Here is a 72,089-nt window from a genome sequence, read left to right as displayed (position 1 = left end):
GCTGTTCTCACAGATAGTTAATCTGTAATTTTGGCATGCCCGTGGAGAATTTGAGTTCAGGGTCTTCCTACTTTGCCATCTTGGACAAAAATATCCATATTTCTTTAGTTTGGTTTAAGCAAAAGGCTTTTCTCAGCATGTTTTCGTCTTTTATGACAATATATTTGAAGCACATAGTATAACTATTTTGTGGGATGTCCCTTAATTTGGGTTTATTTGATATTTTCAAGATTGATGGCTTGATTATAGGATATACCTTTTTAGTAGGTAAAACAAAGACGATGTTGTGTCCTTCTAAATGCATTATATCTGGAGGCACATGGGTAAAATCAGTTCGTCTCATTATTGGTGTGCTTAAGACCTCTTAAAATGAAATTTGGAAAGGTATACCTCAGCATTACTAGATTAGATTTCTTAAGCCCAAAATCTATACCTGCAGTATAAAGGTCTTCATGGGACACAATATTCAAAATCACATGGAAAACCAACATTGGTTGTACATCTACCATACATTTTGCACTCTACAAACTATATTATATACATCATCTTAGTCTTTATAGTAACTCCCTGAGGGAGGTAAGATCACTCCTACTTTAGCACTTAAGGAAGTCAGAAAGGCCAAGTCACTGGATGGAAGTCACACAAATTAATAGGATTTAAATTCTGGTGTATCTTAGAATTACATAATCACCTTATTAAACAGACCAATTTAAATTCTGAGATAATCCAGTTGATGTAGGTAGTCACCCCAGTACTTTCCTATGCACGCTTTTAAACCCCCATGCTGAATGTCTCATCCTCTACTCAGTGCCCTTAGGTTGCCTCTGGCTGACTACTTCCCACCCATACCTCCTCTCTTCAGAGATATCTAGGGCTTGAAATCTGTCCAAAGATTCCTTAGGCTTCAAAAGTATTTACTATTTTTAATTATTTCTGGAGCTTTAAAAACCCGGTCTGTGGTTTCCAAAGCACTGGACTGTTAATCCTCTGAATTAATCCTGGGACTGTGCTCCTGGAGAAGACCTGGGTGGTTGGGTCTTCCCAGGGGAAGGTTATAGCTTCCTTAGAGTGAGCTGAATGGTGTCCCCTCCACCCAAAGCTATCAGACCCTAATTTCAGAAACCTGTGAATGTTGCCTTATATGATAAAGTGTCCACAATGTGACTATATTAAGACTCTTAAGGAGATTATTTTGGATGATCCAGGTGGATCTAAATAATGTCACAAGTGTTTTCATAAGAGAAAGGTGGAGGGAGATTAGACACACAGAGAGGGGTAGGTGATGAGAAGACTAAGGAGTGATATAGTCGCAAGCCAAAGAAAGCTGGCAGCCACCAGAAGCTGGAAAAGCAAGAGATGGCTATTTCCTGAGAGCCTTCCAAAATTTTGTGGCCCTGCTGACACCTTCATTTTGGACTTCTAGCCTCAGAGCTGTGAGAAAATAAATTTCTGTTGCTTTATGCCCCCTAGGTTGTACTGATTTGTTAGAGCAGCCACAGGAAATGAAAACTTTCCCTTAACATTTGTGGAGGTGAAATGCTGAGGTTAATGGCCAAAAATGAATAAATATACAGCTCCTCCCATGGGAATTTGCACTTTACTAGCCCCTTGTCAAAAGGAATGCCCTGACGATAAACTCTTAGGCATTTACGGAAGGCCACTGGCGGTCTGGTCACTGAGGGTTACGTTTTGAGAAAATCAGCTTTCAGGCAGGGCAGAAAGTTATGTCACCAGTGTTCCAGAGTGCCTGCATTATCTGAGATGGTTATTCAAAGCTTCAGAAGATCAATACCAACCACAGATGATGGAATTTGGGATGTTAAGCCGAGAGAATAAAAGAGTTAGAGGGAACTGATTAAGTTCCTTCATTTCTACACTTATTCACCTATCTTCTAGCCCTTTATTTCCTTCTTTTATTCATTCATCAGAGGAAGTTGCACATTGAGATTGAAGAGCAACAGCTTTGTGTGACACAGACTGGGCTTCCAATCCTGTTTCCCCACTATTCTGGCATGGCCCTGACCGAGTTAGGTAGTAGACTTTGCAAAGCCTCCATTTACCAAAAACAAAACTAAACAAAAAAACTAGTGAGGGATAATAATGCCTACCTTTTCGGGGGGGGGTGGTTATGAGGACTGGATGAGAAGCTATACATAAAGGATTGGAGACAGTGTTTGGGGTGTACTAAATATCCAGTAATGTATAGTAAATATTACTCTAGAGTGCCTCCTCTTATCTAGAAGTGGGCTCTTTCCATTTATTTCTTAGTTGGTTTATCAGGCATTGCAGGTGTCATCCCTCGGAAAGAGTTCACAAGAGGTAGATAAGAGACATGAGAACTTTTAAATTACAGTAAAGTCATGCAGTGCAGACTATGCTGTGTATGCAACACACTATAGGAGTACAGCGGTAGAAAAGACCAATACATGTGAGCAAGGGATGGGATGGGGAGAGGAAAAGGAGGACTTTGAAGATGGGTCTAGAAGGCTGTGAAGGACTCGATATTGTGGAAGAGAAAATAACTGCACCTGTCCCTAAAGATCTGTGATTATAGATTGTATGTCTACACTCATTTGCATGGATTTATGTGTTTGGGGGCAAGGCTCTCATTTTTGCTTTTCATCTGTACTTTTATTCCTTCTTGATATTGGATGATAAGTTGAGACAATAAAGTATCTTCTCTAAATAAAGTTAGTAATCTTTGCTGAAATTTTCTTTTTCTCTATAATGTGAAGAATACCTGATAGGTTTTTTGTGAATATTAAATAAAATTTTACACACACAGACACACACACATACATAAAAATATATATGTATATATACATATAAATACATATAAATATTTAACAGTTCCATGAGCCAATAGCTGCTCAACAAATTTTACTTATAATTCTCATCTCTTCTATTTAGCTCTTTCTCCTTTGCCTCTACAGTGTAGAGGCAGTTGGATATAAAAAAAATTGATTGGATTTAATGGTCTGGAACTTGAGGGCAACTTGATTTCTAAATTGCTGCATCTCCCACAGATCCTAACATATACAGGGACTCCATGAATGGTTGGAGAGGGAAGAGAGGGGGAAGGAGAAGAAGGAGGGAGAGAGAGAGAAGGAAGCAAGACTGGTCCCCATATTCCTTTATGAACCCTGTGCTCTGAAAGGGTTATCTCCTTCTCCCCAAGGGAAAGAACAAAATAGCTTAGTGTTGTGGAATTAAATGATTTTTTTTCTTCTTACGTGCACTTTTCTGACTAGGGTTTTTTGTTTGTTTGTTTCTTTGTTTGTTTGTTTGTTTTTGCGGTACGCAGGCCTCTCACTGTTGTGGCCTCCCCTGTTGTGGAGCACAGGCTCCGGACATGCAGGCTCAGCGACCATGGCTCACAGGACCAGCCGCTCCGCGGCATGTGGGATCTTCCCGGACTGGGGCATGAACCCGTGTCCCCTGCATCGGCAGGCGGCCTCTCAACCACCGCGCCACCAGGGAAGCCCCTAGGTTTTTTTTTTTTTAATGTACGTTATCTTATTTAATCCTCACAACATGCACAAAGTCCCAGAGTTTGAAATCCCAATCTGATTCCAGAGTCTTCTCTTTCCATGGCATCATCCTGACCATAAGATATTATATTTCTCTAACTAGAAAACAGAACTATCAGAGAAAGATCTGGTTTCTTGTCTAAGATCTGTCCATTGCTAGCTGTGTGGTCTTGGGGTGCTCATAAAGGGTTACTTGCCGGTCCTCAATGTCCTCTTTTGTATACTGAAAATAATGCCTGCTACTGCTAACTTCTGCAAGATTGCTGTGAGGGTCTCATGGTATGAGTGTGTTAAGGAAAATATCTTTTGTTTTGTAAAGCTGTAAACATGTAAAAACCTATTAATGGCACATTCATACTAAGGTGTATAAAACTGATAGCAGATCCTACACTGAGTAGGGACAGAAAGGGCAGAACAGGAGAATTGAACAGAGTGAAATATCCAGACATAGAGGTAAAAGGGCCTAAGAACATGCTGGGGGCATTTGAAGGTCTTATTTCAGCTACTTCATAGCTTTTCTGAACCAATCCTGTCCAGACCCAATGTGATATTCTTTACTTTTCTGCATCCTGTCCCTATGTCCCAAGATTCCAGAATTCATAGACTGCTTCTCACCCCTAAACACACACATCCATCCCTGGGGAGAAGATCCTTCCCTCTCCAAATATGTACAAAACCACCAGTCCCAAAACCGGCTGTGGGTTGGCTGAGATCAGGGCTATTCTGGGGCAGCCAGTTTGCACGCTGATAGGGGAGGATTAATGAGACAGTCTGCTCATCCATTGCAATTAGAAACAACACTGGAACTATTCTGGGGCTATTTCTATGCAGGGAACTTGAACTGCTCATCAGCCCTTCTCACTCAGAGACCTGTGGGTAATTAGGGCCGTGTTAAATATAGGTGAATCAGCCCGGAGCAGCCCCATCTGTGCTGGCGCCTTTGGTGCTGAGGATACACTGTGCCCTCAGCTAGCACTCCAAGAGCAGTAAAAGAGGAATTTAGCTGCAACCTGGAGGATTTTGGTGTTGCTTAACTAAAACTAAAAGTGCCCTGGCCTTTTAGCCGTACATGGGCTGTCAGAAACAATTCAGGAGTGAAAAATCATGTCAGCCCCAGTAAAGCATACTGACATTTATGGGCCCTGAGTAGCCAAGCCACAGGTTTGCCACCAGCCCATTATAGGAACAGTTCAGCCTAGAACTGACGGCATGGAAGGAGTGTAGCATAAACCAATAAAATTTATATCTGAACATGAACAGCTTGACAAACAACCAGGTTGAGCAAAGATGCCATCCATATAATTACAACAGTCTCTGATGCCAAAGAGTTGTGTGGACACTGGGTCGTTAAGAAGCACTTTTCTGTCCTTGTGCAAAGGTACTCTTAAGCAAGGAGCTAACAGCACTCTGGATTTGAAGATGCTTAGCAGGCATTAGATTATTTTCCCATGATATTGCTAAGAGGCTAAGAAAGAACAGGTATTATTACCTCCATTTCAAAGATTTTATTATCTCTATTTTCTAAAAATTGAAGTGTGGAGAGTAAAATCAGACCCATAAGCAGAGCCCACAACAGGTCCCAGAAAGAGCCATCTTGAACTCCTGGGGCCACTCCTCACGTGGTATGGTAATTACCTCTTTGTGAAATGTGTCTCTTGAGACCTGTTACCCAGAGTGTGGTCCCTGAATCAGCATCTTTGCAACTCCCAAAAGTGTGGTAGAAATGCAGGATCTCAGGCTTCATCTCTCATCTAGTGAACCAGAACCTGCTTCTTAACATGGTACCCAGGACATCCGTACCGGCACTGAAGCTTGAGCAATGCTCTCCAGGAGGCTCATTGCCTTATACCTGGGAGGGGAGTGAATAAAGGCAGGCTTTCCAGGTAAGTTTAGCCAGTTTGAGGAGGCCGTGAGCAATGCTTAGCTGTTTGTTTGGATTTCCTAATGCCTGACAATCCGAAAATTTTACAACTTCTCAGGCTCTCAGGATGGTACTTGGGTAAACTCAGCTCATCTGATATCCAGTCTAGAAGCACTTGATTGTCTGCAACCTGATCTCTGGGCATTGCCCTGAGATGTGAGCATATGAGGGCCCTTTGGTGAGTTTCTGGGAAAAGTACTGTCCATCCACCAAGCCAGATAAGGGATGAGAATTCAATAGTTCTAGATTGGGAAGGTCACTCTCCTAATTGATTTAGGATATTCAATTGTGTTTGTGGCTACTGGATATGATAGGGACTCCTTCCCCACTTATCTACAAGCTCAGTGACTGACTGACATACTCAACATGGAGAGGTTCTTGGTGTGTATCTGCACCTACACACCTGTCTCCACTGGATCCACTTCTTCTTCATGCCAGGTCTCCTGACTTTGCACAGCTTCTGTGTGATAGCAGGCAGAGCTCTATCCTAGGTACATCCACTGGAGTCAATTTTTGGTGGAAGCTGACCTCAGCAGAGGTCAACTTCCTCAGATAGGAAAAGAAATTGCTGACTTTCCAGGTACTCTGGGGGGCTTTCTGGCCATGAAGGTCACTCTCTGAACTTGAAGGCACTAAGATCCAGGAAGAAGGCCCTCAGGCCACTGCAACTCAGCTGGTGAGTCAGGTCCAGTCTCTCCACATCTGCTAAACCATATGGGCTATCTTTTTTGAGTTCTTTAGGTTTTTCTCCACTCATGGGCTTCAGGCAATCAAAACACACCCACATGACACCCTCCTTTAACTGCTAAGTACCAAGGGGCGGCAGACCCAGGACCACCCTGGAACACTATTCAATAGGCAATTTTGCAATCATTTAGTCCCATCTGAAGTTGCTGGTGTGGGTAGCAAAGAGGTCCTCACATAGTGACATCTCTGAGAACTCTAGCGCTACCCAAATTACCAAGAAGAATGGTTATAATAAGGTAAGAGGCTACATTTCTCCAAACATTCATGATGGATATACCTGCCATCTTTTCACCTCACAGGATTACTCAAGTCCTGTGGTAGTCAAGAGCTTCTAATAGCCCCACATCGAGTATTACATCGTGGATTACACCACCAGCTATCACATGACACACGGAAGGGAGTGGTAGCAGAAGTGTCAACATTGGTTCGACCTCCTTAATTCCTGAGTAACTGTCTTCGTGCCCAAGGAAGCAGTATAGGTGCCCATTGCCAGCCTGCTTTCTTTATAGATCTGTTTCTTTAACAGAGTTAAGAGCCCAGGCCAGACTTCGTTTTAGGTATAGCTAGTATAGCAGTAGATAGGCAGATGTATCAATCGCTCCTGTCTCATGGAGCCTACAGCTTGGTAAGGGAGGCAGGTCTTAAATAAACAATCAGAGAAATAACTGCATAATAAAAATGATGATAAAGAAAATGTATAAGATGCTACATACCATACAGTGGTGGACTTAAAAAGAAATAGTCCTGATATGTGGCATTTGCCAATTTCCAGGGAGTAGATACTTCCACTGTGATTTTAAGCTACTAGCCAAGCTTACAAAATTCCAGAATGTTTAACAAACAGATACCGTTAGCCAGTGTGAGCCAACACCAGCACATAGAACACAATAGAGGGACTGAACCAAATTATGGGGGTCAGAGCTTTCCTTATTAAATGAAACATAAGATAAGACCTACAAGATCAGCAGTAGTCAGCCAGTGAAAGAAGGGGGCAAAATACTTTACAGGCAGAAGGAATAGCTTGTGCAAAGGCCCTGAGGTGAGAAGGAACATGGCATTTGAAATAACAAGAGAAGATACATGTGGTGGAGATAAGTGTGCCCCCATACCAGATGAGACAGGTATGATTATTATTATCCCCATTTTAGGTGTAAGGAGACAGAGCTTCAGATGGGATAAGTAACCAGTCACTTGTTCAAGGTCATATAACTACAAAGCAGTAGGGTACGAGCTGAATCTAGGCAATTTTTCTCTAGAGTCCACCATGGTATTACTACTTTCTGCTGCTTTTCAGCTGAGGCTGGAGGTGTGGGCAAGGTACAAAGTATGCAGAAGCTAGTGAAATCTGGGGGTTATTTCTAAGAGCAATATAAAATACTTGTCCTCAAGTCATCTCTCTAGGCTGACAGTTCTTAACTCATTGTGTTAAAAGACCACTTACAGTTTTTGTAGTGGGCCAAACCTGAAAGACAAGAAACCTTGTAGGCTGTCATTTCCTCTCCTGCTTACCACTTGCCTGCTCTCTGTCCTAGATAATTTTTTGAATCTAATTTTTTCTATATGCCAAGAAATTTTCTAGTTTCTCTTGCTATTCCAGGAACAAAATATTTTATCTTTTACTGGTGTCCTGGAGCAATGTCCTTTAAAATACCTCAACCAAGAATGTTGGGCTAAGAGTAGGGAGATGTTGGATTTTGCTTTTCCATTATATAAAAATGTGTTAGCACCTATATTTAATGCTCTCCTCAAAGACACATACCCTTGGACTTCCTTTGTCAAAAATAAACCTTAAAAATCTCCATGTGCATGTCAATAATTCTATTTCAGTAAGTCTAGTTTGTATGAATTGAATTATACTTCAGAGTAAAATTTCAATAGAATTATATTTTGTTCTACCTTCTTCAGTAAATGCTTTTGAATTCAAAAACGTTATTCATAAGTGTTGTGAGTCCTTTGGAAAGAAAGTGCCATTTAAATTCAGAGCAGTACAATTATAATAATTATTATTTTGTTGCTATTCTATCATTGATCCTGACATTGCCCCTCCTACCACTTTCAACCAGCATTTTACTCCCTACCGTCCCAAACAAGACAGCTTTAAAAGTTAGCTAAAGAGAGAAAAATAGATCTTTGGGGTACTCTCTGCCATGACAGCCTTATGAGGTAGAGAATAGCTTTTTGATACCATCTCATTTAAACACAATGGCTCACACCAGATCATAAAAGCTATTTTTTTTAATATTCTGGAATTTTGTGAGATGACAGCTGTTTTGGATGGGAAATACCAATGGAATAAAAATGTTCTGATCAGTCAACAATAAAATACTGAGTTCTTACTAAAAGGAAAACATAAAATTATATGCTTGCTATAGGGCAAACCAAATGCTTCTTTGCCCTGGAGAAACATAGTCTGAACAGACTAGATGGGGGGCTTTGGGTTCCCTTAAGGGTATATCTTGATAAGCATTTCCTATACATTGGGTCACTCAAGATATAAATGAAGCAAATGTTTATTTAATGAAAAAATAAAAAGATACATGGTAAGGCAGAGTTCTTCCTAGCTTGGGAAGAGCACTTTCATGAGATTCCAGCCACTCATGTCCAGATTAGAAAAAAGGAAATGTCTCTGATGACCATTTTGGAACTGACAGATATAAAGGAGCAAGAGCTAAAAGGATAAACACTTGTGTTCTATTCTTTTGGCCTTTGCCTCTACCTCTCTAGATTTTTCTCTTGATTTGGTAGAACATAAGCCATGCAAAATATTGCTCAGCAGATCCCCAATGGTTTAGTGGATCTGAAAAAATTGAAATCATTCTCTCACAAAAACAGAAGATGCTGGAGAGGGTGTGGAGAAAAGGGAACCCTCTTACACTGTTCGTAGGAATGTAGATTGATACAGCCACTATGGAGAACAGTATGGAGGTTCCTTAAAAAACTAAAAATAGAATTACCATATGACCCAGCAATCCCACTACTGGGCATATACCCTGAGAAGACCATAATTCAAAAAGAGTCATGTACCAAAATGTTCATTGCAGCTCTATTTACAATAGCCAGGACATGGAAGCAACCTAAGTGTCCATCGAAAGATGAACGGATAAAGATGTGGCACATATATACAATGGAATATTACTCAGCCATAAAAAGGAATGAAACTGAGTTATTTGTAGTGAGGTGGAGGGACCTAGAGACTATCATACAGAGTGCAGTAAGTCAGAAAGAGAAAAACAAATACCATATGCTAACACATATATATGGAATCAAAAAAAAAAAAAACAGAAAGAAAGAAAATGGTCAGAAGAACCTAGGGGCAAGATGGGAATAAAGATGCAGAACTACTAGAGAATGGACTTGAGGATATGGGGAGGGGGAAGGGTAAGCTGGGACAAAGTGAGAGAGTGACATGGACATATATACACTACCAAATGTAAAATAGATAGCTAGTGGGAAGCAGCTGCATAGCACAGGGAGATCAGCTTGGTGATTTGTGACCACCTAGAGGGGTGGGATAGGGAGGGTGGGAGGGAGGGAGATGCAAGAGGGAAGAGATATGGGGACATATGTATATGTATAACTGATTCACATTGTTATAAAGCAGAAACTGATACACCATTGTAAAGCAATTATACTCACAGGACTTATGACTCCTAGCCCTAAGTATTTTTTAATACATTTTTTAATTGAAATATAGCTGCTCTACAATATTATACAAGTTATAGGTGTACAATGTAGTTATTCATAAATTTAAAGGTTATACACCATTTATAGTTATTATAAAATATTGGCTATACTCCTTGTGTTGTACAGTATATCCTTGCAGCTTATTTTACACATATAGTTTGTACCTCTTAATCCCCTATCCCTATTTTGCCCCTCCCCCTTCCCTCTCCCCACTGATAACCAGTAGTTTGTTCTCCATATCCATGAGATTACATCTTTATTCATTCATCTGTTGATGAAAACTTAGGTTGCCTCCACATCTTGTAAATTGTAAATAATGCTGCTATGAACATGGGGTGTGTGTATCTTTTTTGAATTAGTATTATTGGTTTTTTCAGATATATACCCAGGAGTGGAAATGCTGGGTCATATGGTGGTTCTATTGTTTGTTTTTCAAGAAAACTCCATGCTGTTTTCCACAGTGGCTGCACCAATTTATATTCCCACCAACAGCATACAAGTGTTCCCTTTTCTCCACATCCTCACCAACATGTATTATTTGTGGTCGTTTTGATGAGAGCCATTCTAACAGGTGAGAAAATATATCTCATTGTAGTTTTGATGTGCATTTCTCTGATGATTAGTGATGGTGAGCATATTTTCATGTGCCTGTTAGACATCTGCATGTCCTTTTTGGAAAAATGTTTATTCAGGTCTTCTGTGCATGTTTTAATTGAGTTGCTGGGTTTTATTTTTATTTTTTGATGTTGAGCTGTATGAGCTGTTTATATATTTTACGTGTTAACCCCTTATTTTCTCCCATTCAGTAGGTTGTCTTTTTGTTTTGTTGATGGTTTCCTTTGCTATGCAAAGGCTTTTAAGTTTAATTAGGTTCCATTTGTTTATTTTTGCTTTTATTTCCTTTGCTTTAGGAGACAGATCTAAAAAAATATTGCTACAATTTATGTCAAAGAGTGTTTTGCCTATGTTTTTTTAAGGAGTTTTATGGTTTCCAGTCTTACATTTAGGTCTTAATCAATTTTGAGCTTATTTTTGTATATGGTGTTAGAGAATGCTATAATTTCATTCTTTTACATGTAGCTGTCCAGTTTTCCCAGCATGACTTATTGAAGACACTCTCTTTTCTCCATTGTATATTCTTGCCTCTTTTGTCATAGATTAATTGACCATATGTGCATGGATTTATTTCTGGGCTCTCTATTCTGTTCCATTAATCTATGTGTCTGTTTTTTGTGCCAGTACTGTACTATTTTGATTACTGTAACTTTGTAGTATAGTCTAAAGTCAGGAAGCCTGATTCCTCCAGCTGTGTTCTTCTCTCTCAAGATTGTTTTGGCTATTTGGGGTATTTTGTGTTTCCATACAAATTTTTAAATTATTTGTTTTAGTTCTTTGAAAACTGCCATTGGTATTTTGATAAAGATTGTATTGAATCTGTAGATTGCCTTGGGTAGTGTGGTAATTTTAACAATGTTAAATCTTCCAATGCAAGAACATGGTATATTTTTCCATCTACTTGTGTCATCTTCAATTTCTTTCATCCATGTCTTATAGTTTTCTGAGTATGGGTCTTTTACCTCCTTAGGTAGGTTTGTTCTTTGGTATCTGATTCTTTTTGATGTGATGGTAAATGGGATTGTATCCTTAATTTCTCTTTTTGATAGTCTGTTGTTAGTGTATAAAAATGCAATAGATTTCTGAATATTGATTTTGTATCCTGAAACTTTACCGAATTCATTAATGAGCTCTAGTAGTTTTCTGGCGGTGTCTTTAGAATCTCCTATGTATAGTATCATGTTATCTGCAAACAGTGACAGTTTCACTTCTTTCTTTCCAATTTGGATTCCTTTCATTTCTTTTTCTTGTCTCATTGCTGTGCCTAGTGCTTTCAATACTTTGTTGAATAAAAATTACAAGAGCGGACATCCTTGTCTCATTCCTAATATAAGAGGGAAAGTTTTCAGCTTTTCACCATTGAGTGAAATGTTAGCTGTGGGTTTGTTATATAAGGCTTCTATTATGTTGAGGTATGTTCCCTCTATGCCCACTTTGTGGAGAGTTTTTTTTATTATTATTATAAATGGATGTTGAATTTGTCAAAATATTTTTCTGCAGCTATTGAGAAGATCATATGATTTTTATTTGTTAATGTGGTGTGTCACACTGATAGATTTGTGGACATTGAACCATCATCCTTGTATCCCTCAGAGAAATCTCACTTGATCATGGTGTATGATACTTGCAATGTACTGTTGGATTTGGTTGGCTAATATTTTGTTGAGGATTTTTGTATCTATGTTCATCAGTGATATTGGCCTGTAATTTTCTTTATTTGTGATATCTTTGTCTGCTTTGTTATCAGGGTGATGCTGGCCGCATAGAATGAGTTCGGGAGTGTCCTTCATCTGCAAGTTTTTGGAATAGTTTGAGAAAGATAAGTGTTAACTCTTCTCTAAATGTTTGGTCGAATCTACCTGTGAAGCCATCTGATCCTGGACTTTTGTTTTGCTAAGAGTTTTTAAATAACTGATTAAATTTAATTACTGGTAATTGGTCTGTTCATATTTTCTATTTCTTCCTGGTTCAGTCTTGGGAGATTGTGCATTTCTAAGAATTTTTCCATCTCTTCTAGGTCATCCATTTTATTGGCATATAGTTGTTCATAGTAATCTCTTATGATCTTTTGTATTTCTGTGGTATCAGTTGTAACTTCTCCTTTCTTATTTCTGATTTTATTGATTTGGGCCCTCTCCCTTTTTTCTTGATGAGTATATCTAAGTGTTTATCAATTTTGTTTATCTTTTTTTTTTTTTTTTTTTTTTTTGTGGTACACGGGCCTCTCACTGTTGCGACCTCTCCTGTTACGGAGCACAGGCTCTAGATGAGCAGGCTCAGCGGCCATGGCTCACAGGCCCAGCTGCTCCATGGCATGTGGGATCTTCCCGGACTGGGACACGAACCCGTGTCCCCTGCATCGGCAGGTGGACTCTCAACCACTGCGCCACCAGGGAAGCCCTAACTTTTGTTTTCTTTTCGGTTGCGTGGCTTGTGGGATTTTAGTTTCCTGACCAGGGATCGAACCCCAGCCCTCAGCAGTGAGAGCACAGAGCCCTAACCACTGGACCAGAGAATTCCCTTGTTTATCTTTTCAAAGAATTACCTTTTAGTTTCATTAATATTTTCTATTGCTTTTTTTTAGTCTCTATTTTATTCATGTCTGTTCTTATCTTTATCATTTCTTTCATTTTACTAACTTACTGTTTTGTTTGTTCTTCTTTCTCTAGTTCCTTTAGATGTAAGGTTAGGTTGTTTATTTGATATTTTTCTTGTTTCTTGAGGTATGTTTGTATCACTATAAACGTCCCTCTTAGAACTGATTTTGCTGTGTCCCATAGGTTTTGGATCATCATCCTCTTTGATTTCCTCAGTGATCCACTGTTTTTTTATTAGCATATTGTTTAGCCTCCACTTGTTTGTGTTTTTCTAGGGTTTTTGTTTTTTTTTTGGAGTTGATTTCTAGTCTCATGGCATTGTGGTCTGAAAATATGCTTGATATGATTTCACTTTTCTCAAATTTACTGATGCTTATTTTGTGACCTAGCATGTGATCTCTTCTGGAGAATAGTCCATGTGCTCTTGAAAAGAGTGTGTATTCTGCTGCTTTCGCATGGAATGCTCTCTATATATATCAGTTAGGTTTATATGGTCTAATGTGTTATTTAAGGCCATTCCCTTATTGATTTTCTGTCTGGTTGATCTGCCCATTGATGTAAGTGTGAAAAATAAAGAAATTATCTTATTTTTCTCCAGGTAGATAGTGTCAGAATTGTGTTGAATTGTAGGACACCCATCTGGTGTCCAATAATAGCTTAGTATGGTGGGGAAAAAAAACCCCACACATTGGAATTGGGTGCAGAAACTTAGCTCCAGGACAAGAGAAGTCTCTACAATATTTCAAGGCTATCATGCAAGCTGCTCTTGCATCTAAATCCAGTACATCCCATGGTACTAGAAGGGTCTGTATTAGGTAGGGATCCTGTATGAACCCATTCACCTGATAGGTGAATCATGGAGCAGACATTTAGGATTTTGGAACAAAATTATGACAGCTTCTTTAGAAGAGAAGAAGTAGAGCTCTTTTTCTGAGTAACAGTTTGAAACTGGAAGCTTATTCATAGACCATCTTGTTATAATGCAACATGAATTGTTCATAAAGAATTAAGAGTTATTGACCCAATAAGCCTCTAAGTTAGGCATGAATAATATTATTCCATTATCAAGTGGAGTTGGAATATGTGAAATCAGATACAAGTAAGTTAAGTAAACAAGTGACCCAAATACCCATGGTCTCTATTCTTGAACTCACACTTATGGCTTCATGAGACATTCTCTGTGACCAGTGGACTGAAAGAAAAATATTTGACCTTGATTACAGAGTTTTGTGTGATATCTCAGTATCATCCTAAAATGAATGGCTACATCATTACATCCTCATTTGGGGGTGGCCAAGGATGATAGTGGTGAAGGAAAAATTGCCCTGTGGGCAGAATTTGCAGCAGTACACATGGTTGTTCATTTTGTCTGAGAGATAGTCAGAGATATAGATCTACGTTGCTTCATGAACAGTAGCTAATGGTTTACATGGATAATCAGGGACTTAGAAAAAACATGATTGGAAAATTGGTGACAGAAAAGTCTGGGAAAGAAGTCAATGGATAGAACTCCCTGAACGGGCACAGAATGTACTATGTTAATGTTCAAAAAAGCTCAACCTCAGCATAGAAGGGTCTTAATAATGGTCAAGATGACACATTCTGTGAACTTCTTTCAAGTCCCTTTGTCTAGTCACACCTATCATTGACAATGGGCTCATTCACAAAATAGCCATGATGGCAGAGATGGAGTTTATGCTTGAGCTCAGCAACATGAATTTCCACTCACCATGGCAACCCTGGCTACAGAAACTGCTGAGGATCCAACTTCAACCCACCCAAAGCAGAGGCTAATACCAAGCCCCTGAAATAGAACCATTCCTAGAGTAATCAGCCAGCTATCTGATAGCAGGTTAATTATATTGGACCTCTTCTATTGTGGAAGGGACAGTGTTTTGTTCTCACTCCACAGAAACCTACTCTTCATATGGATTTTCCTTCTCTGCTTGCAATACTTTTGCCAAAATTAGTGTCTGTGGGCTTATAGAATTCTAATGTCTAATTCACTGTGATGGTATTCCACAATGCTTTGCTTCTGACCAAGGAACTTATTTTGCAGCACATGAAGTGTGGCAACAGGATCACACTCATGGAATTTACTAGTCTTACTATGTTGTCCATCACTCTGAAGCAGTAAAATAGTTCTTTTAACAATTCAGTTACTGAACTAGATGAATAGAAAACTTTTCAGGGCTAGGGTAATGTCCTGCAAGATTCAGTAAATTCTCTAACTTGTCAACCAATATATGTTGCTGTTTCTCCCTTATCCAAGATTCACAGGTCCAGAAAGAGCTGTAAATGAAAAAACACCTCTTGCTGTTACTCCAGGTGATCTACTTGCAAAATTTGTTTTACCTACTCTGCAACTTTTGGCTCTACTGGTCTAGAAGTCTTAGTTCCCAAGGGATAGATGCTTCTGCTAGGAGATCCAGCAATGGTTCCATTAAACTGGAAGTTGATACTGTCTGCTGGCTACTTTGGTCCCCTCATACTAAAGAAACAACAGGCAAAGAAAGAGGTTACTGTATTGCTGGGATGACTTGCGACTACCAAGGGGAAATTGGATTACTACAGGACTATGGGAGTAGGAAGAACTACGTCTAGACTAAGGGCACCTCCTACACTCTCATGTCCTATAACAAAGGGATCCAGTGCAGACAGGACTGACAAAGGCTCAGATCCTTCAAAAATGAAGATTTAGATTACCCTAGCAGGCAAGGAACCATGACCAGTTGGGATGCTTGCTGAGGACAAAGGGTAAATGGAATGGGTAGTAAAAGAAGGAAGTTATAAACATCAGTTGTGACTACATGATCATTCGTAGAAATTAGGACAGTAAGAGTTATAAACATTTCTTACTTTGATATAACTATATTTGTTTATATATTAACCAATTCTTTCTTTCTCCTCTATCTACCATCTAATATTAAATGTGGTAAATGTAGTTATCCATTGTATTAGTCTCCTTGGGCTGTCATAACAAAGTCCCCAAAACTGGGTGACTTAAAACAATAGAAATTTATTCCCCTAAAGTCTGGAGGCTAGGAGTCCAAAATCAAGGTGTCATCAGGGTTAGTTCTTTTGGAGGTTCTGAGAATCTGTCTCATGTCTCTCTCCTACTTTCTGGTGATATCCAGCAATCTTTGGTGTTCCTTGCCTCTTAGATGAATCACTCCAATTTCCACCTCCCTAGTTATATGCCATTGGTTCCTTTGTGTGTGTCCAAATTTCCCTCTTTATAAGAGGGATTGGTCCAATTACACCAGCAATTGTATTAGCTCCCACCTTAATCCAATATGACTTTTTAAAAACTTGATTACATCTGTAACTATGCTATTTCCAAATAAGAACACATTTACAAGGTCTGGGATTTAAACTTCAAAAACATCTTTTTGGCAAACACAATTCAATCTGTAATATCCTTATATCTCAGTATTTAAATTTCAGAATTTCAAAGGGAGAGTGGATCTCAAGTATAAGAGGAATGAATATCATCCCCAAAATTGATAAAGTAACACATGAGACTATGCACTTTCATTTTGAGAGAGGATTGGTATCTTTCAACTGTGGAAGAGATAGTTGCATCTTCTTAGGTAGAAACATCATTTTCTAATGTCTTTGTTTGGAAGTTATATGTATGGTTAAAAGAAGTGTAAATGGATGGCAAGTTGGCAAGGGATAGACTGGGGTGGCTTTGTAGAATATCAACTTAGCTGAATCAGAAACTGCATTTCCCAGAACTCCTTTTCCTATTTAATGCTGGGTTAAAGTTCGCCTTAAAAGAACTCTGCATGAGACTTGGAAGGCAGAAGTGAAGCAGTGGCCATTATACTATGAAGAGGGCAACAGGCACTATTGCCACCAGCGCACATTTTCACCGACCTGGAATCTCACCTTGACTTAGGGCCACAGCTGTGATCGCAGCTCCTGAAGCTCTCTCCAGATCTCCTCCTTTGCTTCACAAGTCCTGCACCAGGTACATGGTCAGCAACATGGGAAAAGACACTGGATCTTTCTCCAAAATCACCTACATCATAGAAGTTGGTAAAAGGCAAATGTGCCTTCTAGTTTTTCCTCCTAATCCCAGTTCTTCCTTGTTCTTCTTTACCTCATCTTACCTTTTCTCGCTGGTAGCTCTGCTGATGCAGAGACTTCAGCCCATCATCGGACACGGAGGGAACAGACTCCCACTGACTTCTTCACTAGATCCCACAGTTGTCTAACCCCATGTATCTTCCACCAAACACTGGCAAAAGTTGTCACACAGGGAAAATCAGGAATGATGGAAAGCACTGGCATTCCTAGTCTACCACCTTCATAAAGTCAGAAAATCTTCTACAGATAGGTTTAATTTTGGACAATTATTTCTAACTACCTTCTTGTTGCCCATCCTTCTGGAGACCAGAACTTGCTAGTCATTTTTGACCTCTCTTCCACCCACATCCATATATTATGATTCTCTCCAATTAGAGCATAAATCCAAACATCAACCCATATTTCCTGAGACTGGATGTTACAGGCTTGGGGAATAAAACATAAATATGTGTTGTGGCTTATTTACAAGAGTTTACTCACAAACAAGGTCACAACCACATCATCTCTATTCAGTTTGGCTTGCCAGACTTCTTATCTTCCAGAAGAACTGGTTAGAGCAATTTCCTAGCATTCTATCTGAATCAACTTCTGAAGTGTGATTCAGTTTTCTTAGTTCTATACGCTGATATAGTTTTTGTTTGTTTGTTTTACTATAAACTCCCATTTTCTCCTGTTCCCCATGTTTTATCACCCTTTTGGAAGGTCGTCTTTCCTCATTTACTATCAACAGGCGATTTGGGGATTATGTACACTTCTTCTTTCATATCTCCCCTTGTACATGTCCTCCATTTGTTAGCTTCCCTGCCTCACATCCTGCCTTACCTGTCCTTTTCCAAAAGTTGCAGACACAAGCTCTTCCATGAAATGTGGATTCTACACCTTGGTTAATATCCATTGATTGGAAATGTATTAACTGTGGAAAAAAATGTTTATAGAGGAGCTGAAGCTGCTATTCTGTTTAATGTAAAGTAACAGTGCCTGTTGTATCTGTGATTTTTTTAAATTAGATATGTTACAGATTCATTCTATTAAATTGTTAAGTTCATCCTGCATGCAACAACACTTGTTGGACTCTGAGAATGATACGTGCATCAGTCAGTCAAAGACTGCTTCTCAAGAAGATAACAATGAATTTCCCAGCTCAGCCCCAAAGCTCCCAGGTATCAACTGAAGCCCAGATGCTGTAACGGAACAGGAGCAGGACCCTGTGGGGCCTTCCCAGGGCAGACCACTCCCTCATATCCTCAGCTCTAGCCCTTCTTTGAAGTACCTAGATAATAGTATCTAAAGCACATTTCCTGAGTTGTTTTACAGATGCTAAACCCCCCAGGGTTTCCCTGGTGGTGCAGTGGTCGAGAATCCGCCTGCCAATGCAGGGGACATGGGTTAGAGCCCTGATCCGGGAAGATCCCACATGCCACAGAGCAACTAAGCCCGTGCGCCACAACTACTGAGCCTGTGTGCCACAACTACTGAAGCCCTCGTGCCTAGAACCTGTGCTCCGCAGCAAGAGAAGCCACCGCAATGAGAAGCCCACGCACCATGACAAAGTGTAGCTCCCACTCGCCACAACTAGAGAAATCCTGTGCACAGCAATGAAGACCCAACACAGCCAAAAATAAATAAATAAAATAAATAAATTTATTTAAAAAATAAATAAATAAAATAAAATAAAACCCCCATCAAATGGAAGAAATTAACTACTTGATGACCATGAGCACGTAGCCCCCAGACCTACTGGCACCTAAGCACTGATAATGTTAAGCCCTGTGACACTGCCCTGTTACCTCACCATCAACCAATCAGAGAATCGTGTACAAGCTGATCACATACCCTGGGACAAACTTCCCTCACCTTACCTTTAAAAATGCTTTGCTGAAACCCATCAGGGAGTTGGGGTGTTTTGAGCAACAGCTGCCCTGGACTCCTTGCTTGGTGCCCTGCAATAAATGCTGCACTTTCTTTCACCGCAATCGGTGTCAATAGATTGACTTTACTGCTTGAGGGTGAGCAGACGCAAGTTTGGTTCAGTAACAAAACCTGGGGAGTCTGGTTTCTAGAGCAATGGCTTGGTTAATCCATGTAGTTTTCATGAAGTGGTTAACATTCCTCATGAAGAAATAGAGGCTAAATGACTCAAAACAGATTAGCAAAAAAGACCTGAGTCTCTCTCAGAATTCTTGGTATGCTGGTTGGCAGGATTTCTATCTGCCCCAGGACAGTCTTGTTCTCAAAATCATGAAGTTCAAAAAACATAAATTATTTCCATGTAGCTAAAGAAGGGAAACATTATTCACTGTTCATCTTGTTTGTTTGTCCAAAAAAAGTGAAAAAAAGAAAGAAAAGAAAGGGAATAAAACTTACACTATTAGAACTTTAACATTTGGATTTAGAATAAAGAAAAAGAAATATCTAGTAAATTATTATGTATTTTAAATCACTAATTATATATCAACCCCTCTCCTTAAATATGTTCTAGCACCAAGAAAATTGTTAGTTTGCAGAGTAGAAAGCACCATAAGAGAAATTTACTTTTCATCCTAACACTTTGTAGTAAACCAAAATCATTCAAGACGACTCTCAGTTAATTCCTATTAACGTCAGTCTCTACTTTCCTAATAAAAGTTAAATCACTTCTAATAGAAAAGCTATTTTTAAAATGTCAAAAATATTTCATTATAACACTTGTCAGCAAATATTCACAAGAATAGTATGTCCAAATGTAGTCACATAGAATTGAAAGTGCCAGAATTCTACTTTCTCACCTCAGGCAAATCTTAATTTGCTGTGAATCTTCCCTATGGCCAAATCCTTGGAGGCATCTATTTTAATAAAACATAGAAAACACTTGAATCATGTTCTTCCCCTACCTAACTCTTACTCTGCTGTGGACTGGGAACCCATGGAACACTAGCTGTGTATTAGCCAAGTGTGATGGGGAAGCTGAACTTAGGAATCTGAGCTCAATTTGCTAGCAAAAAAGTAGGAAGTAGCAACGTGTTGCAGTGTACACTATGTGGTCAATATTACCAAAGATGTCGAGTGAGCAAATGACAGTGGGGGAGGGAGGCGTCAAGACCCCTTCCTGTCAGATTGTCATAAATATTTATCAAAGAGCCACTGGGGAGATCACAGAATTCTAACCAATTTATCTGGCAGTGACCTAATCACCAAGGCTCAAAGGCTGATATAGAACCTTCTCACGCCTTTAAGGAGGTTACCTGAGGCTTCCGCTTTGTAAGAGGAATTACATTGGCAGAAGTGGATGGCAGGACTGTGGCAATATAGGAGATCATGACTAGGCAGACTGGAGCTTTTTTTACTCCCTTGCTAATTCTCTCTGCTTCGCACTAAGGCCAGAGACTATTGTCTCTCCCTCATCTCTCTTTCCCTTTATAAAAATGTGTGTTTATTTCCAATTATGTTACACGTACAAGTTACTGGAGCTATGAGATGCTTAAACCTGAACTGAGGAAAAGAGGAGGAAAAAAGACACATCTCCAAATGAGTTTCATTTATATAATGAAAATACATTTTTACACAATCAACAGAAACACACCAAGTTTTTTTTGAGAAAAATATTTTTAAATAAATTTTTGTCTTTTTTTTTTTTACATTCTGATATACATATGTAACAAGTTTTATGGCACTGTAACCAGAATCAAATCAAAAAAAAGTTAAACAAAGGAAAAAGGTGGGAAAGAAAGTAATTGGTTTTGTTTAATTCCTTTCTAGCTCCAAGCTGGCAACTTTGCACTATTTGTCTATCATTCAGCTGCCAGCTCTAACTCACTTTCACACTCAAAACACCATATTATTGCACAAGAAGCCAGTGAAGGCATATGGTATAATGGTCAGTTCCTTGCTATTTCAAAAATTCTCTTAAACCCAGAGAGGGGGAAAAAGTAATCCAGAGTACGAAACACACAAAATCAACAGTATCCTTTGTCTCTTTAAAGAATGTGAAGGGTTCTTAGACCACTTAAGCTGCCCTGATCTTCTCTTTGCACCAGTGAGCACAGCAGGGCTTGGTTTGGTTGGGTTTTTTGTTTTCGTAAGGACAGCCCAGGCAGATCCTAGGTCTTCACAATTCAATGTCTTTTCTACATACTTTGGGTTCTTTTTAATTGGTTTAAAGTGTAGTATCTTCGGTCTATGAACCTGCACAGACTAGTTAATCGTAAACTCTACAAATAGCTTAAAAGGAAGAGGGGAAGAAACAAATTTTGTTATATTTTTATTGTTGACTTAAAAAAAATTACGTCTTTAGCCTCCCTGCTTTGTCAGTTGGCGGGAAGTAAATCTCAACAGCATCAAAAGTTAAATTCTTCTCACACTTGTTAAAAATAAAAAGTTTTAAACAAGTTTGTTTCCATTCACAAACTTGACCCCATCTAAAAAAAAAAAAGAAAGAAAAAAAGAAAAGAAAGAATCCATCCTCCTTCCTCTTCATCTCCTAATGGAGAACAGTCATCCTTTCCAGCCAGATTATTGTCACACAACTGTCTCCACACCCATCAGCTTTGGTGTAAGGATTCGTGGTGTCACACCGTTGTTTAGGTCTTCCTCAAACTCCAGCAACTGCCCCATGAAGTTAAGGTTTGGGGAAATAATTGGTCGTTTGCCTTTGACAAATTTATAAGCATCAGTCATGGTCATCCGCGTGTGCTTCATCAAGTAAGCGATGACAATGGTGGCAGAGCGGGACACCCCAGCCTGGCAGTGGATGAGCAGCCCCTTCCCACACTGGTGAGCTTCCTCTGGAACAAGGGAGAAAGGCAAGAGGTAGAGGGAAGGAGAAAGAGAGATGGAGGGAGAGAGGTTAACGTTTATCTAGACTTGACAATGCCATATTCTGGAGAGAGAGAAGACATTAACATGGCTTTGAAACTAAGTATAGTTTACTAGTTAATCATGTATGTTTATGTCACAACCTCCAGAACTGGCTAAAAGCAATATTCGTATGAAAAAGAAGCTACATTTCTACGTTTAAAGAGAAGACTAGGTAAAGGAGTCATTCACAGTAATAGCTGACTTCACAGGTGACGGTGGCCAACTGAGGATGGAGCCACAACACAATTAGCCTAAATGTCAAACAAGCTACTGGTTAAGTAGACCTCTCTGATTCAGGATGTTAATTTCCATCACCATGTTGTGTCACTTGTCAAAACTAGTGTTATTAACAATGTCTCTCCCACCTGTGATAGAGAAAAAGCATTTCTTTTTTTATACTATAGAACTGCTCTGTGCAGAAACTGGTACTAAATGGATAAGAGTTTCAGTCTTAGGAAACTCTGAAGGGGGTTAAAGGAACAAAACTCAACTAGAAAGTTACTACGTTCAGCTTGTCACTAGCAAACCCTATTGTTGCAAAGTTAAAGACTTGCAGTTCTCAGGCATAGGGTGTCACCTACATCTGAACTGTCCAACCCCCTCTGCATCTACACATGCCTTTCCAACATGGCAATGATGCAGAAGATGAAGGAATTAACAGCAATGGCTCAGAATCCAGAGCAATTGAAAAAGGCAATACTTTAAAGGTTTTCAGGTATATTAAAAGCCCTGGAGAATAGCTCTTGGGCACTGCCTGAATGGATTCTTAATGACACTTCTAAACTAAAAGGCATCCCAAAGAAAGCATCCCTGGAAAATATACCAATTAGATGAAGAGTAGGAAAGGAGATGGTAAGGAGAGTCCCGTTCTAACAAAAACTACTTCTACTGGCTACCCACTAGTAGATTAAGAAAAGAAACATTGTGCAAATTTTCATCTTAAAAACCCAGCAATTTAGCTTGCTTCCTATAGATAACAGTATGTTAGGAAAGTATCTCCTGTTTTCAATTTCTTCTCTTCAGCACACACTATTTAAGGACCTCCACCTCAAGATGGGGAAGCATGGGGGTAAGAAGATGAGCCACAAAGGGCTAGGTCTGACCATGATTCCACCTTGTGGTGGACCTTGTGTGAATCACGTAACTCCCCAGAGCCTCAATATTCCTATCTGAATAATGGGAATAATTGTAGCTAACCAGGCTCAGGAGATATGGGAATAATATCACCCGACTCAGGAACAACTAAACTGGCACAGTTAAACCCTAAACCTAGACTCTGCTTAGTTTATATTAGACTCTCTGTGAATGCTATTATGTTTCTAAAACCAGCTGTGTTTTCCTTAAAGCAAGACTATCAGATTTCAGTTTATCCAATGATATATAACAATGAGAATAAAATATTGTGCCTGTGCAGGGTGTGATGTGGAATTGTTTTCGAGGTTAAATGCTATTTATTACTTGTTTTGTTTTCTTTCTAAAACACCAGGTGAGCCTGAATAATCTATAAGGAATGTGGGTGCTTTGACTACAATCCTCTTAGAACCTAAGCATATCTTATGCTACCCATTAAATGAAAAGCAATTTCTTAACTTCCTCCAACTGGAATTAACTCAGATAAAATTGCACTCATAACATCATACATCAACCAGGAAGTTCCTCATCTACTTGGTGACAAACTTTTCTTCCTTGGGACTCAAGGTTTGATTCACATATCACTAATAAAAAATCTAAGGTATCTTTGCATCCACAATCATTGCCCGTTGAAAACCAACAGAGCCTTGTAAACATTTCCCCAGTGTGTTCCCAAAAGGCTCCTGCCCTCGCAGTCAAGAGCATTGGGCTCTGGTCCCTTTAGTGACCACTCAGAATTTCCTTGCAGACTGAACATTCTATGGTCCTGCAATAAATAAAGGCACAATTGGCAAGGATATGCCTGGGTTAAGTGACCAGAGCTGCCTATTCTACAGCAAATCCACCCACCCTAATGGTTGTTAAATCCAAGGGTTTTTTTGTTGTTGTTGCTTTTTGTTTTTCTTTTTTCTCTGACAAAGGAGCACTGAACATGAGTGCATTCTTCTTGGGACAGAGGCCAGTAACAATCTGCTACAATATTTAGGAAAAGTACTGGGTCACCCTTTTGTGGTAAGAAAGGTTGGTATCACTTGAAAAAAAAAATTGTTGAGTACCTGCTAGGTGTCAGGTACTCCCCAAGTGATAATTTGAGCCTTGCAACAGTTTGAGGCTTAGAAGCAGCGAAAGTTAAAGTTTAAGATTAGGGTTAGGCTGGCCGTTGCTTCTTTCTAGAGATTAAAGCCTGCTGTTGCTAGAATTTTCTCTCCTCGGTAACTACATGGGCTATACAATTTGATCTTTCCTACTTCAATGAATCTGGGGTAAACTAAGGGAATCTAGTACCATCTCATGAGCACTCAACTTCAAGCCTTCTTTCTACCCAATGTTTAAAACTGAGGCAAAGCAAACAGAAGGGAAAAACTACCCCCACCCCACCCCCGCTCTTTCTCTCCTCTGTGCTGAGTAACGCGTAAAGATGTTCACTACGGCATTATGTTTCTGAAAAAGATCCTTCAGAAACGATCCTTCAGCAAACGTTACCTTTGCCTCAAGCAGTGGCAAATTAATTTAACTCAAGGTAAGGGTGATGTGGGTGAGTTTGGAGCGGTGTCATATTCACAATACAGCTGGCCCCGGGTACCCGCGGGGGATTAGTTCCTGGATAAAATTCACAGATGTCCAAGTCCCTTATATAAAATGGCATAGGAAAGTCAGCCCTCTGTATCCGCGAGTTCGATCCACGGTTGATTGATGTGGAACCCGCGGATACGGAGGGCTGGCTGTATTTTACTCCCTGCAAAGTGCCTAGGGACGCCAGTAGACTATGTACCCACGGTGCCTGCTCCGGCCGCCAATTTCTTACTTTCTACCAGTTCTTTTGAGATGGTGTTATAGAACATCTCAGTGCTAACCCCTGCCACTTTTTCATTGAGAAATTGAGGGATGTGGAGGTCTAGTTGAATGGATCCCAACCCAGTTGAATTAATGTTCTTTTATAACCGTGGTTCCAATACACTTGATGGGTTATGACTTAGGAGAATACTTTGGCTGCACCAGGTGGCAGAGCCCGAAAACACCTCGGTGGAGCTTTTTTGCAACACAGGCATATATTTTGGACTTGATATCAAAGCCCAAGCCAGAGAGGAAAGGAAGGCAGAAGATGAGACTTCCCCGTAGGAGATAGTTACCAATGAACTCAAAAGCCTCTTCAAAGTACTGCCTCAGGTTCTGCTTGTTGCTGTCGGTCGCCGGCAGCCGCTTGTAGTTGAACAGGCCTTTCTCGTAGTGGTAGAGGGGTAGGTGAGTGGTGACGTTGATGACATAGCCAATGTTCAGCCGCTGCATCGCATCCAGGTCCTGAGCATCCTGCTCGTTGCCGAGGAACAGGAAGGGCAAGATGGGCGTCAGCTCTGCATTCTCGATGTCGGGGGTGCTGGGGATGGACTGAGGTAGCATGCTCGAGGCCACAGATGCGCCGCTCCCCACTTCCCGGCACTCTTGGAGCTGGAGGGAGTTGTCACAGAGGTTTTCATGGTTCTGCTTAAAACTGCTAAGTCCACCTGGAACAAAAACACAGAAAGTGAGAATGACTACCCCTAGAACTTCAGAGCTGGCAGAAGATATCATTTTCCCCTTAGGAATGAGTGTGTTTAGTTGCTTAGTACATTTTTTAAAATAAAATCAAAATACAAATGAAAGTCCATTTGGAGGCAGAGGACAAACTTTGGAGGATATCACTGCATGCAGTACTTTGGAAATATGCTTTTTATACAAACTGGGGCATGTTCCCCTGGAAAGAGTTCCACGAAGCATCAGGCCATTTCATTAGCAGCAAATTTGTTCTGCCCCAAAGAGCCATATGCTCAGTGGCCTGTATAGAACCTTGCACTTTGGGAGCCCAGGAAGGCACAGACGACTTCCTTGGGTGTAGAATTTCTGCCTGTACCTGGGCAGTGTAGGTGTGTGTCTTGCGCTCTTTGTAAGCTCACCTTACCCAGAAGGCCAAGTTTGCCCCTAATACAGCAGAGTGGTTACAAGCAGGGACATTGGAAGAACCAGGTTATCTTGGCTGTAATCCCAGTTCCACTACTTCCTGCGTCTGTGACCTGGATACATTAATTTCTCTCTCTGGGCCTCAATTTCCCCATCTGTAAAATGAGCGTAATGGCATATACCTCTTAGGGTGATTGGGAGTCTGGAATGAATGGATACATCTATAAAGTATGCAAACCTCCCCCTCATCAAATGCAGTGTCACTTATGAGAATGTATCTTAAGGAAATCATCGGACCAAAGATAGCCAGCTAGATGCATAAAGATGTTCGCTACAGTTTTCTAGAAAGGTCAAAAACATTTTTTTAAAAGGGAGAAGTTGACATGTGCGTCCAGTGGAATATTATGTAGCCATGAAAAGTTGTGAAAGGAATATGAAAACAGTGTTTCTGTTTAATATTAAATGAAAAAAGCCAGTTTAAAAACATTCGGGCCTCCCTGGTGGCGCAGTGGTTAAGAGTCCGCCTGCCGATGCAGGGGATACGGGTTCGTGCCCCGGTCTGGGAGGATCCCATATGCCGCGGAGCGGCTGGGCCCGTGAGCCATGGCCGCTGGGCCTGCGCATCCGGAGCCTGTGCTCCGCAACGGGAGAGGCCACAACAGTGAGAGGCCCGCATACCACAAAAAGAAAAAAAAAAAACAAACATTCACCTTACATGTGATCAAAAGTTGAAAAAACATGCAAAAAAGAACACTGAAGTCAGGAAATTTATAGATCATAGTTTATTGCCTAAACTTTTCCTTTAGTATTTGTCAGATACTTTTGTGGATAAGCCCAAAGGATTATTACAGAGGTCAAATTATACAATATACATGTAAGGGCTATGAAATCAGAGTTGACATTATTAACTACCAAATGAGCTCTAATTCTTACCAACTAGATACACTCTGGCCTTCCCTTTGAACAGAGGGGGAAGTTGGAGATCTCCTAGAAGCTGAAAGCCACCAGAACCCAACACTGACCCACCTCCCCCTCCCCCAGATAGCTGCCTTACTTCTGTCTTGATAGTTTCAAGAGATAAGGGAGGAAACATAACGGGTGAACAGGATATGGTTGTGTTGAAATAAATACAGGAAGTCTATCTGTCTACCAGTTTCTGAACCTATGTCCTTCTCCGTTTCAAGTTTCATCTTTGGCAACCACAGCAGGAAGCTCCAGGCTGTAACCCAGACCAAGTCTCAGGGCTGTTCACAGCCAATGCACACCAGTCGTATAAACTGGGGAGGTCATATTTTCATTAAGATCCATCATGACTCAAAGATCATTCAAAGGGGGTAATATTATGACCACCTGTGAGTATCAAAACCTGTCTTTGCTTTTGGAAAAGAAAAAGAACAGCTATAAATTCATTTTAATTGATTTCTAGAATTAACGTCTGCCCTTACATCTTATTATTCTGCTATGAAACAAGGATTCAAATTAAAAGTTTGTCTGGATCCAACGAGATCATTTTTCAAGTAGATAGAAGAAATGGAAACCACCAGAAAAACTTCATTAGTGAATACCTAAACAAAAATTTGAAATTGCCCACTGTCACCATCACAAGCTCCACAAAAGAGACTAAAGAGTTATTTTAAAATCTGCTCAGCTTTGGCTCCATAAAATCCAAGTAAACAGTTCCACACTGGTTCTGTAATGGGAACCTAATTCACTTTTTGTTTTTTTTAAGAAAAAGACAGTTGTTACACTTTTCTGTATAAGATGAGAGAACAGAACAACAAAACAGATTCAAAAGAAGTCTTTAACGTTGTGGATTGGAGGGGGGGGAACTTCTCTCTGTTCTTATTTAGTGTACTCAAGCTGTAATTTGTCTTAAAAGCAGCTAGTTTAAAAAAATGCATGCCAGAAAACCACACACACAGAAAAAAGCAGCATACAGCTTTTTAAAATTCTGTCTCTACACCTCCTTTCCCAATGACATCAGCTGGAGGCTCCCCACCTGCCCAGTTGCCATAGCAGTTACACAAAGACATACAATGACATCAGTTGGCATGATATCAGCTCTTTGAGTGCAAACAATACAAGAAGAACTACTTTGTTTAAGGCCTTTGGTGCAACTGTGTTCTGGGGAGCCAATGATGTAATGCTAACAGGTGGCATGGGCCTTCCATTTGCCTAATGGGGGGAAAAAACCCATGGGGGAGGGGAGGGGAGGGGAAGGAATTGGAGACAGACAGACACAAAATACTCCGAATCCCAGGGGGTGCCCACGTGCAAAATTATGTGGATATTGTATGTTTAAGCCATGTGGGAACTCTGTTCATCGAATCTTTGGAGGCAGAGTGGATAGAAAAGGAAATATTCTAATTCACACATATTAACTAGACGAGGAAACCCTCATTGAGGGATATGAACAAACAGTCTGTTCAGTTGCCAGTCTGCTGACCAGTGTCGGCATCAATTCTCATTAAGGGCTGTGCACAGCTAGATACTGCAGTTAAAGAACTCTCTCTGGGGATGGCGCTTACAGCAAAATGAACCAGTAGAATCTCACAGTGGTGGTTTTGAGAGAGATGTCTGTAGGGAGGATTGTTTTCTTCCCTAAGAGGTTTGGAATTGGAAGCCAGGGAGGGATGAAGGGAAGATGAGGGCTAATATGGTTCTCCCTTCCAACTACTTTCCCTCCACCCTACCCCATCACATATCATAGAAGCCGAACAGACTGCTCACTTAATGAGGAGTTTTGATTATTTCATATTGTTATTACTACATAGGAACATTACAAGATGATAGCTAACAATTGAAGTGGAAGCAGTGTAGCATGGTGGTTAAGAGAGGGGTTAGAGGCAGGCAGACCCAGGTTGCAACGGTGATTCTGTCTCATGAGAGTTTGTAAGACCTGGTATAAATCCCTTTTCCTCATTAAGCCTCAGTTTACTGATCTGTAAAGTGGACTTAATATCACCTACCCATAGAATTGTGGTACAGGAAACCTATGTAACCATATAATCAGGCATTTGATAAATAACGTCTTATTACCCCAATGTCATCACTGTTATTGTCCTCACCTCCAGCTGATCTGCCGACTCTGAAGTTCGTGAGAACCCTAAATGCGGTGCAAGTGATTCTGAGGTCAGGCTGCTCAGGCCTGAATCCCAGCACTGCCAAATACTGGCTCTGAGACCCTGCACAAGGTCCTTACCTCTTGGCTTCTCCGTTTCCCCACATATAAAACAGAAACACCTACCTCAAACTACAGCCCTGAGGATTAAACTGATTTATAAAAATAAAGTACTTTGAAATGGTATCTAGCACATATGAAGCACTTTTGTTCATTACTGTGGAAAACTGCCATTTTAAAGATCTAAAAAGAATTCTAAGACAAATACCATATGATATCACCTATATGGGGAATCTAAAATATGACACAAAATGAACCTATCTATGAAACAGAAACGGACATAGAGAACAGACGTGTGGTTGCCAAGGGGCAGGGGGTTGAGGGAGGGATGGAGTGGGAGGTTGGGATTAGCAGATGGAAGCGATTATATACAGAATGGATAAACAACGAGGTCCTACTGTATCACACTGGGAACTATATTCAGTATCCTGTGATAAACCATAATGGAAAAGAATATAAAAAAGAATGTATGTATATATATATATATGTATAACTGAATCACTTTGCTGTACATCAGTAATTAACACAACATATCTCAAAAAAAAACAATTCAAAAGAAGGCAGAAAAGGAGGGAAAAATAAGGTACAAATTGAATGAATAAAAGAGCTTCGAGATACGAGGTTATCATCCAGAAAAAAATACATTCTGCTCAATATAAAGACTCTCAATGATAACAGGCTGATGTTTCCAGAGTTTTTATTTGTAAAAGCTTATTGAAAAAGAACTAGGAACCAAGGTATCTGAGAAGTTTTAAAGTTTAAATAATATACTTTTATCATAAAGAAAGCAACAGCTCCCTATCCTTCTTAAACAAACACATCTGATTTCATTTTTTCTTCGTCCTAGCTTTCCCAAGAAAGCCTGCATGTCTTTGGATTCCTGGGTTTGCCAGAGGAGAATTGAGTGTTTTCAATAAAATCACTCTTCTCTCCTCCCTCCACTCCTCTCCCCTGTGTCCCCAAGTCCCCACCAGGCTGCGTGATCTCTGTAGACACACAACTGCTCCCAGGCATCAGTGCAAATATTTCCCAGGCATGAGCAACAGTGCTGGGGGCAAACATTTCAGACCTTATCTCAAAACCAGGTTCTCTGCCAAAATGAGTATGATCAGCCTGTGGATTCTGAATGGGAGCAACAAAGAATACCCAGCACCCCTACAAAATATGTAGAAACGCAACCGGTGAGTTTCCTCCAATGGGAGGTCCCACTGAAGCAACGGATTCTAGTTGTAGTGGGAAACCTCTCTTTGTAGATGTATTTCACCTCCTGTAGTTGTGTTGGCTATTGCAGCCCTAGAAACACAACAGCCCTCTGTAATGTGATTCAGAAGCAGTGCTCTGGATGGCAAAATAAAGAAACCACATCCAAATGCAGAATCTATAAGCAAGAGATTTCCATCGTCCAAAGATGGCCAGCACTTTGGCACACTAGCTTTTTGGCTTCATGCTAAGTTGAAAAGTGAGCATTTTTCAGAAATCTAAGGAAGACTCTCACTGAAGGTCAGCAAATGACATTAACACCCAAAGAAAAGTGGAAGGGAACTCAAGTCGGACTTTTCTACAAGCTTGCTGCGAGCATATCCATTGCCCTTTTTTGTTGTTTAGAGTTTCTTATTGGGTGATTCATTTTTTAAAGTAAAATGGTACTTGATGATAGTGGTTAAGAATGTAGACTCTGGAGCCAGATGGCTTGAGTTGAGAATCCTGGCTTCCATCACTAATAGCTGTGTTACCTTGGTAAGTTAGTTAACATCTCTGCACCTCAAATCTCCACACCTATAACGTGGAGTTAACAGTAGTATTTATCTCACAGGGCCCTTAATATGGATAAAATGCTGCATGAGTTAGATATTATCAGTATAAATGGGAGAGATACTGGTATAAAGGGGGTCCTGATGGATACAAATTCGTGGGTCCTCCATGGAAACTGGAGTCCATCTAAACAGACTCCCAAGATTCTATTTTCACAAGGATCCTTGTGGAAGAAACAAAGCCTGAATAAACTGGAGCTGACGTCAGGTTTCCAGAGTCGAAACTCCCAAAGATGGGGGCGGTCAGAGCTGTTTCATACTTTTCAGGGAAGAAAATCATCCACCTTAACAGGAGAAATATTAGAGATACAAACTAGAGCCATGAAGATTACTTCTAACTCTTGTTTTCTATGAAATTGTCTTCATAGGTCACTGACACGACTAGGGATTTTATAGTAGGAATGATTTCAAGTTTAATACCAGACGGTATCACCTAAACTGTCCTATGATCGTGTCCCCAGGGAACATGTATTCCTTCCTAATGGCAATAAAGGGAGGCTGTATCAAAGAGGGAGAATGAGTCCAAAGTGCTGTGTCACCAGGTGTAAGGTAAGAAAAAAAGGGATAAAGTAACAACTTTGTTACCAGGGGAAGAGAGAGACTTAGGAGGCTGAGTCCAACAGTGTTGCTGGTGGGGACCGTGAGTCAGAGAGGAGTAACCCTACGATCCCTAAATCACATCATTTCTTTGCTTACATGTGAAAAGTCCAATGTGTGAAAAAACATAGACAACGAGTTACCATAAAGCTTAAAACTCTTTAAAAAAAAATTAGGATCTTGAATTCAGTTGAGCACATTTTGATTATCTGGGCAAATACTGTTAAGTGTTCCAGGAAGATATATCTGCTCATATGTTAGTCCCTTGCTTCATGGATTTTTTTTTTACTGTCTGTTCTCTCTTAGGAGATACAAATCCTCTACAGATATACTTTAAAAGCCAACTACAGAAGGCAGTTTATTATATATAAGGCAGCAGGGAAAGAGTACAGGAATAACCTTATTTAAATCCCTTTGTACACAGGACTTCGCTATATGTCACAGGAAGATAGGTGATTTGTTGATATGTTTGATACCAATAGCTGTAGGGAAGATATCAATCGCTTGGTCATGGATGGGTGATCCATCTATTTTTGGAAATAATTTATAAAAATTAAAAGATAAGTTAAAGGACCTCTCTGGTATCTGTTCGACCTAGTGACAAACCATAGGTAGAAATTACTTCAAGAATGGCCCTCCCAAAACTGTCCTTCCAAAATAGACTAAAGATTACTCCTGTCCTTATACTTAATAGTAATCTAACAAAGTTGTCTTTAGTGATGTTTTGAGAGAGAAAAAAGGAAAATTCCTCAAAAGTTTATACCAGAATATTCTCAGATTTTGAGTTAATAATACAGCCCTTTCACTGGATTTTCAGCTGGACAAAAATCATAATTTAGACTATTGATGCTGGGCAAAAATCATAATTTAGACTATTGATGCTTACCTGAAATAGACATCATTTGTATCATCATTGTAACTCAGGTATCTTATTTTTGTTTCCCTCAGATTATGTGCCATCCCTCCCACCCCAACAGTTCGGTAGACTGTAAAATCTGCCATTCTGGAAATAAGCTAATACTTGACTATCATATGTACCAAGAATTAAAAACAATAATTTTTGCTCCTTCCTAATCTTTGTATAATTTACAATATGCTTTCAGCTAAATTTTTGGTTCTGCATACTTCTACAACCATTTTCAATTATTAACTTGTTTGGGGGCTCTGATTTCTTCTGTCTTAAAATATATTGCTTCCTTCTTTGACTGTTAGAATCTTTGTAATAACCTCAGTGGAAAGAATTTCTTTTTTTTTTTTCTTTTTTTAACTCCTGCCTAAATATTCACCTCAAGAAAGCAAACCGAATCAGAAAGATCCAATGACTTAGGAACTGTGATTTACAAAAATTGAACATGAAGCTTTAATTGTATGCCTTCCAAGAAACGCTGACGCTGGCACATTTTTGTCAAAGTTTAAAAGATTCTGCTTGTGTCCCTGCCACCCCACCCTCTGCTCAGAAGTTGCCTCTGCTCCCTCCACTCGGGCAACCCCCACCTTGTACTCTGTGTCTAATGAATCTGTTTCAGTTTTGTTTTGTTTGCTCATTTGTTCTGTCGGGAGACAGGCAAAAGAGGTGAAGGAGATGAAGAGGTACAAACTTCCAACTATTAAATATATAAGTCATGGGGATGAAATGCACAGCATAGGGAATATAGTCAATATTATTGTAATAACTCTGTATGATGACAGATGGTAACTAGACTTAGCACGGGGATCATTTTGTAGTGTATAAAAATATTGAATCACTATGTTGTACACCTGAAACGAATGTAATATTGTATGTCAATTATAATTCAATAAAACATAAAATGAGCTAATTTTATGGTATGTAAATGATAGCTCAATAAAGCTACTTTAAAAGCAAAACAAAAGCAAAGAAACAAACAAACAGAAAAAAAAGTTGAGGAAGGAATGAATTGGGAGTTTGGGATTAGCAGATGCAAACTATTAAACAAAGAATAAATAAACAACAAGGTCCTACTGTATAGCACAGGGAACTCTATTCAATATCCTGTGATAAACTATAATGGAAAAGAATATGAAAAAGAATGTATCTATATGTATAACTGAATCACTTTGCTGTACAGCAGAAATTAACAAAACATTGTACAACTACCCTTCAATAAAATCAATTTAAAAAAACAGTTGTCTGCAGTACACATAAGTCCTCTCTCTACCGAATTGGTGGAGAAAAGGGCTGGGGATTAAATTTCAGCCTGCTGAAGTAGCTCTCAATTGCACACAAAAAAGGCAAATTTTTGTTACTACCCTTGAAGGGGGGTGCCCTTGTGTTGCCCCCTTGTTACCATTCCTACTTTAAGGCTTTAATGGGTAACCAGTGTTTAGGATACCACCAGTTTAATTTGTGTGTATTTGAATAACACAGGCAGATTGTTTGAGAGGATACTTCGCAAGTATGTAAATACAGCCTGTTTCTTTAAATCTGTTACCTCATTTATTTACATTAGAACAGAAAGCACTGCCAGAAGCAACAGCTGATGACAGTCATGTCATTTTCCACAAAGACAACAATTAAATAGCTTTGTGTTCTTTTAATGAGCAGATGACTTCTCTGAGGGCAGGCTTCAAACTTAACATGGCAGAGTTCCCACAGCCAAGAAGGAACCCCTCAGGTTCTGCAGAAGTCGCTGTGACTTTAAGGAAAAGCACCCTCTGGGCCCCTGTCCTCTACAGCCAGCAGGCCTGTGTTTGCTCCTCTTTCTGCCCTCCCTCCTGGCCTCCCCCTCCCTCTCTCAAAAACACTTGGGGAGGGCTTCCCTGGTGGCGCAGTGGTTGAGAGTCCGCCTGCCAATTCAGGGGACACGGGTTCGTGCCCCGGTCCGGGAAGATCCCACATGCCGCGGAGTGGCTGGGCCCGTTAGCCATGGCCGCTGAGCCTGAGCGTCCGGAGCCTGTGCTCTGCAACGGGAGAGGCCACAGCGGTGAGAGGCCCGCGTACCGCAAAACAAAAACAAACAAACAAACAAACAAAAAGCACTTGGGGAAGAAAACAAGAGGGAGATTTTACCTGGAATATATTTGATTTGATGGTTAAATGTCCAATGAATCCACAGAATATTTTTCAACCTATTTTTAAAGAGTTGATGGTGTGGGTGGGAAAAGGGGTCAAGCCTCCCCCCTGCCCTCCCACACACACTGTGAGCCCCCCTTGGTGCAGAAAACCCCATCTTCACACCCACCCTCCCCATTCTGTCTCTAAAACCTTTCAGGAGGCACCACCGGGAAAGCAGGGGGTGGGCCTAAATGACTTCTCCAAGTCACTCCCTCAGCCTGAGGGGCTGAAGAAGCCTTCCACACTCCCTTAGGCTGAGCCTGGACTGGTCAGAGTGGACATTTCTGGGGGTCCAACTGCCCCTTCATCCTCCCAGTCCGCCTTGTGGAGCTTCATATTCACTGGGACTTCATCGGCCCCGAGACTGAGCTTCACTCCCACTCACAAAAACACCACTTAAAGAGAGCAAATTTAATAGCTTTTTCTTTTCAAGACAAAGCTTTGGGATTCAGTCAAGGGAATGGCTTTCCACTAAGAAGTGTGCCTATCAAATCACGGGCAATATGATATGATATATATGGAGGGAAAAGAGGGGCTGATAGAAAGACAGCCAAGTTCGAGCCTCAGGTTCCTGAAAATCTGCAGGTTCATATTTCCTTCTGGTCACTCCACGTCTAACCTTTACCTATGTCAGCCCACGCCAACCAGCTCCCAGGGAGAAAGGCACATCCTAAACACATAGCTCAGGTCTCTGGGTTTTCTTAACAGACACACCAGTTATAGGAACACAAGCTTCACTTTTAAAATCTCTTTTATCAGAGAGCAAGCCCTCCCAGACATTTTGAGACTCAACTGACAGGCTGAAGATGTCCCTTCCCTCTCCCCTCTCCCTCTCTCCCCACCGGTCAGGGTCCAGTGGGACGAGATGGATGATCAGCATACAAACACAAATAAAAAGGTAATAATTAATGATGATAAGGGCCATGAGGTGCCCTCCAGTTCCTGCCTGGGCGCTGTGAGAGGGGAGTGATTAGATCAGGGTTTAGGGCCAGCCTCTCTGGGGATAAGAAGGGATTGACTAGTTTGGAAAAGGGGTGGAGGGGAGGGGGTCCAGGAGAACAGTGGAAGCAGAGAGAATCACGCTAGGGGAAAAAGCAGGACACTCGTGAGGCCTGCGATGACTCAAAGGGACAGAATGTGGTGAAGCAGAATGAGGGGGAGGGAGTGACCAGCGGAGGGCAAAGGAGTCTGCAGAGGGCTTCTTAGGGCCATTAAGCAGTTGGGATTTTATTCTAAGTTCAGTGGGAAGCTCCTGAATGTTCACAAGTCCATAATACATGATCAATATGAGTTTGAAAGGAAAAGAGAAAGTGACAGCCAGAAAAAAGTTAATCTAGAAGATGGTGCAATTTACAAATAGTCCAAAAGCTGGGCAAAATCCATACCCTTTTTCTCTCAGAATACATGTTTTGTACCTGCTATGGATTGAATTGTGTCTCCCCCACCCAAATTCACATGCTGAAGCCCTAACCCCTACCGTGATGGCATTTGGAGATGGGGCCTTTGATAGATAATTAGGTGTCGATGAGGGTGGGGTCCTCTTAAAGGGGGTTAGTGCCCTTATAAGAAGAGACACCAGAGAGCTTGCTCGCTCTCTCTGTGTCTGTCTCTCTGTGTCTGTCTGTCTCTCTCTTTCTCTCCCATTGAGGACACAGCAAAAAGGTACCCATCTGCAAGCCAGGAAGACCTCACCAGAACCTGGCCATCCTAGCATCCTGATCTTGGACTTCCAACCTCCAGAACTGTGAGAAAATAAATGTCTGTTGTTGAAGCTGCCCAGTCTATGGCATTTGGTCATGGCAGCCCAAGCAGACTAACACAGTACTACTTTTAACTCCCAGTATAGCTCACTTTTTAAAAAGATAAATTATAATTCTTACTTTTGAAGAACCACACCCAAAGCTGTGGATTGCCTGAGAACCTGGCCCCTGGGAGCCAACCCAAGTGGGTACCATATCTCAAAATCAAGCCAGGAGTCATCCAAGGTCAAGATGGGGATGTTGCCTAAGGGACAGCATACTCATAAGAAGCAAGCCCATGGAATCTTCCAGAACCTTCGTTCCACAAGCCAGCTGCAAGCAGAGGAGCCCACTTCTTCCCAAAGACACATGCCTCCTCATTACTTATACTCTCCTTATGGATCAGCATTGACCTATGCCCTTCCTACAGCATCTCCCTGGGTTGAAAAACAGTTTAGCTGGAGACCTTCTGTGTATTTGGGAGGCCACTCAGTACCATGTTAGGGCTTCACCTCCTCTGTTCACTAAATAGCTCAATACTGGCTAATCCATCAAGACGGATTAAGGGAAGGGAAAAAAATCCATGAGATCATACTGGAAGGTTAGAGAGGGAAGAATGTTAACAGGAGGAGAGAGCTATAAAACACAAAGCCATATTTTCCCCAAGAGCTCAAGAAGATAGTCCCCATTATTGTTTAATTCTCTGAAGAGAGGGAAAACATTCTTTGCTTTGCAGTGCCTGAGTTTAAGTAATGAAGCACTGCTAAACAAACAAACAGAAGAAAGCCCAGTAAAGCTATTCATTAAACAAGCCCACTGTACAAAAGGAAAACTGTTGCTTAACAATCCACCTCCCCCGAGGACCAACATTTATCTTAGACCCCAAATTAAACACATTACAACTTCACAGCAAAAGTATGTTTCCCAATGGGATTTAAGTAGAGTCCAATTAAATAAATCTCTAGAAATATCAAGAACAAGCCTCAAGAGAGAGCATATTTCTACTGTGAAACATTCCCATTGGAAGTTACATTCGTAAAAGGTCATCTACAAACGTCTATGACAAGAGGAGGGGAAGCAAGGCAGGAAGCAAGGCAAGGTCACACAAGTGAAGCCCGGGTGGGTTCCATCCCTACAATCGCGTATGGAAGTGCCTAGCCAAAAATGGTGTGTGCATCTCCACTCGCTGTGAATGAAACCCCCATGTCCAAACAAACAGCTTTTATGACCATGTGTTTTCATATGATCTGGAGGTCAAAGGGCTGTGGCGTAGGGAATTCAGGAAGTGGTAGGGGAAAGGATCAAGTGTCAACATCAAACTGTGAGTTGTTTTACTGAACCAGTGTTTTCAGTTCACAAAAGGCAGAGCAACAACTTCCTCAAGTCACTGAACTGAATTCTATATTTGGCAAGAATACTAAGCAAGTCTGAGCATTAAGGATAAACTGCCAGAAAGAGCAGGCGTGAGCTCTCCCAGCTCAGGGGTTCACCCAGACAGCCATGCCCAATGGTCCAACCCCTGAATGAGGGCTGAGCTGGAAAAGGTCAGCCTGAAGCCAGGTTAGGCCTCTGTGTGCTGAGAGATACACCAGTTTGCATCAGGTCAAAAGCTAGCATGTCCCCATGTAGTGGACCACCTTCTGGGATGAAAGGGAAGATAAAACAACCAGGAGGCCAGTACATCTCTGAGAAGGTGAGCTGGGATTATATACTGTCAATGTAGACTTAACACTAAGTGGAAGGCCAGCCAAGTAATGGTCGGTTCAACCTGGGACATGTGAAACGGAGAGGTGATCTGGTATGCACCCCACATCTGGCACCGTCAGACTTCCCAGCCACATCCCATTGAAGCCATGACTAACACTGCTCAGGGGGACAGAAGTCCTGACAGCAAGGACTTGGAACACAGCCCTTCTTTCTACGCTGAAGTTATACTGGGTGCTAGCGACCCCTCTTGCCCCTTCTAGAAAATCAGAGGTTTGGTTCCTCTAAGTTTCTCCCAATTCCAGCATTCTATAACTTCAGCACAGTGTGGATAAACTGGACATTGGTGAACAAGGGCAAGAATGAGAGCAGCTGTCGTAGGGTATGTGAGGCCGGGAGGGCCTGCCTCCCACCTCAGGGCCTTTGCACGTGCTGCTCCCTCTTCCTGGAACTCCCTTCCCCGAGGTCCTCAAGTAGGTGATCCAGACCTCAGATCAAATGGGATCGCCTTATAAAGGTCTTCCCTTTATCTACCCTCCCATAGATCTCTATCATTATACCATGAAGTTTTAAAGTTTTGTGGTCTTCACGGATCACTTATCTGAAATCACTTGTTAATTTCTTCGCTCGTTTATTGCTATTATTAAAATGTGGATCCCAAGAAAGCCGAGCTGTTGTCTGTCTTGGGCGAAATACAGCACCACTGCCCTGTGGCTCGGGCGGCCTCCACACTTTTCCAGCAGTATGATCTCGGCAAAGCTCCTTGCCTTCTTGCACCCAAGGTTCCTCATTTGCAAAATACAGCTAATAATAGTACCAACAGGCAACAATAAGAGTCATTGCAAGGATTTAATGAGCTAATACTGGTAGCTATTAATAGAAATTGTAAAGATTCACGACTGTTTAGACCTACAGCTATACCTGATTTGTATACTAGGCCTCATTAAATGTTTCTAGACTAAATGAGCTTTAGAATGAGAAGAGAAAGGGCCAGTTCACTATAAAGTATGTATTATGTGTTTCTCAGCATAATGCCAGGAATTTGGAAGATTAAAAATTTTTTTTAAATAATATATAGTTTCTGAAGATAAATCAAATGGGAGAAAGAAGGAGAGATGAAGCAACAATAGAGGAAAGTTAGCAAAAGGCCCAGCAGAAGACACATTTTAGGAATCCCTGAATATCCTGTGATAAACCATAATGGAAAAGAATATGAAAAGGAATGTATGTATATGTATAACTGAATCATTTTCCTGTACAGCAGAAATTAACACATTGTGAATCAACTATACTTGAATAAAACAAATTAAAAAAATAGAATACCTGAAATGATGTCACCCCGCTGTGACTTGTGTAGGACAGGTGCAGGGCCAGCCAGGTGAGTTTAGCGTGAGGACACAGAAACCCTGTCACTCCCAAGGCTGGGGAGGAGGGCCGGAAAGGCTCATGGAGAAGAGTCTGCAGGACTGACAAATAGCCGAGCCCGAGGATGGCTGGGGTCTAAGACAATTCTTACCTGGTGGGCTTTTAACCTTTTCTCCCCTCTCCATGCCTCCTCCTTGGACATTCTATATAAACGATGAATGCGCGGAAAGAGCCATGAACAAGAAAAGGAGGCTTAGTAGGGAGAAATCGGTCTGCGAGATGTCAGGGAACAGTGGGAGGGACCCCCGGTCCATTTCCACACACATTTATTAAGCATTAAACGTGGTCTGGGATGACAGTACTGAGAGTACAAAACGCAAGATCTGGTTGGGCCCCCTCCCAGCTAGCTGGCCGGCTCACTGAGACAAGGTGAGTGGTGACACATAGATGATTCACACAGTGTGCATTCACCACCCCCAGGTCCATTTCGTCTGCCTCCTGTTGAAGGGACACGAGGCTGGTTCTAAAATCATGAATTCTGGGGTCCTCCTATCCCTCCCTCTAACCCTGCACCTTTGGGCAAGTTACTTAACTCGGAGTCCATTTTAAAACACAATTGCATCTTAAGGGTTTTTTCTTCAGACACAGGAGTTTCCCTCTTCTCTACAAAAGAGGGTTACAGCCCTTGCTCTCCCACAGGGGTAACATTATGGGTGTTCTTGAAAGACAGACAAGGGGCATCAGAGCCTCCGGTCCTCCGGCAGGTGAGATGCTCAGAGACACAGCGTGAGAAGAGAATGCCCAGTTTTCTGTCCCTCTTTGGCTGGTTCTGATAAACCCATTCTATCCTTCTTAGAAACTGGGACTTACCTCCCACAGTTACTGAGAGTGGCAGTTACCTAAGAGGTAACTGTCCCCAACCTTAAAGCCAAACAGTTCTGGAGAGTGAGAAATGGAAGATTGCCTGCCATATCCGTAAACAAAGGATGTCACAGTCATCAGTGACTGCAGCCCTCCAACAGGAGCCGGTGAGCCCTGAGGGAACTCAGGATGTGAAAACACAGGATCCTGGTCCCAGAGAGCTGAGGTGCATATGAAAGGAGTGATTTCAATAAGCCCAGACTCTTACACCTTCCCATGCATAGAAAGGCGCTAAATTCCTTAACTTGGGATAGCTGGTTTTCCTTAACAAACAATAATCTTTTGACATTTGGACTACTGGCCCTTTGTTGCAAAACTTCTACATAACCTGGCTCTGGCTTCCCCACCACCACCCCGCTGCCCACACACACTGCCTAGGAGCAGTTCTCTCAGGGTTACTTAAGATGATGCCTCCCAGGCTCGAAGTCCTAAAAATTTCCACCGAATAAAACATAACTCTCAACTTTAGGTTGTGAATAATTTTTTAGTGGACAAGAGCAAGCCTGGCACAATGGCAGTATGCAAAGTGCCCAGCTGGCCCAAGTAGGTGGAAATCAAGTCATCTTGGGCATTTCAAAAGACCTCTTTTCCAACTCTAGAACCCTTTTTGTTTCATTCCTGGTTTTCATTGGTAAAGGAATCTCCCTTTGCCATAACTACACCGCTTAAGTTTGTCTCTTCTTAGAAATGTGCCATCCCGGGCAGCCCCAGGATGCCCTCGTAGGAGTCCACTTTCTAGGAGCTGGTGACCTAAGAGGGCCTGGCAGGAAAAGAGCCAGGCCTGAGCAGGAAAAGAAGGGTAATGGTTACTGGACCACAGGGAAGACAGAGTGTCTATTTTAAGTGGGAAGGAGAAAACAAACCAAAAAATAAAAACACATGGGGTGATGGTTTAAAAATCCAAACAAAAGCCGCCGAAGAAAAGACAACAGTTGATCTGAACACAGTGTTTAGCAGATGTAATAGGACATGTATGACAAAAGTGCGATTCTAGACATTGCAAACTACTTAAGAAAACAACCACTCCTTACCCGTATTATCACCCTATAACAGTTTCCTATAAGGAATTTAATCCCAACACCAATATTTAAGAATCTCTGGGGGGCTTCCCTGGTGGCGCAGTGGTTGAGAGTCTGCCTGCCGATGCAGGGGACGCGGGTTCGTGCCCCGGTCCGGGAGGATCCCACATGCCGCGGAGCGGCTGGGCCCGTGAGCCATGGCCGCTGGGCCTGCGCATCCGGAGCCTGTGCTCCGCAATGGGAGAGGCCACAACAGTGAGAGGCCCGCGTACGCAAAAATTAAAAAAAATTAAAAAAAAAGAATTTCTGATACCAAAGCTGTATGTAACATATGTATGTCACCACCTCTCATGTGGTGTCTTCTGGGAGATGAAGAAGCAGAGAGGACCCCAAGAATTGCAGGCTGGAAGGTTCTGGGCGTGATGGTGTCAGAGGCTACCCTGTCTCTGGGCTAAGCCTAGTGGGCAAAAGCAGTTGCTGGAAGACTGAGTCACTTTATAAGTCTAGAGCATAACTGGCCATTGTCACCCAGGATGGTGGGGTAGAGAAACAAGCAAGTTAAGCTACATACAGAACTCTGCTTTCCCAAACACTGTGCCCCTAAAACAAACATCTCCATGGAAGGCAGTCTATTCTTGCAAAACTTCAGTGCAACTCTGACCCTAACAACACAGAGTCAGCACAGACTCCACAAGTTAAGGGCATGGTCCCCAGCAAGACTGTCCTCACTTCTGACGCCAGCCACAAGTCCAGGGGTTCCCAGGCGACCCACACTTCTGACCAATTGGCTAAAAATTCTGGGATTCCCACACCCCCCTCAGGTTGGATAGTTCACTAGAATGACTCGCAGAGCTCTCCTTGCTATTATGGTTTTATTATAAAGGATACAAATCAGGACCAGGCAAATGAAGAGACACACAGAGCAAGATCTGGGAGGGTCCTGAACCAGGAGCTTCTGTGTCCTACGGACTCATCACCCTTTCAGCTCACCGTTGTGTTCATTAATCAGAAAGCTGAACCCAGCCTCAGTGTTAAGTTTTTTGTTTGTTTGTTTGTTTGCTTTTAATTTATTTATTTATTTATTTATTTTTGGCTGTATTGGGTCTGTTGCTAAGCATGGGCTTTCTCTAGTTGTGGCGAGCGGGGCTACTCTTCGTAGCGGTGTGCCGGCTTCTCATTGCAGTGGCTTCTCTTGTTGTTGAGCACGGGCTCTAGGCGCATGGGCTTCAGTAGTTGGCGGCACGTGGACTTCAGTAGTTGTGGCTCGTGGCCCAGGATCAGTAGCTGTGGTGCATGGGCTTGGTTGGTCCGCGGCATGTGGGATCTTCCTGGACCAGGGCTTGAACCCGTGTCCCCCGCATTGGCAGGCAGATTCTTAACCACTGCACCACTAAGGAAGTCTTGGTGTTGAGTTTTTATCGCAGCTTCATTACGTAGATATGATTGATTGAACCACTGGTCACGTGACTGAACGCAATCTCCAGCCCCCCTTTCTTCCCAGGAGGAGCTCAGACTAATACAAACCCGCCACCCTCTAATCGCATTGTCGGTCTTTCTGATGAGCTACCCCTGTTCTAAATCATCTCACAGTAGCATAAGCTCAGGTGTAACTAGAGGTTACCTCCCAGGAACAACCAAAGGCAAAAGCCAGACAAATTCTGCATCACACAACAGTTCTGTCCTGGGGGAGAACATTGGCTCTTCAGTGAGACTGGTCTGAGTTTGACTTTCTGCTGTGTGACTTTGGGAATTTACTTAACCTCTCTGAGCCTCAGTTTCCTCATCTAGAAAGTAGAGATAATAATACTGTTATTAGTATACAGAGATCAGCACCGTTCAAGAGAAGTATGATGCCAGTTACGATGTAACGAATCTTTTTCTCCTAGCTGCACTTTAAAAAGGAAAAAGAAACTGGTAGAATTAACATTACTTTTATATTTTACTTAGCTCAACCTGTCTAAAATAGCATCATTCCAATATGTAATCAATAGTAAAACAATTATCAATGCAATACCTTACATTCTTTTTTGTACAGAGTCTTTGAAATACAGTACGTATCTTACACATATAGCACACCTCAGTTTGGACTCATCTCATTTCAAGCCCCATGTTGACTCATGGCTACTATATTGGGCAGCGGCTGCAGATAGAGGTGACTACTGTTATCTTCATTAAATGAGTTAATGCTCAGTGCCCATTTTACAAATGTTCCCTAAAATGTGTGTGCGTGCACATGCGCACACACGTGTAGAGGCAGTGACCAAGGCCTAAACTCTAAGGTGCTCTAAACCGTGTGTCAGGCAGCTCCCACAGAACAGCAAATAGACATTCTCTTCTCTGGAAAAGAAACACTTCAACTTGGAGGAGAGAGGCTCTTGGATGAATTATCCACAGTGTGCTCTTTTATTCCCAAATTCCATCTCCCCAACGCACATTTTGATACTGGCAAAATCGAGTAACCATGGACAATAGCTTTCAATTGGAAAAGAAGCCCTGAAAGCAGCCAGATGGGGAGTCTCAAGGAACTCTGAATGGCTGGGGGGTGGGGAGGAAGAAGAACTTCAGGGAGGAGCTTTGACTCATGAAGTCACTGAGCAGCCCCTCCGCTCCCCCTCAGGCCACCTCCCAGCATCACCGCCCAGACACCAGCAAGTGCACCTGCCAATCGCCCCACTCTTCACTTCCTGGAAAATGCTCCACATTGTAAATCCAGAAGAATGTCATGAGCAGGAGATTGATTTCAAGGTAATTATTCAGGTAGCTTTGTAGCATCTGATTCTCAGGACCCAGAACATAATCAACGTGTCTTTTTTTAAAAAAAAAAAGATGCAGATATTAATAGGTAAACTCTGTCTCTTTGAATACTGGTGCCCCCACCTTCAGCTTCTCCCAACTTTTATAACCAAGAGCTGCCCATCGCCCTGTCATTCATCTAATTCAGTCCATTCTCAATGGAGCGAGGGTGAAGGTTCCAAGCCACCCTTAAGGTAGGAATGAAGAGATTCACCTAATAAGGCCAGACAAATGCATTTTTACATAATATGCAAGATTAATGATAACAAACTCAACCCAATTCACATACTTCATCAAGAAAGACAAGCTAATTATCTGTCAGAGAATTAGCTCCTATTTAAAGGGCATTTTACCTTAATTTGGCAAAAAGAACTAATGGGAACAGTCTCTCCATCCTGATGTATTCTTCTGACTGCTTAAGCACTCAGAAGACTTCAGCACTGCACTAAAACCCCAGGGTTTAAAAAAAGGGGGGAAAGGGGTAGGGGCACAAACACCTCTTAACACCTCACAAAATCTAACTCTCTCTGTTGTTATTCACAAGGCTGTCCCTTTCAAAGCATCTTATCAACAGCAGCAAACTGGGAGTGACTCAGATTTATGAAACAAGGTGGCACTGGCCCTGCCAGATCCTTCACTTCCACAGTAGCTTCTGGTTTTTAATAGTGCTGAATGGGGCCTCGACACTTCCTCACTCTGCGTACCAATGCAGAAGCCGGAGATTTACAGCACACGCCTTAGGGCATGTGTGTTGCACACACAATCGGAATTTGTGCAAAGATCTGTGATGAAAGATAAAGACTTTCGTACAAACCAATAACTTAAGTAGGGCGTTGGAGCTTGTTTTCTGAAGAGAAAAGCAGGAATGAAAAAATGAACGGGGATTAGGGGAGGTGGGAAATAAACCCAAGGGGCCTGGCCCCGAGCGTCCATTCCTCAGTGGAAAAGTAGAGAAGCTCCCAAACAAGGGATTCCCTCCAGAGGTTACAATATCAAAAACTTGGAAACAATCTTAACTTCATGAACAGGCAAATGTGTTAAGTAAAATGTGATACATCCCATAAAATAAGACACGTTATAACATTCAGAGAGAACCTATGATGACTATACAGGAAGCAAAAGTACTTGGAATATAAAGTGAAAATGAATTTCAGTTTCTGTATGAAAAACTCTGCAAAATATGCACAAATATGGGTAAAGAATGCAGAGAATATGTAAAAGTGAAACTAAGCCAGTCAGGGAGATTAGTATGTCATGTAATTTTTCTTTCTAAAATTTTCTTAATAGTCCAACAATGGGTATATAATTGAGTCTTTGCTAACACTTGATTTTATAAGATTTCCTTACATAGAAACAGTATTATTTTCCAGTATGGTGCTGATTCAGAAAAAAGTCCTTATGTAGTTATCTATGCACCCCACTAGAAACACTAGGTTTTTCCAAACCTTTAAACAAAAAATAATCTACCAAGCATCAAAGAGTTGTTTCTACTTAACATTGCACCAGTGGTGATGTCAATTCATTTGACTGTATCTATTACTCATTTATCCCTTGGAGATAAATATATGGTGATGAATTTTTATTGCAGATATATGATATAATTATGGTACATTTGTAATATATGTTAGCTATTATGTGCCTGGCATTGTATACAAATTATCTAATTTAATCCTCAATCCCATGAGAAAATTGTCATTACCCTCCCTATTATGGATAGGAAAACTGAGGTACACCAAACATTTCACTCAACTTCATGCTATTAATAAGTGATGAAGTTAGGATTCAAACTCAGCAGTCTGGTTCTAGAATCTGTGCTGTTAATTTACTATATTCCCTCTGCTAGAAAAGATACAAATTTCTAATAGGAAAGCTGAATACAAATGCAAATCAGAAGTCACTTAATCACCTTGTTACAAAGGGGAAGGGAAAGAAAACATGAAGCAACCTGGCCAAACACTTGGACCCACAAGATTTGCTTATTTAATAACAACTCAAATTCAAACCAAAGGATTATACGCCCACTGGGATTTAAAAGATAATTACTGTACAGAGAGTTAGGAAACATGGCTTCTATGCCAGTTCTGCTACCAGCTACTTATGTGCTCTCGGGTAAGTAATCAGCTTCCATATCTGTAAAATGGGACAGTTGAAACAAATACTCAATAATCTGTCTGAATGAATACTACTTCAAGCACAGGGTTCCCAGGGGTCCATCCTGCTATCCTTCAAGGGTGTTAATCATGCTTTCTCTACCGTCTGTCCCTGCCACACTCCCAGATTACCTGAGCTGTATTTGGAGGCTTAGACTATAGAGAGGAAGAAGAAAGATAAGGAGAGGAAAGCAGAAGATGAAAGCCACAGTTAATAAATAGTTGGATAACATTCTTTTTCACTTATCCCAGAGAATTCACTTTCCCAAAGGTAATGATAACCAACTAGAAATTCTTTCTTCACACACTTGAGGGGGAAAAGAAACCCCATATTTAATATATTATCCACACTAATAGAATGGATAATGATTATAAAACATAAGCAATCAAATACCATTGGATCTTAGAGTCTTTGGGATGTAGTCATACATACCCATCAGACATTCCTTCTTATTCACTAAATATAAGTTCATACCTGTCTTCCTTCTCACTTATCTACTTCCCACTCTAGAAAGGAAGTATATTAATATGGGCAAAAGAAGGAAGCATCATTCTCCTATCCACAGGCTACTAGGAGAAAGCATTCTAAAGTTCTCCACATTGGAAATACATGGAGCAGAAGCCTCAGAGCACTATGCCCAGTCGCTACCAGGTACCAGCTGAGTGACCTTGACAAGTGCCTGGATCTCTCTGAGTCTCAGTCACTCATATGTAGACTGGAATGTCATCATGAGACATAATGGTCTGAGCACAGAGTCCACTCAGACAGCAAACGTTTCATAAATGCTAGAAATAATCGTTGCGGGTTTCAAACATTTGTTTCATTGATTGGTTGCTCTAGTTAAAAGTCTCTGCCATGACCAAAATTTGAAGTTTCCAAAAGCCGTGATATAATTCAGGGTGAGGTCATTGGAAAGCCAGCTCTTCGTTGAGGACACAGTCAGCCACTCTTAGCACTGGAATTTTCAGTTGAGGAGATACAAGAAAATGGGCAGTGGGCTAAGTATCGTAACCAAGGACACCTCGTAGATAAAGCACAAAGTGACCCTAAGGAATGAGATATACAGTGCACTTGTAAATAAACATGTGGCCAGCCTGGAAAGAACTTGGCCTTTGAGATCCTTAGAACTGGGTTTTAATACTTGTTCTGCAACTCACTGGTTAATAATCTGGGGGGAGAAATATTGAATCTCCTCCTCCGATTCCTCTTCTGTAAAACTGGGAATCGAAAACCTCCCTCAACAAGTTGTGCTGAGAGCTAAGTAAGACATGTATGTGACAGCCCAATGCCCAGCGCATAGAAAGCAGTCAATCGCTTTTATTTTTTTCCCCCAAACTATCTGGAAACTAATTTTCTAATTTTGAGGATGATAGGTTGGTCAGACCCAGAGTAGTTATATGTGATTAAATGGTGTTCCACGGTCAGAGTAGAATATCACTTCATGAGAACCATCATAGCGTTCTTAAAAATCTTATCATAAAAATATGCTATTTAGTAAGATTGGAAATACAAGACCCAAGAAACTGTCCTCTATCCCATCAAGGAAGCTCCCCTTAGAAGTCTGTCTCATCTTATTATTTTAAGAGGGACACAAACACGCTGTAATAACTAATGACAGTAATTCACCGTCTTGAAAACTGGAACCCAGGACTTCAGTGCAAGAGCAGGAAGGTGCTGCCTCTGCCTCTGAGAGGACCCTCTGCCCTCACACCGCCCTGCTCCCTCTATACCCCTGTTCCTACTTCCTCTCCCCCCAATCTGTTTTTATTTCCCACTTGCCAGTAGAAACAGCTGGTGATATTTAGCCCAGGAGTAGTGGACCCTGGGGCCACGATGCAAAGAATGGGGGAGTATTTCTCCCATAGAATAAGCATCAAGTAGTAAAGCACTGGACAGTCATGTTCTGCCACAGAGTGGTGACAGCCTCCTTACCCAGGGACACAAAATAAAATCACTTGAGCTCACATCATAACGGGAGAAGCGTACGCTCCTCAAGGGGAGGACAGCCTGACACTGCCCCCTGGATCAGGCAGCTTCATCTATTTACTTGATTGAGAATTGGGCAACAGATGCCTGACGGGGGTCCACCGGGTGGGAAGACAAAGAAAACCAAACCCTCTGTTAGGAAGAGTTTAGCTTTGTTTTGCTTTCCATGAAATTCCAGTCTTAGGGGGGCAAAACACACGATGAGGGGGCCCTCACCACAAATAAAGCATTAAGGCGAGATGGATAATGTGATGAACCTGCAAACCTTTTCTTCCTGATAGTGATTTTGCCCTTTGCCAGAGGCGGAGCACGGGGTAATAGCCTTTATCTTATATGAAAAGACCAAGCTGCACAGCTCATTTCTTTATCCAAAAGCATAGGCTCAAGTTTCCTTTTCCTTTAAGTTCCATAAAATATGGGTCTTGTTGGGGCAGGGGGAGTGGTATATATATATATATATTCCCCCCAACTTTTAAGTAATAATAGATGATACAGGCAATAGGCTGAGAGAAAAAGGATGCTAAGACCTTCCTCTTAGCTTAGGATGAAAATATCTAGAGTCAAAGACTTCATAATTAGAAAGGACACTACATCAACATGAATATAAAATGTATATTTTGAAATGTTCTACAATAAAATTCAGGCTGTGGTTCATACTTATTCTTTTCTCTTCCCTCCCATTTTTCTGAATTAGTAAGGTTATATGATATTAATATAGAGTATATAGTACATGGATACATAATAGCCACAGAAAATTTGCCCAAGAGAAACCCACATGGTTTAGGGGAAATAGCACAGGCTTCGAAATGACAGACACTCGTGTTTTCATTCCAGCCCTGTCCCTGAGAGTGGTTTTTAATTGTACTCTCAAACTCTTTTTTTTTCCTAAGCTAGCCAAAACCTTGTCTTTGAAATACCATTTACAGTGTTTGTTTGCTTAGCATGTCCTCTTTTCATAGAGAGCATGCAGGGAAAAATAAACACAGGTCTTGTCTCTATCAGCAACATGTCCCAAATTAGTGAGGTTCAAATTACAAAGTTCCACTCCAATGCACAGAGGAGGCCTGTCAGCCCTGAGCTTCTTGAGGCAGAGACAGAATGTATGTTTCCTTTTCCATTAAAAAACCAACAAATAAAAAATAAAATTCTGTTCGGATCAAGACTTCAGAAAGAAATTCTGTTTGCCCACACGATGTGCTTAGAAAAGGCCAGACTCTATCTTGAAAGGGAAAAAGGAAGAAGAAAAAAGCCAAAGGCCACACAAACATGTACTTCCCAGGAGAATGATATTTCCTAAAGATAAACTGCTCCCTAAACAAGATTGTATAGCAGTAGAGGCTGAAGAATCCGAACAGGTACATGATCTTCAAGGTGGAAAGAATTTGGAATACTAGCCTGGTCCATATATATGCTCTCATTCTAACATTTAGAGTATCAGAGTTATGATGGCAGATGCCTCAGCCTGAAGACCAGTGCCTAGCACATAGAAGGCATTCAGTAATATTTGTTGAAAAAAAATGAATGAATCTCCTGTACCCACAAGGCTGTACATCTGTGGAACCCAACAGACCCAAAAGTCCCTAGAAACCTGAAACACTTGGGTACAGGGGCTCATTTTGATAAATGTTTTCCAGCTCTTCCTGAAACCATTAAATTCCCTAGAAGATGGGATTAACATCATTAACATTTGTCTCATATGTCTATGATCCAGTTAAATATCAGGACCATGAGTCTGCTGGTTTCAAAAGACTTAGGTCCTGGGCTTCCCTGGTGGTGCAGTGGTTGAGAGTCCGCTTGCCGATTCAGGGGACACGGGTTCGTGCCCCGGTCCAGGAAGATCCCATATGCTGCGGAGCGGCTAGGTCCGTGAGCCATGGCCGCTGAGCCTGCGCATCCGGAGCCTGTGCTCCGCAACGGGAGAGGCCACAACAGTGAAAAAAAGACTTAGGTCCTTATACTTCTGGACTGAAATCTCAAAATTCAAGAAAAAAGGTAGCAATACTCAAAATGATTGATTAAATATATTAGCTTACTTTGTATGCTATACAATAGATACTGTTATCATTAGATAATAATACACGCACACACACATGATCAACATATCAACCTGGCAAGACCTATTTTTTGCACTAAGGCTCTGAAATTAATCATGCATGTGACCTTGGATGAGCCATAAACCTCTCTAGGCCCCAATTCTGTAACTGCATAATGAGAAGACTGGACGAGATGGATGGTTCCCAAAGTTCGCTGCACATTAGAACCACCTGGGAGCTTTTGTTTGTTTGTTTGTTTTGTTTTGTTTTTGTTTTTGTTTTTGTTTTTGTGGTATGCGGGCCTCTCACTGTTGTGGCCTCTCCCGTTGCGGAGCACAGGCTCCGGATGCGCAGGATCAGCGGCCATGGCTCATGGGCCCAGCCGCTCCGCGGCATGTGGGATCTTCCCGGACCGGGGCCCAAACCCGTGTTCCCTGCATCGGCAGGCGGACTCTCAACCACTGCGCCACCAGGGAAGCCCCACCTGGGAGCTTTTAAAAGTCTTGATGTTCCTGCTGGACCCCAGACCAGTTTAATAAGAATCTCTGGAAGTGGGAACTGAGCATCCCAGGTTTTAAATTGCCCCAGGTGATTCCAAGGAACAGCCTTCAGTGAAGACTCTTGGACTAGGTGACCTCTAAGGCCCCTTCCTATTCTAAAACCTGAGGTACCTGAGTTCAGAAGAGGTGACATGACCTCTCCTGGGATTAGAATTTCTGCCCCTTGTGTGCCGTGTACCTTTATCTACCTACTAGAATTAAATTGCCTAGGGACGGGACTTCCCTGGTGGTCCAGTGGTTAAGACTTCACCTTCCGATGCAGGGGGTGCAGGTTCAATCCCTGGTTGGGGAGCTAAGATCCCACATGCCTTGTGGCCAAAAAACCAAAACATAAAACAGAAGCAACACTGTGACACATTCAATAAAGACTTTAAAAGTGGTCCATATCAAGAAAAAAAAAAATCTTTAAAAAAACAATCGCCTAGGGACTACAAAGCAACACATTTCTATGCCCATACTCCTCCTCAGCAATGCTGAGCCAGGGAGAGCCTGGCTGCCCTTCACTGGGATGAAGGAAGCAGGGGCAGCTCCTGGTCAGAGGCACACGCCAGCTCCTGAGAGCACAGGCACCACAAGGCTGCGTGGTAGAGAGTGTTTCTGCTCCTGTGATTTTGCCAAATCTCCCTTCCTCTACCCGGCTTTTTCTCATCTAAAAGCATCATCTACCGCTGCTAGGAGAGGAGTTTCTTGAACTTGTCCTTGAGAAGCCAGATGGTTAACTTAACTGATCTGAATGGTTGAGGACAAGTGGTTCCTACTTAACATGCGCCCTAGTGCTGTGCTCAGAACAAGGGCCCATTCCCCTCCCGCCCCCCCACCCAGTCTTATGGAAGAAGTTCTGAAAGGCCATGGCGGGTAGGAGAGCAGAGCCCAGGGACCTGATTTACTGAGATCGATCTACATGCCAGACACTCTATTTACATTGTCTGAGTTCATCCTTGATGTTGGAATTATCCCTGTTGTACATTGAAGAGAAACGGGCTCAGAGGGGTAACCTGAGTTGCCTAAGGACACCTCTAGCTGGTCAGCCGAAAAAGCCTCGATTGGAGCTCAGGTGTATGTGAGCTAAACGCCACTCTGCTGAACACACAGTGAACAGGGAACAGCTTTTCAGTTTCAGTTAGGAAGCAGAATAGTACATCCAAAAGCTTAGAGAGGGTATAGGCAAATGTGAACCAATTCAGGGGAGGGTTCAAGACTTAAAGACATGAGAGGGTCTTTCAATGCATTTCCTCCTTTTCCCTCCACCTTCCATCTCATCACAACTCAAAGCTCTGAGAACTTTTCAAGATGAAGCACACTCCCGCTCCTCCCACCTCCCCTTTTATAGTCAGACTACAATCCTTATTCCAAAAATAAATCAGCCTGATGAGAGGCCAGAAAAAGCAACGCTTAATAGCTTTATACTTTCATTATTTAGTTATGGGACATTCGTTGGACAGATTTATCATCACGTTTTTATAAACTCCCCTACAAATAAATAATTCGAGGATATGCCCAAATTACTCTGGCCTCCTGACCCAACACGTCTTTGTAATTACTTGGCACTCCAACTGTATGCTACTTAAATTAGGTAACAGTCACCAAGTTATTTTTAAGCCCTAGCAACACCACACACACACACACACACACACACACACACACACACACACACACAGCTATACCTAGCTTGTTATCTGCACTCCTTTGGAAGAGGAGCTAAAATTGCACTTTTACTGATACCATCATTTCTGTTCGACCAACAGTAATCATATTAAGCTACAGGTACTGAGTGTTCACCCTGTATGAGGAACTGTTCTAGACACTTTGTACCCATTAATTCATTTAATATCTAAACTACCACCATGAGACAGCTCCTGTTATATCCTTTTTGGTAAATGAAGAAAGCAAGGAAGTAAGTGAAGTAGCCATCAGTCAAGGGCACAGAGCTAGTAAGGGGCGAGCCAAGACTAGAGCCCAGACAGGCTGGATCCCCAGTCCTGCCTGAATCTCTCCACCATTTGCTATAAGGCTAATATTCAGCCTGTTTGGATATTCAACAGAAGCTCAGAATAACACATTTGTGAGTATATATTATGCCCTTATTCCACCTGTTTAAAAAAAAAATCCTCCTAACATCCCTGCCAGACAAGAGGAAGACTTTTGTTCCCCTCACAAAACAAAGCAGGAAAGAGAAAGAATATTTCCCCAGGGTCTCTGATTTCTGAGCAGAGACCTTCACCTTGTCATCAGACTCAGCACTGCCTACAAGTGTCTACTTCAGAGCCCTTTTTGACTATGGGAACATGCGCCATCTATGTTGCTCATTTCAGGAGCTGCGAAGGAAAGTTTTCTAGCGTAAGAAGCTCACTCTCTCTGTCATGGAATCTTCCCCACACATCAGCCTCCTGAACTGATGCTCACTCTTCTCCCTCCCTCCCCCCAATAAATGTCTCTGATACAGAGGCAGGCCTGCTGGAGGATGAAGCAATCAGTCACTCTTTGTTTTGTGACAGCACAGAGCAAGTACAGGCACGGGCCCTGACAGACCCTCGTGGAAGAGGAGCACTAGAGACCCCCAAGGAGGTGCCTGGAAACCTCCCACTCTGGGGGGGTGGGGGTTGACGCTTCTCCATAGACCTGAGAGCCAGTTAGTCAGAGTGGAATTTCAAGCTGGAAAATCTCTCAACAATGGGCACATGACACCAGGGTTTAGGAGTGAAAATGCTGTCCATACTATACGATACAATATTCCCAGCCTTCTTAATTTGAAAATATTAAGTTTAAACCTGAAACATATTGAAATACAGTCAAATATTGTCTGTACTCTAAAATCTTTCAACAACCAAGAAAAGAAGAGACAGCAAATAGGGAAAGTGTTAATAATTGTTTAATCTGGGTACTAGGTATATGGGTGCCCATGATACGCTTTTCTATGTTTCTCTATATTTGAAATACTTCATAATAACAATGTTAAAGGCATAGACTGTCTTTAAAGAGGAGGTGATAGTAGACTATCCTTTCCTACATAGGTAAAGGACAAATTATTTCCCTGAACACAGCCTTGATAAAAAGAAAGGGAGCCTTATAAACATCATAGCAAAGATGGTAGCTCTCATTCTGAAAAACCCAGAACTGTCTAGCCTCCTTATTGAGTTGGGTGAGTAATCACATTAAGCCTCAACTTTGTGTAAAACAGCTTGTAATTCTTTCAAAGACTTTGCAGGTCTCTAAATATTTATTCATTTGGATCAATTTTTGCCAGGTTGAATAGAAGCACAGGTCTGATGCCATTTATTCTTCGGAAGATGAGAATAAAACACAGATTCAGACATAGGTCACAACAGGGACGGGACTGTAAATTAGAATAGTAACTTAATCCCAGGGGCTTCTGCGCCTCTGATCAGTTTCTTCCCAACCTGACACAGCATTACTAAAATGGTATCTGAGCAGCCGCTCTACTTGACAGGCAGCACCAAAAATGGAGAACATGGCATTGAAAGAGGGGGACATAAAACTTGGACAGGGAGGGTAGCAACCGGTGTTTACAAACATAAACCAGAGAATCAGATGGGTCAGCCATAAATTACCCGAGATTATACTGAAATCTCTGAAAATAAATTAATGAAGCCTTAGAAGTTTCGACCTTCGATTCTAACTACCCCCACCCCATATCTACCCTTCAAAACTCACTCATTCCAAAATGGTACCACCACCACTCCTGCTAAAATAAAATCTTACATCACTAATGGAGGGGGTTACTAAAATAAACCTCAGCAGAGAAGCCAGACCAGAATGGTCTGCTTGACCCACTCAAGAACCTAGGAGAAGTTGCTGGCTATGCCTTCTGAGAGACGCCCACCCCACTTTTCACCTCAGTGGTGCTATGGTATTAACCTTTGGTTTACCCAGATGAAAGGGTAGCTAGGGGCATTCGAATATCAATCTCTTTCCCTTCCTTCCCATCGTGGTCCCAATTTTAGGCCATTCCCCCAAAAGAGACCAAAATAATAATGACAAAAATAATAAAGTAGATTACTGACCCTTTTGCTCCTGAACTACATATATTCAACAAAATTCCCAGATATTTGAAGAAAGAGCCCCCCAAACTACAAATAATCCAACCTCTACCACCAGTGCGTCTTCCAGGTCGACCGCCGCTGTGTCTCACCAACCCGAAAATGATGAGTCCTCACAGCGGCCTCCCAGGCACCCAGTGGTGATGTCAGCAGCATGTCCAGCCCCGCCCCATTGAGGCAATCTTCCTCACTGACACTGAGGAACAAGTGCGGGCTGCCCAAGCTCTCAGCTGCATCCACCGGAGAGGGGGAAAGGAACCCCACTTTGATCAGTAACACCTAGGAGATTCATTGCCCAGTGATTGACAAGCCACACTCATACACAGCAATGCCCACTGCAAAGTAGAGGGTAGAATCTCCACCTCTTCCTAATCACCCTATGTTCATGTCCAGGGTCATCTTCATGTGGATTATTTGATGCCTGTCCTCAGGTCATACAGACACAAAAGGTCTGCTTTCCCTCAATGACATCTACTCTACATGAGCAAGAGACCACCCTCAAGATCATTGCATTGGTTCTCCCCTTCTTGGCTCCCCAAGACAAACTATTACAAATGGGAAGTTTGTAGACTGTATTTTCTCATCCAAAAAAGATGAGACAAGCCAAGATCACGGGGACAGAACGCTAGCTGGGTAAACCTACTGGGAATCACTCAAAGTCAGCCAAACAAGAATACAAAACAATAAAAATACAGGGGTACACAGAGGAAATCTGAGCATATCTGTAACCCCAAGAAAACCCATCAGCAGCAACAAAAAAAAAATACCTGGGAGCTGCTGGGAACTCTCTGGATGCAACTTCCATAATGTTCTCCTTTTCCTGAGGGCCCACCAGCCCAAGGAAAGCCATACCTTTGTGCTAGCTGAGCCCAACAAGAGCAGGTTCGAGGGCAGTAAAGGTGAGCAGAGGGGATGAGGTCAAAGACATTCAGAACTGTATTTCTAAGAACACTGCTTAACAAAAGGCAGAATGCACCATTGGGAAGACAAGAAGAAGAATGGCAGAGCTGGCCCACAGAGGCAAAACTACTAACTTGCTCAGCCCAATGGCCTGTTGCAATTTAAATATGCAAGGTGTTCAAGGGAACCCAGCGACGTCTTTGGTCCACACACAGCACGAGACTGGCTGGTGATGTGGCCCAGACTGTATGCCTTGACTCAACACACTTGGGAAGAGAAGAAATAAGATGCCTGTCTCTCACTACCACCACTACCCCCTGACAGAAGACACCGAAGATGAAGCGTGGTGTGCAGTGCCCCAAAGGATGGCATCCAAGGGCAAAGAAGCACACCTGGGTTGGATACAGGATGTGGGCTCCACTACTAGGTTATGCAATGCTGTGTGGAAAGAGCCCAGAGACCAGGGAGCAATTAATTCCTGCTGCCAGGGCTCAGCGACACTGACCTGCCAGTTATTCTGTGCTCAGTGGGGCAAGTGACCCGCCACCCCATCTTGGGAGGAGCCATGATGCCAACGGTCGTCAGGTGACGCCAGAAGGAACGATGGGGGGATGGGGAGTATTTCATAAAAATGACTCTGTCCCTTGAAGCTTTGGCAGAGGAACGGATGTTTGGGGTGAACTTATACTTTCTGAGGGACCTTCGAATAAGGCTCTCTGCCCTTCCTGAAGGTCACTTTCAGAGTGGTGAGAAAGAGGAAGCACTTCCCACAAAAAAACTGGTACCTGGAGGTTTACTTGTAGTTCACCACAGTTGCGGTTTCCTCTGTTCCATCAACTTTGATTAAGTCTGAGAGACAAGAACTTTCCAGCCAGTTTGACTGGACTAGAACTACCAGACCAGGCATGACTGGAGATGCCATCTGGTGTCATAAAGCCCCTTTAGAGAAAGAGGAGAAAACGGTCTCCAAGAGGGGAAATGACTTGCACAATGCAAATGAGAAGGTGAATCGAGACCAGAGCCCAAATCTTCTGGCTTTCAGTTCCAGGCTGCTGGGTTTCTCTCCCAACCCCAAAATAATTGACAGGGCTCGGAAGGGAAGACAAGAAGAAGAAAGGCAATTCTGTTTTGTTTTGTTTTTTTGCAGGAGGATGCTGTTACTTCTAAGAGAAAACCCAGAGTGACCGCAGGCTTACCAGGACTGCACTCGGGAAGGGGGTGGGGGCATTACCTTTCAACACCAGAGGTTCTTTGCCTTCTCTCTTCAGGGACTCGAGAACTACATGCAGTGGCTGGGAGGGCATCACTCGGCTCGGTTCATTGGTATTCTCATCATAAACTATAATTTCTTTGGAAAAGATCCTCTTGAAAGAGTCCTTGCCTTCCCTACAGGAAATCAAGTCTAAGACAGTGATCTTGCCCTGCTGCAGTCTCCGCCGGCTGATCTTATCGGCACAGTTGATGTGGACAGCTCCTTGGATGTGACTCTTGTTGTACTCCATGAAGGGCCGGCAATCAATGATGACAGGGCCCTGGCTCGGCAGGTGACTCTTGCTGCATTTGGTCATCTTCTTTGCCAAGTCATTGGGGTAGATTATTTTGATGCTGGCTAGCTGCTTGGGGGTTCCCGACACAGGGCTGCCCACCCCACCTGATGGACTTAGAGAGCCTGCGTTCTCGCTGTTGTTGACCATCTGGTTGGCCGGGCAGGTGGTAGAGCTTCCAATGGTGGTGGTGGTGGTGGTGCCGGCGGGAACGGCTTGGGTTGGGGCCTGATTGTCCTTGTCGTAGGTTGCCACAGTGCAGCAGCTGGCACTGCTGCATCCACAATTCAGGGAGCGGGCAGAGCCGCTGGATGAGGGCATATACGTCAGATTCGCAGCCTTTAGGGACACAACGGTGGTGGCGATGACAGGAGGGTGGCTGGTCCTGCCAGGGGCGGCAGAGCCAAGGTAGCTAGAGTCTAAACAAAGGTTGAGATCCTGAGGTCGTACAGGCCTAGACAGTGCCACCACTACCCTGTCGTCTAAAGGAGACGGAGGCATGAGGAGGCTGAGAACTGGCAATTCAAGAAGAACTCAAGACAGTCTGTAAAGAAGGGGAGGGGGGAGAGAAAGAATAAAGTCATGTAACACACAAGGCAGTCGAACCCAATCCCTAGGAAGGGGCTTTGCATCCCTCTGAGCAAAGTCGTCCTAAGGGCCCTTTATCCTGTCACTCTCAAAGCCTGAAGCTCCTTGCTATGGATTCAGAGAGGAGGCAAACCTGAGGACCCCCCAGTTCTTGCTATAAGTCTCAGGTTAGGTGTAAAGTCTATGCACATGTTGATGCACAACCTGTCACGGACCCGCATCCAAATTCAGCCTGAGAAAAGGTAAAAGCACAAAGAATTAGAAAAGCCGAAGACAGAAGGGAAGGCTCTTAAGAGGCAACTCTTCTGGGCCTCATCTCCTGGGCAGAAGTATAATGCAACCGTCTGAGAAAGACCCATGCGTCCACCCGTGCGTACTTTCCATGTAATTCCTTCACCCACTGCAAAGGCAAAGGAATGACCAAGAGTGCTGGCATGGCTCACGGGAATATACGGCAGCTAAATATACATCAGGGGCGGATGTCAACTTTCTGCACGTCAAAATGAAAGCATCCCCCTAAGTGAATCTCTTTAACTGCCAGCTATTCTTACTTTCCATTCTACTGAGTCCTTTGAAAAGCACAACAAAGTCATATTAAAACCTCCCATGTTTCCAATTAGCCTCTTATAAAGTAATCTGCATTTCCTCTTTCATCACAAACTAGTCTCCTAGAATGAAGCCTCAAGCCAAGGAGCCAGGTGTGGAAACCCCAACTCTGGCAGATCCATCCCTTGGATGGCTCCCTTGCTGCACCACCCCTCCACTTCTGCCTTTAAGAAAAGGACCACTTCAACTCTCCTCCCTCCTTCTTTCCCCACAGGCACATCCTAGAGATCTTCTCAATGGGAGGCAGACGCTATGCATCATCTTTCAATCCCACACAGATATCCCCCCTCTTCAAGAGGATGGATTCATTAAGAAGACTTCCCAATGAGCCCGTCCTTGTGGGAAGTAAAGAGTTGCTCAGGGGTCTACCTCCTGTCTCATGAGAGGGCGCGTGCAAAGGGACAGTTGCTTCCTCCCCGTAGGCACGGGGCACTCCACACCCAGGCTCTGATGGTTCCTCTCCTATTAGACATACACACAGAAAAGAACCCAAACCCCATGCAAGAGTAGCTCATCTAAACGAACTTTAAGAGCTGTCTGGGAAAATGTCATCGAACATCCCTCTACACAGGACTGTCACCCCTCTCTGACACAGAGCCAAAGTGTCACAGGCAGAATCCACACGTTCACACACACAGGGGCACGCACCTATCACATCCACAGATCGCCACCGACTCAGCTTTCTCTCACCACTTTTGGATGGACAAGAAGGATCCAACCCCTTTTCTCCCCCCTTCCTCTTTTCTTCCCTCCCTTCTTCCCTCCCTTGCCCTCCCTCCCTCCCTCCCTCCTTCCCTCCCTCCCTCCCTCCCTCCCTTGCGTAGTATTTTTTGAAGAGCAAGTACTATTCCAGAAGCTATAACTGTTTCCCAGCTGGACCAAGCAGTGAAAGTCTTTGCTATTGTGTTACCTGGTAGGGTACTTCCCAGGATCAACAGTCCATTTCCCTTGAAAGGGACGCATGAGCGTGTTCACGGAGACACAAGCTGGGACCCCCACCTCCACACGGAGTGCGCGGCGCACACACACTCTCTCTCACACACACGCGCGGAGTGTATAAGGAGATCTGCATCCCTGCAGCAGAGGGTCGGGCGTAAATATATATTGCCCGTGAAACCATCCAGACTAGCCTAGGAAACCTCCCAGAGAAATACTGAGCTATCCCCTCTCCCTCGCTAGTCGTCCTCCACCTCTAGTCAGGGGCTGGAAAGAAAACGAAGTGGTTAGAGAATGCTCCTTCCCCACTCCTGGGGAACTTAACATCCCCCTTCGCAACATAGCGCACTAACAAGTCCCTGGCATTTAAAACTGCCGCAAAGCGTCCCAACAAACCTCATTTTTTCCTCGCCCCCAATCTAAGTAGACTGCAGAGAGAGTAAACGCACAGGGCAGCGTGAGCCAACAGCCGGAACCCTTTAACCTCACCTGCTGTGGCTCTTCCGTGAGCATCGCAACACACACACCACACACACACACACACACTCACGCACATACTCACTCACACTCACACCGCCTTACACTCCCGGGCTCTCAGGAGTAGCCACGGTGACTTCCACTTACTTCATAAATAAGTGTAACCCTCCACTATCTGGCGCTCCGCTTCGGCTGTGGATTCGCACATTCAGCCCTCATTCACTTGGCTTCATTGATCTCCAGCAGCAACATAGTTACTTTCTCTTTTGCTACACTGTAAATGTAAGGTTCTGAGGGGGCGGGCCGGCTGCCGACCGACGGCGCGTTGGACCAATAGAAATCCAGAGAAAGCTAACCGCTACTTCGCAGCAGCTCGCGGCCAATGGGTGGCTGGAGAGGGCGGAGCCAGGGCGTGGCCTTGCCTCCTTAAGGAGGGTTTATCCGACGCCGCTTTGGGTCCACAGTGTTATAACACGGGCGGTGATGTCATTGGCAACCAATCAAAAACTTAAAAGGGCCAACAGGGGCCCGCGCGGAGCAGCTGCTCTCTATTTACATGTAAACCGAACCGGCAGGATGCAGTTAACCCTTTCCGGAGCTGGATTGTCAATGGGCTGGACTCGCCGCTCCAGCTAAAACTGGCTCTGCCCACTTGGCGGGATCCCCCTAAGTCCCCTCATCCCGGGACAGACCACGCTATTTCTTTTCCCTTCTTACTCTGGACGGATGATCAAACGTGTTGGAGTAACTTTCTACAGGCAAGTGGCAACGAGAATGATCACTCTCCCCAGCGGGAAAAACAGGTTCTCCGAGTCGCTCGACGTGACTTGATAAACCCAAGATTCACAGATGTCGCCGAGCCACCCGCGCGGGGGGATGCATGCGAGCACGCGGCCAGGGGCGTCGCTTCTTCTCCAGTCCGCGGCTTGGGGCCACGCGCTGGGGGCCTGGGCTCTGGGGCGTCTGGCGAGCCGGCCGGCCGCCCACGGGCAGTGAGGCCCTCCAGCCTCGTCGCGGCCCGAGTCCTCCGGGGCCACCCCCTCGGCCCCGCGCCGCCAGGAAGCGTCGGCCGCCCGCCCGCAGATGTCGCTGCCCCTCCGGCTGCCCTACTGCTACCCGGCGCGGAGGTGGCGCGGCGCCCTCTGGCTCTCCTACATCTGCGCCCCGGTCACGCCCCCGCTTTCCCCGCCTGCCTACCAGGGCTCCACCCGTAGCACGAAGGCAGGGCTGCGGAGGGCTGCTTGGAGGCGGCGGCCTGGACCCGGGCCAGAAGCTACGGGGGGCGCGCCCCGAGGGGCGGCACAGGAGCCACCCCCTAGGCCGGGCGTCCCGGGGCCTGCAGCGCGTCTGCCCCGCCACCCAGGCCTGGCCCTCTGCCCGCCCGCGCCCCCTCTCCCACCCCGCCTGCAGGGTCTCCGCGCCCCGCTCCTCAGAGCCGCGCGCCACCGGCCCGCAGCCCGCCTTCCCCGCGCGCCTCGGCAGTTACCGGCCACCGCGTAGGGCCCCAGCGAGCCGAGGACCGCCTGCCCGGAGCTTCTGGAACAGCCGCGGCTGGCGGAAAGGAGCCGGAGCTGAGTAAATAACCGACTGAGTGTGGCCGGCGGAGCGTCGTGAAGGCGGCGCTCCCCTCTTGGTTCTCGCGACTTTCGCCGGAGTGGTCGCCGTCTGAGGCGCGCGGCAGAAGAGGGGATTGGACTCGGGGGAGAGGGGGTGGGAGGATGGCGAGCCTGCCTGTGCATCATCAGGAAAATATCAGGGAAACTGCGGGAAAGTCTTGGGGTACGAAAAGAAGTGGAGATGAGATGAACTGCAGAGAGTTTGCATCAAGGAACCCTAAAGAAATAGAGCTTTTTTTTTTTCCTTTTCCCCCCTCTCCTGTCTCAGAGAGCGCTAGAGAATATTTTGACTATGATTTCTTCTTACCAGATTGAAGGTGTTTAGAGACATACTTCAGGATCCAAGCCTAATAAGCAAGCTAAGTGGCAGTGACATATTCATGTCATTGGCTTTAAGTGCAGATCTGAAATCTGAAGATGCCAAACCTTGGCCGGCTGACCAGCTATGCTCAATGAGCTGAGAGATCCCTTTGGGTACCTCTGGGGATATATATATATTCTCATCTTCCCATATATGCATAGACACACAGTCCGGGTTTCACGACAGTGTTTCAGACTGAAGTAAATGCATGCAATCATCTTAAACAGGAAAGCATTTTTGTTGCCCCACGCCCCCCGACTCACACACCAACACATATAGACATTACCCCTTAATGATAACTAATGAGTGGTTAAGGTACACCATTTGATCCTTACACCTTTGGGGATCAGCAGGTCCTGGCCAAGAAAGGTGGGTTCTGGATAATTTCCACAGAAATCAGAAAAGAACTTCCCAGAGGCTCTAACCCTGGATCTATTTGGAACTTTAATAGCTTGCCTTTTCCTATCCATAGATAAGTATTGAAAAAAATATTCACTAACTCAAGGTTGGAGAGTTCTGGTTATAAGTCCTGATTCTGACTCTCTTCTCTTGTATCTGTTCATCCAGAGTCACTGTATTTATTTATATATAAAATAGTAAGACCCCAGCTCAGAAGAAAAAGGAAAAAGTTCTGGTGCAAGCACTCAGGGGAGAAAAAAAGGATCCTCTGCAGATAAAGGGCATTCAGTAAAAAAAAAAAAAAAAAAAAAAAAAAAGCATTGTCTTTTTGCTTTAGCAAATAGGGTCCCTCTATTTAAAAGTACGTATGATCTATAAGTTATGAATTTAATGCTAATACCTCAGTGTCTATCAGTATCTAAGTCCAAACAAAGTAGGAATTTATACAATTGCAGAATAGTTCTTAACAGCCTTTCTACAAGGCCCAGAAGGGGAAAGTAACTTTAAAAAGAAATGTAATTCATTGAATGAGATGATTATTTTATTAGAGTTTCAAACTGGTGGATTATTATAATTTAGTTGGCTAAGAATCTAAGCCATCCAGGATGAAAAATTGGGAAAGATGGCAAAATTCCTCATCATTTATCAAGCCTGAAACATGGAATAAATATGTTATTAACATATACAAAGATGTAATTATTTTTTAAATTAAGCATCTCTAAGTGTATAGTTCATACTCAAATTACAGTGGTAGAAAAAAAACAGATTACAAATTGATTTTTTTTAGTCACTACTCTTCTAAGCTTCTTTTGTACAAAACGAGGTGATTTTGTTCCATTTTTTGAGTCATAAATGTGGAAATAGTATCTGAAGTACTACCCTTAGATTTAAATTTGTAATACCAACCAGCCAATGGCTATGAACCTGATCTGTGTACAAATAACCAGCAAAGCCTCAATGTTCAGTTTTAGTCCCAAAGAAACAGTGAAGCATCTTCTCTGCATTTGAGTGTTCTAACATGATTGTACCGAGCCATTTCTTTGTTGCTACAAACAAACATCATGAGAAAAATATTTATTGTTTTTTTCAGGGCAAAACACCATGTGTTAAAGCAAAAAGATGAAGCTAACTTAAGCCAGCATATAAGACATAATACGGATAATGTCAAACAAATGTATTAATTAAATGACTGCCTTTATGTTCACGCAAATGGTTAAGTATGTGGGAAGTGATGGCAGCAGGTTGGGACTGGGTGAGAGCCAAGTTTTCAAAATAATACTCAAGGTCAAAGTGGATTCCTGGAGGTACTAGAATTAAGGCAGAGAAAGGCTTAGAGAAAATTTAGCAAGAAGAAATTGCAGGATAAAGGTGATATTAAATCAGCAAGAAGTGGGGAATGAGCTGAGGGATAGAAAAGTGAGGGGGCAAGCAGTTGAGGTCACTGAGACCAGCCTGTTGAACTATCCTGTGACATTTCTAGGCCTAGAGGAAGGCTGAGGAGAAGGATCCCCTGCAAGAGGAGACCACTGCAGTACCTGTGGGTGAAGGAAACAGAAGCGGACCCATCTGCCTGTCTCACTGTCCGTCAGTTTGAACACAGGAGGTCTATACACATCTTTCTCTTTATTCATGGGTAAAGTGCACTTGGGACTCAGGAAAAGGCTCTGAGGCATTTAAGGTTCTTTATCTGTGTGTTCCGGTGAGGTAGCCACTTGCCACATGTGGCTGTTTAATGCTTAAAATGTGATACGTTTGATTTGAGATGTGCTGTAAGTTTAAAATGCACACTGGATTTTGAAAATGTCATATAAAAAATGTAAAATATCTCCATTACTTTTAAATTCATTACATATTGAATTGTTTATAGTTTGAATACTTTGGGTTAAATAAAATATGTTAATAAAATGAATTTTACCTGTTTCGTTTTTACTTCTTAGACTATGACTATTAGAAAATTTCCACTGACTTATGCAGTTTACATATTTCTGTTGGCCAGTGCTGTTCTAGAACCTGTAATTGCTCCTTCAATTTGAGGTCACTTTGGTGCCGAAGGCACCAGAACCACAGAATGCTAGACCTGGAGGGGACTTTAGAGCTTATCTAGGCCAGTGGTTTTCAAACTGTGTTAGGATGAGCCAGAGGGAGAAGGGATGCAATGCAAGTGGGGATGAGTGAATCCAGGCAACTGTGAGCTGGTGGGGCTCTGAGGCCACGTCCCACCCTGCCACTCCTCCACACTTGAGATGTATATGAATATATTATTCCTGAAACTCCAAAGTAAGATTCTGGTACTTTTATGTGTTCTTTTTTTTTTTTTTTTTTTTTTAATCCCGGTCCACTGTTTTACCATGAAGCCAATCTGAGACCCAGAGAATGGAGAGGGCATGGCCCAACACCATGCTTGACCTCAGTACTTGACCTCAGCCCTCATTTCAAAGTCCAGCCCGACAGTAGAGTTGGTGACTGACCAGTTGGCTTGGGGGAGTTAAGAAGCTCTCTGCCTCAACTGCATTGAGAAATCCCCTTTCCAGGCAGTTAGTTTTTCCTCCCCTTCCACTCACCCGCCATTTGTGACCTCACAAATACCTACTGCTCTTTGTCAAGAGAATTCTGGCTAAACCCAAGTGTGTGGATCACTGACACCAACTTATTTCCTTGGGAGAATAACAAACAAAAACTAACTCACTGGCTCTTGGTTTCTGGCAATGCATTGCTCTGCAGTGGATGGCCTATTATGATTATGTGTTGCTACATCAAAGACTTAACATTTTCCCCTTTGCCAAACTGAGCAATCATTTTCTCACTAGGAAATGCCATCAGATCCGGAGTCTCCCAGCCCCAGGAGGCTGTGTCGGATTGTGTTGTGTGTTGTGGGATGCAAAGATAGAAGATAAACACGCACCCTTAGCATTCCTAAAACCCCTTAGGACTTGTTGCAGGTCTAACACGAAGGAATTAATCTAACCTTCTCAGCAGCTCCTAGCAAGTTAGGATGGTACCGCTTCTGGATATTACAAGTTCCCTTTAGATTACCGAGTGTGTCACAATGAGCCTCATTTCCTTTACAATTAAACATTGACTGAACTGATTCTAAAGATCTGTCATTTGGAAAAAAAAAAAAAAAAAAAAAAACAGGTGACGTTTCTTAGTGTTTTGCTTTGTGCCAAGCACTGTTGAAAGAGACCCACAGGCATTAACTCATTTCAATCTTCACTTCTACATGGATGCTGTAAGTAGGTACTTTTATTAGCCTTAATTTAAAGATGAGGAAACAGAAGTACAGACGGATTAAGTAATCTGCCCCAAGTCACACAGCTGGAAAGCAGCAGAGGCAACATTTGAACCCTGACAATCCAGCACCAGAGCATCTGCTTTTAACCATTCTGTGTTATTTAATTCATGGTCTCTGTGATTTTATAAACTTTTATCATGTCCCCTTCAGCCTCCAGACTGCCAGGATATTTTTAATTGCCTCCTTGTAAGAATTTGCTGTTTTTTCTCTACTTTCTCCTGAACTTCTGAGTCCATTATGTCTTTGTGTGGTCTCTCTCACCACCGCATCCTCCATGTTTGGGACCGAGTCAATCTTCCACTTGGTTTCCAGAATTCTCCCAAATAGTGCTCTAAACTTTGTCAGTGTTTTGATTTTACTGCAGGCTCGGTTGACAGATTCGATGAAGGGCCTATGACATCTCTTTTGCCACCCACGCCTTGTCGTGTTGCTATCCCCTCCCTAATGGGAGCTAACACACAGTGCGAGCTCAGTAGGTTCTGTTGAATGAATGAATGAGTCAGTGAATGAATGAGTGAATAGCATTTTTCTTATATGTGCCCTTGAATTGTTGGATTTTTTTAGATGCATACCCTGGTTCATCTGACGCTTTTCTAGCTACTGATTTGGTCTCCTCTGAAGTCCCTAAGTTCAATCCTCTTCTGAATTGTTTATGCAGATGTTAAGTGTCTGTCTCTGGGGACTCCCACTGTTTACACATCACTTGTTTGTTAGCATATTTAGAGTTTAACTCCAATTTAGAGTTGGAGTCCCCCCACTTTCCCCTTTGGTAACCATAAGTTTGTTTTCTGTGTCTGTGAGTCTATTTCTGTTTTGTAAATAAGTTCATTTGTATCATTTTTTGAGATTCCACATATAAGTGATACCATATGATTGTCTTTCTCTGTTTGACTTACTTCACTAAGTATGATAATCTCTAGGCCCATCTGTGTTGCTGCAAATGGCATTATTTCATTCTTTCTTTATGGCTGAGTAGTAATCCATTGCATATATGTACAACATCTTCTTTATCCAATCATCTGTCAATAGACTTTTAGGTTGCTTCCATGTCTTGGCTATTGTAAATTGTGCTGCAATGAACATTGGGGTACATGTATCTTTTCAAATTAGAGTTTTCTCTGGATATATCCCAGGAGTAATTTCGTTTTGTTCATAAATTATTTCCTTGAAGTTTTGATTACAGGGCTGGGAAAGGTATGTTTGGGCAGAGAGTGGGCAAGGACTGGTCAAGCAGAGGAAATGTTGCCAATTCCAGGCATTTTTTTTTCATGAGCTAAAGAGACTAGAACAGAATCTGGCCACAGAAAGGAGTTGTTGAAATCTTTGCAGTCAAAAAATGAGGTAGTACTGAGGCTCAGTATGGCTGTCCCCAGCAGATGCTGGACCTGCACTCCTGGGATGGGAGGGAAGCAGTCAGGCTGCTCACCTTGGTGCATCTCCGTGAGGGGCAGCTCAGACCCACACACCATCTGACTGTTTTTATGCCAGGCCAGGGGGCTTTACGTATGAAAAAAGCTAGTACCAGCCCTTGGGGAAGCTAGGTGAGTTCAAATGCATGCCCAGAGACACTCTATTCAACCCTAGAACCCCAAAGACAAGTTCCTCTGATCCCATAGTTTGAGGAACAGATTGTGCCTCGTTCTCTCGTGAGAATGCAGAGCTCTCCCCCTGTGTTTTTAGGCTGCTGTGATCTTCATCTGTGATGGGTAATTTCATGTGTCAACTTGGCGGGGCCACGGCGCCCACAGAATTGATCAAACATTATGCTGGATGTTTCTGTGAGGGTGAAACTGATGTTTAAATCAGTGGATTTTGCATAAAGCAGATTGTCCTCCATAACCTGCTTGGATGTCCTCATCCAATCGTTGAAGGCCTCAGTAGAACAAAGACTAATCTCCCCCAAACAAGAAAGAATTCTACCAGCAGATGGCCTTTGAACTTCAACTGGCAACATTAGCTCTTCTTAGGTCTCTAGCCTGCCAGCCCATCTTGCAGATTTTGGACTTGTCAGTCTCTATAATTCCATGCGCCATTTTCTTTAGAAAACCTCTCTCTCTCTCACTCCCTTTCCTAGTATATGTATACATCCTATTGGTTCTTCTTCTCTGGAGAACCCTGACTAATACACTAGTACGTCCTTCTTCCCCTTTGTGGACAGAGCAAAGCAAAGCCTGGGAGATGTGCACTGTATCAAGTGTCAACACAGCTCCATTTCTGTCCTGCATTAAATAAAGACACACTGAATTGAGTGCATCTTCATCTTTGAGTGCCTTCATTTCCAAGAGTTTAAAACCACTCTGAAAGTGTGATGACTACACATTTAATAAATCTAGAATAGAAAAAAATTAATTAAAAAATATAAGCAATGATTATTGATAAAGAAGGGAAACAAAGTCCCCCTCCCTGGCCCCACTATAATTTATTAGGAGAAAGTAGAAAAATGCAGTGAGGCTGATGGCTTTAGAATTCTAAAGCAATCTAGAGATTGGAAAGATAAAATTAACCTTAGATAAGTTTCTGAGCCTCTCATTTGTGTCCATTTGGCCTGAAGGAAGAAAGATGAATATTATTGCTTTCCCCCAAAATGCATATTTAATATTTATCTAAACATCCTGAATTTTGAGCCCATCAGGGGCTTTCACAGTTGGTACAGATTGCTTTCCCAGTTTTCTATCATGTATTAAGAAAGCCATTTTAAATCCCAGAATTAAGGTTGACATCTTGTTGCAGTTATTTATTCCTTGTTTTGCTTTCCCAAGTTAATTGACCTACAGTTGAATTATTATAAGTTCTCAGCATAAGGGCCTAAGGAGTGGATTTGGCAAAATGAAGAGGTCATAGTTCACAAAACCACACTGGACACAAAAATGTACTGTATTTTTGCAGCTGCCTAATGTTTTCGGTTTCCCTGGCTCTTTATCAGGAATGTGTGAAGTGCTTGACCATGAATATAGAACTCCCTGCTTCATCCTCCCTGGCTTCTAGCAGACTGGAAGTTCCCTGCCCATTCTCTAGACCACAGCTTCTCTAGCTCCAAGTATACACAAACCCCCAGGGTATCTTGTTAAAATGTTGATTCTGATTCAGTAGGTCAGGGGTGGGACTGGAGACTCTTCATTGCCTAACATGCTTTCTGGAGACTGTTGCAGCTGGTCCAGAAACCACACTTTGCCTATCTAGACCCACACTGTCTAATATGGCAGCCGCTAGCCACACATGGCTATCTGAGCACTTGAATTATGGCTAGTCTGAATAAACCTCTACTGTAAGTATAAAATACATGTCATATTTAGAAGATTCAATAGAAAAAAAGACAAAATATCTCATTAATAATTTCACACAGATTACACGTTGGAATAACATTTTAGAAATATGTGACTAAATAAAACATATTACAAAGTCTTCCACCTGTTTGTTGTTACATTTTTACATGGAGTTACTAGAAAATTTAAAATTACATCTATTTGCATGTGTGACTTGTGTTATATTTCTATTGGATAATGCTGTTCCAGATCAACAGAGCTGGCCCTAGAGGCATTTGCAAGGGAGAGTGAATTTCCTGTTCCTTTAATCACTTCTCGCCAGGCACTGAATCCATCTCCATGGCTCCTTAGAACTTTTTCTGTAGTGTGTGTCTCACCCCCTGCCCACCCATTCTAAAGTCACCCCCAGCACTGCTTGGGCATCTTGGACCCTGTCTGTCAGAATGTATACTCCCTAGCAAGCCCTAGCCAAAAATGACATGGAAACCCTCCAAAAATTCATTAATGGGACTCTCTTTTGTGTTCCCAAAAAAGTTTGTGACACTTACATAACATTCATAAAGGACCAAGTCTCTTAGCAAAAAGGGCATGGGCTTTAGAATCAAGAGACCCTGGAGTTTAACTTGATCAGTTTATTAGTTCATCCAATAGCCTACTCTGTGCCTCTCTTTTAGATGCTAGGGATTCAGGGGGTGAATGAAATTAACATATTCTCTGCCTTAAAGAACTTACAGTTTAGAAGAGAAAATAGACATTAAACCAGAAACGGCACAAAGAAACAGATTACAAAATACCATCCCAGCTTCTCTTTTTTCACTTCTGCGAATATTCCTTTCCCTTTCTGAGCCTCAGTTTAATTTTTGGAATGGGAGTAATAACACTGCTTCCAAGGCTTTGTGAGGATTAGAAATAGTGATTGTATTTATATAGCTAGCATAATGTCTGGCACAGAGTAGGTGCTCAATGAACAGTTGCTGGCTGGTTAAATAAAAGTGAGCTGATCATATTTATTTGTTTGCTTATTTCTATGCTGCCTGTTTCTGTGTTAAGGAAACAGCTGGTAAAGCATTATTTCTGGGTGAGGTCTATGAGGGTGTTTCTGGAGAGATTAGCATCTGAATCATCACAGTGAGGAAGACTACCTCACCAATGTGCATGGGTGTGACCCAATCCCTTGAAGGCGCAAAAGAACAAAAAGGTGAAAGCAGGGAAAATTCTCTTTCTCTTCTCCTGCCCTTTGGACATAGAAGTTCCTAGTTCTCTGGGCTTCAGACTCTGGGACTTATGCCTTAGAACTTTGGCCTTGAACCAGGAGTTACAACATCAGTTCCTCTGGTTCCCAGGCCTTTGGACTCAGACTGAATTACTGGCTCTCCTGGTTCTCTAGTTTGCAGTCTGTAGAGCTTTGGGACCTCCATAACTGCATGAGCTAATTCAAATAACAGATCTCCTCTTATATATATATATCTATACACATCCTGTTGGTTCTGTTCTTCTGGAGAACCCTGACTAACACTGCCTCATTCCACAAACTGTTTGCAGTAGCTGGTTAGGCCGTGGTCACATTGCAGATTGTAGGCGAACTTTGACTCCTGATGTCATTCAAACTTCCTGAGTACATTTCCCAAATTGATTCTTTGCACATAAGAAGCACTACCAAACGTAAGGTAGATAGCTAGTGGGAAGCAGCCGCATAGCACAGGGAGATCAGCTCGGTGCTTTGTGACCGCCTGGAGGGGTGGGATAGGGAGGGTGGGAGGGAGAAGCAAAAGGGAGGGGATATGGAAACATATGTATATGTATAACTGATTAAATTTGTTATAAAGCAAAAAATTTTAAAAAAAAAATAAAAATAAATAAATAAATAGATAGATAAATAAATAAATAAATAAATAAATAAAAAAGAAGCATTCAATAAATGTTTCTTGAATCAAACTATACCTGAAATGGACATTGCAAGTGTCCTGGTACAAAGCTCCTCATTTGCAGAAAAAAGTAGTAGCCAGCATGGAAGTGACTTAGCCAGGAGTACACTTTCAATAATAGTCCCAGAAAAGAATACACTGGTCCTATCTGCTAGGCACTTGTGGAAGGAAAAGAATTGTGAAAAAGCAATCAGAGAAATGAGGGAAGGCCAGGGGAAAGAGGAGCTTAGAAAGGAATTTCAAGAAAAGAGGATTTCAAAGTGTCTGATGTTGTAGGGAATTTTAATAGGTTGAGGTCAGAGAAGACACTTGGGCATGACAATTGGGACCAGGCTGCAAAGAGGCAGGGAGGTGGGAGCCAGGTGACAGTGGAGGTGACAGTGTCAAAGACACCCTTTCAGGAAGTGCTGTGATTAAGGAGGGGTAGGAGTTCAAAAGCTGGATGGAGGAAGGGGAAGCCTCAGGGGACGTTGTTTCAGAAAGGAGGATCTGGGTGCTTGCAGGCTGAGTTGAGTTGCTGGTTGACATGAGAGGCAGAAGGGTCCAAGAGAGGAAGAGGGCAGTTGTCAGCAAGAAGCCCTGGAGGAGGGAGGCTAGATGAATGGGTCAGCAGGACAGACAGTTGTTAGTCAGGGGGAAACTTTCCTTCCGATATGAAAAGGAAATGTGAGTAAACATTCAGTTAAGCGTTGAGGGGAGAGACGGACAGTTTAAGAAGTGAAGAAAGAGGCAGGACAATCTAGGGACTGAGGAGGGCATCACATGCTGACCTTCCACCCGTGCGTCCAGCCCAGACCCTCCTAACCCAGGCTTTTCAGTGTGGTCCATGGACCAGTGCACAACCACGTGCTGCTTGTTGCTGGTTTAAATTCAGAGAAGCAGCTTGTGTCAGAACGCAAAAAAAAAAATTACTAAGCACACTGTTCAGTGCAGCTGAATTTTTTCCCCTCTTTGAAAGTAGCAGAGTATTCATTTACCTTCTGGCCGGGCTCCCTTTCTCATCATGGCTTACAGAGCAGGTACTTATGGGTAACACTGATACGTACCATCTCCTACTGACAGTTCTGCCTCAATCACCCCATAGACTTCTCTCACCAAACTGAA

At 42.6% G+C, this 72,089-nt stretch overlaps 1 protein-coding gene across 2 annotated transcripts; it reads right to left on the bottom strand.

Moving 5' to 3' along the window:
* Positions 1-20,813: 20,813 nt before the first annotated feature.
* On the bottom strand, positions 20,814-61,704 carry DUSP10 (dual specificity phosphatase 10). Of its 2 annotated transcripts, none has more exons than XM_060091417.1 (4): positions 61,616-61,704; positions 57,210-58,066; positions 25,283-25,654; positions 20,814-21,949 (listed from the first exon to the last, which is right to left on the bottom strand). In XM_060091417.1, the coding sequence occupies exons 2-4, from the start codon at positions 58,021-58,023 to the stop codon at positions 21,684-21,686; spliced, it is 1,452 nt and encodes a 483-aa protein (XP_059947400.1). In that variant the 5' UTR covers positions 58,024-58,066; positions 61,616-61,704; the 3' UTR covers positions 20,814-21,683. The 2 variants fall into 2 exon arrangements, with proteins under 2 accessions (XP_059947400.1, XP_059947399.1); XM_060091416.1 differs by lacking the exon at positions 61,616-61,704 and adding an exon at positions 60,277-60,388.
* Positions 61,705-72,089: the final 10,385 nt, after the last annotated feature.

This window comes from Mesoplodon densirostris, chromosome 2, assembly GCF_025265405.1.
Source record: "Mesoplodon densirostris isolate mMesDen1 chromosome 2, mMesDen1 primary haplotype, whole genome shotgun sequence".
Taxonomy (NCBI): domain Eukaryota; kingdom Metazoa; phylum Chordata; class Mammalia; order Artiodactyla; family Ziphiidae; genus Mesoplodon; species Mesoplodon densirostris.
The sequence above is the reverse complement of the archived record's forward strand: the minus strand, read 5'-3'. Positions and strand labels throughout refer to the sequence as shown.

Excerpts from the sequence above, each read along its gene's own strand:
- DUSP10 (XM_060091417.1), bottom strand. The coding sequence starts at position 58,023 with ATGCCTCCGTCTCCTTTAGACGACAGGGTAGTGGTGGCACTGTCTAGG. Across the intron at positions 25,655-57,209 it reads AGAACCTCTGGTGTTGAAAG|GTGGACTTAGCAGTTTTAAG; the intron begins GTAATGCCCCCA and ends TTTTTGTTCCAG. Across the intron at positions 21,950-25,282 it reads AGAGGCTTTTGAGTTCATTG|AGGAAGCTCACCAGTGTGGG; the intron begins GTAACTATCTCC and ends CCCTTGTTCCAG.